Source organism: Gambusia affinis, linkage group LG18 (genome assembly GCF_019740435.1).
Source record: "Gambusia affinis linkage group LG18, SWU_Gaff_1.0, whole genome shotgun sequence".
NCBI lineage: Eukaryota > Metazoa > Chordata > Actinopteri > Cyprinodontiformes > Poeciliidae > Gambusia > Gambusia affinis.
In genome coordinates, this window is record NC_057885.1 from 3,259,495 (window position 1) to 3,312,069 (window position 52,575).

The window sequence follows — 52,575 nt, forward strand, 5'->3', positions numbered from 1 at the left end:
GAATCCAAAGAAGAGGCTTGAGCAGAACAGACTTGAAGCCTCTGGACTCTGTAGTTTGTGGGCAGAGACTTTTGACACCAGTTTCACTTCGGCTTCAGTGGTGAAACATGGAAGAACCAGAGCAGACTATTCTGAGAGCTGTGCAACATAGACACGGAAGTGCTTTAATGACCCTGGCGGTTCTCTTTTTCCTGTCACATTACTAAGATAGACTGTGGACTCCAGATTGGGTTTTTTTTTTTGCTACTTGTATTGTATGTCATATTCAGGGATTTCTGAAAACAAGAGAAAATATCATAGGAGCGTTGGCGCTCAGTAACCAGAAGGCATTCAGTATGTGCTTCAACAAAGGCATATTTATTCACAAATTACAGACATTTTAAAAAGAACAAGTTCATTAACAAAACATTAACATTTCACACAAAAAAGGTTTCTTCAAAAATATAAGTTAAAACGTGTTAGTTTGTCACATAAAGAAGAAGAGCAGAGCAGAAGTTGACATGTGAGCCGTCATCACATGTTGGTCAGTTTGTCTTTCCTCTCATCATCCATCTGTTTGTATGAATAACCTGCAAGACAAAGTGGAGGGCAGAGTCACAGGAAGAAAAGCATTTAACAACCACGAGTCATTTAAAACTGAAGCTACATGAGCTACTTCAGTAAGGGGTCTTCCAGGAAAGTTTCTGAAATTATTTAACACATTTAGACCTTGTTTTATGGTTGTGTAAGTTTTTCAATTTTAAAAAAAATCTATTGTTTTAAAGCATGTCAAACAACCAGAAATACTTCTTTTCTATTCTATTCTGATTTTTACAAAGTCAAAATAACCAGCAGTTACATAAAGTTTCTCTATAATTAATCCTAAAATTTTCCACAAAACTAATGACTTTCTCAAAGAAAGGTAATTTGATTTTTCTAATATTTAATCTCTCACTTGTGATTTTAAAATGGTTGTATTTTTTATTTCAGTTTTCATTCAGTTTTCTGTAATCCCATTAAAAGCTCAGAGTAAGTTTAACTTTTGATCAGATTAGCCAGTCTTACTTGTTGATTTCAAGCTGATGCTTCCGTCATCAGAAATGTTTTTCCTGCGGACAGAAAAGGCAGAAATGAGACTTTTTTTCTCCATGAGAAATGACAGAATTGTGATTCATTTAAAATGTTCTCTGTTAGTTTGAAATAACTTAACAAGGGCAAGATTTAAAGGGACAATATTGTGTGTTCTTCAGGCACATATTTCCATAGCTATGTTAATGCCATTTGTTATTAAAATGCTATATATATCAAACATGACTCAAAAGAAAATTGACTTCATAATTTAACGGCGTGAAGCTGGGCCTCTGTCTCTTTAAAACCTTCTGTTCTTTCTGAAACTCCGCCTTCACAACACGGCTCCTCTATTAACTAACAACGTTTTTTTACCAGCATTAGACTGTTTTAATGAGCTGTGCAGATGTGCAGTTCCACCAAGTGTTTGCTAATTGCCATTAGCTAGTCTGAAGGAGCTGAGTGGGGGCGTTGCGGGGAAGGGCTGCTCTGTGAGGCATCTCTGAGGAGGTGGAGTGACATCCACAGCTGAATGGCTGCCGTGAAAGGATTTCTCAAACATGTATAAACAAATCACGCTCACACCCCCAGGCATGACTCTGATACGAAATAACATTATAATGTGATGTAAAGCTCCAAATAGTGGATTTTACAAAATACTGCCCCTTTAAACAGCACATCAGAACCTCTAAATGAACATGTTACTATACTGACAGTAATTCTAGAACATCTGGGAGTTCTTATGGGAATATGCGTGTTCTCCAAGTCTGCTGTATCTGAACTGAAACTCTGTTGGGACTCACTTGTTTTTCCGTATGCACACACACACAATGGTAATCACAATGGCGACGACGACAGCCGAGACCAAGACGGCAATTAGGATTATCCACTTGGTTGCTGCAAGAAACAACAAAGACATTTCAATGAGAAACCGCCCTGTTACACGCTAACCGCTCGCATCGAACAAAAACAGCAGCAACATAAACAGCTAACCGCTGGTTGAGCTGCACGTAGAAAACAAAATAGAATCCTTTCATTAGCTTCAGTGTTAACTCAGTTCATGAGGATAAAGTTGAGCAGCCCTTACCCAGCCCTCCTGGAGCCTCAGTAACCTCCCTCTCACAGTTGTCGCCATGGAAGCCTTCTTGACATGTACATGTGTATGTGTTGTTGTTGGCTGCCACACATGTTCCTCCGTTCAGACAGGGATAACTGAGGCAGGGACTTGCTGCATGAAGGAAGAACACAGATGAGCTTCCAATACAAGAGCAGCAGTGATATTATCAGTCAAGGTGTTCACTGAAGAACATTTTGCTCGTCTTTACTGCTGAACAGATTACAGTAAAACTACAAGCTAAACCAGTTCCAGAAACGTATGTAGTGGGTAAGCTGATGCAAATCATGCGATTTTTACAGTGACATCTGGGGTTAAAGTTCATGCCTCCTCCAGACAAGTTGCCACCCTGGGTGGTTGCCCATATCAGAAACCACTAAAGAACACATCGCAATCCATGTGGGCAAGTTTGAGTGAGCTAACAAACACTCCCAAATAAGACGCCAGCTTTCTGAGACAAGTTAAAAACTTCCCGTCAGTTTAGTGTATATTTTCTCTTAAACAAACCTTTGAAGCAGTCTCGCTTTAAGTCAAAGATGGTGCAGAGATAACCCTCCTGGCAGCTCTTGGGTTGGCACACGGCTCCTCTGCTGGTACAGTCGCACGACTGGGAGCAATCTTCAGTGACAAACTTCTCATTCAGCTGCAGGATGGAGAGAGAAAAGATGAAGCAAATATTCATAGAGACACACAAACATGGATACCATGGGTGTGATAAGGCTCACAGGGTAGTATCTGTTGAGGAAGGTGCAGCCACACTTTGGGTACGGCACACAGATCCCCTCGCTCATGACGAAACCAGAGGCACACTGGCACCCTTCCACACAGGACGTGATGTCACATTCAGAGGGTGCTGCCAGGTCGGCGCAGGACGATGGACACGCCGTCATGCACTGGGAGTAGGAGCTGTTGGCACCACAAGTCAGGGCTGCAACCCAAACACAGTCAGTCAGATTTGTGAGAGGCGTTTGTGGCGGCGGGGCCAGGCTCCTCCTCCCCGCGCCTGCTGATTATTAATCTTACCGCAGTTCAGTTTCTGCCTCCAGGCTCCCAGTTTCACTCCAGCCTCCTGACAGGCGGTGGCGTACGCCTCGTAGCTGCCGCAGCGCAGCTCCTCGCTGCCCGCCTCAGCACACAGGTCAAACACACAGTCACTGGAAGGACAGGCACACACATTGAACATGAGCAACACCTCATACATGGTTCCACATGGTGCCCTCAGGATTACTCACTCCTGGTAGGGTCGGGGCTCCACAGTGTCATGGCAGGCCTCAAACGGCCCCTCGGGGTCTGACAGGGCTCCGCACTTTTTCACGCTGTTGTAGTCGCTGAGTTGAGACGTGGAGCAGTCAGACGTCTCAAATCCTGAATCTGGGTCCGTCTCCACCTCTCGCCTGGAGAAGGACAGAGGTTTGGGTTAAACGTGACTGACTGACTCAGCTGGGTAAAAACTGTGACTAAGGCAAATCTTGAATCATTTCAGTGTGTTTGCTGTAGGCCTATGCTGGCCTATTATGTAATCTGCACATTCTTATTCTGGATGTTTCTAGGAGTGATGTGATAGTTGGAGAAACTGTCCAGCTGCATTACATGCAACAACTAAAGAAACATTTTAGCTTTTTTCAGAGGTTTTAAAACTTCTATGAAACATGCAGTGATATAGTGGGGACTGGACTTCAACATGTTAATTTCGACTAATTAATTACACAGATTTTGAGTTTTAAGTCGGAACCTTTGTATTGACGCGTTTCCCGTACACCCATCGACCTGACGGACAGGTGAGATCAGCAAACCCAAATCCCAAAGCTGCTTGTGATTAACCCTAGCCCTAACCCCAACCCTTCCCTAACCTTATCCCTGCTTCACAGAACAATCTGACTGGATTCTGGAAAAGATTATTGTCGTGTTCAAATCGTGCTACAATGAGCTACGCTATCAGTGAATCTATTCAATCCTAAAAAAGATTGAATAGATTCAATCTACGTCTCCAGAGCTAATGTCAGCGTTTCTACATGAATCATCAGGAGTTCCTGAAACTCTGGAAAGATAGAATACAACTTTGCTCCAATTTGACGTTTGAAGAACCTGAACAACAGATCAAACACTATAAATATATTTGTTGTTGAGCTAGTATGTCTATTTAATCAATAATTTAGTAGCAAAAGGGATTTTGAATTGAAAATGTTGCCTAACATTGGCAACTCAATTAAAAATTTTTCTACTGTGAAAGATTTATTGTGCATCATTACTCCTCTAAATCCAGCCGCCCCGGTGATGTTAAGCCGTCTGTGTTAGCATCCTGATCAGAACCCCCTGAAAGAGGGGATTTTGTATCTCGGTGGAAAATCCCTGATTAAATAAAGAGTACATGGAGTCTTAGTGCAGCAGTTACAACGGTGCCTCAGTTTCTCTTCATCAGGTTTCCCTTCCAGACTGACATTAATAAAACATGTTGAGCCGGCATCAGATCTGCCAGGATGACCAATCTGTTAAAACAACCAACAGAATGATGAAGCCTAAACGTTCTGATAGCCATCATATCTGTAGAATCCTGTTCGTATATCAATTCGTCATTTAAAATGAGATTGTTTACAGTCTCTATGTTACCAGACTTCTTGTATTTACTAGGAATGCACCGAGTGCAATTTTCAGGACGATTTCCTTCCTTAAAAAGCCCGACCTGCAGATAACAATGGATCCACTATCATTGTTTCAACTACTGACTACACACACGTGACCCGGAGGGCGTGTGTATCACTCAGCCTCTCTCATGGCAGAGCAAAAGGGGACATCGAGTAAATACTCATCAGTATTTATGACGAGGAAGGTTCACATAGGAGAAAAATCCTCACTTGAACACTAGCAGTTCTCCTACCTGTGGACATGAACGGCCGTCTGAACATCAGAGCTCTCCAGCCCATCACCAACTCGGTCGTTGGTTCTCCAGCTTTCTCCAAACTCATTCAAACTCCTGACCACTGTGCCATCGGGTTTCATGTACTCGTTTCTGGTGATGCCATCATAGTTTCCACACAGTCCTCTGACAGAGTGCCTGTATGTGCTGGGGAGCTCAATTTCTGAAGGAACCAAAAGGAAAAATGGAAGTGACGGCATTGATACGCAGCCTGAAGGTAAGTCTCGGTATGTGAAGTAGATGCTTTACCTCCACGGATGTTGCCGTCAAAGCGTACTGTGAGTCCAAAGTCTGTGGAAAGCTGGACTTCCTTGGAGTTCATTGTGATCGTCAAGCCCCTGACCGGACTGAGAGGAGGTGTGACACGCTCTCCGTTCACCTGAAGGAGATAAGAGTCAATGACTTTTAGTTTTCTTTACAGAAAAAGGTTCCAGTGATGCACGCTTTCCTCCAGAACTCACCAGGATAACCTTCTTCTGCAGGAAACGAACGTTGACGCCGTAGACGTCAACATACATCTGATCCAGGAGGGAGATCTTCTTGTTCCCACCTCGCCTGAGGTTCTTCCCTCTCACCAGCAGGGGAACCTGGGAATCCAGGAGATTGTGGCTCCGAGTCAGGATGTAGGTGTGAGCTCCTTGGAAGTGATGGTTGAAGCCATCGAAAGTCTTGTGGTGAGGGTCTCCGGTGATGCTGCACCGGTCAAACTCTACAGAGGATGACGATGGCAAAGGGTCGGTCAAAAACAGAAACCAAACTGCCTTCTACTAGGAATCAAGGAGTCTCTGATCTGCACATGTCTGATATTTCTAGGGTGTGTGATGGTTAAGTGTTGAACTCACTGCTGGGCTGGCAGTAGAGGTCTCCGTTTTTGTCCAGGGCACACACTGAGTTTGAGTTACAGCTGTGGCTTTTACATGTGATCCCACCACCAAGGTTACACGTACACGACTCTGAACATTTATCTGTCAGCCATGAGTCTCCCACCTGCACACAAGAAAACAGACACTCAGTCATATTTATCCATGAACCCCAAGAGACAGCTGAAAAAGCCTAGACAAGAAAAAGCCTAAGCTTTTTTCAGTCTGGTCTGACTCATATTCCCGACTCCGACATAGAAAATGTCATTTTAGAGCTAAATGCCTTAAAGAGCCGTTTCCTGATCAGAATGTCACATAAACATGGTTCCAGGAATGTTTTCTTATTTTTATGATTCTTTGAATCTCACTGCAGTGCACCAAAGACTGGATTGAATTAGTCAGTATGATAATTGTCATGAGGCAGTTTCGAGGCAAACTGACGTAAAACTTTCGAGTGTAAACTCTGTACTCAAATCTCTCGTTGTTTTCTGTAAACGACAAAATGTATTCCATAGCAACGACAATAGTTTCCCGTCTAAAATACTCTGGCGTTGTATTCCTGAACATCCAGGCTGATGTTTGCTGTCGAACTCACGTCATGGTACTCTCCGTCCGAGTCCACGCAGCCACATTTATCCAGAGGAACACACTTGTCATCACTGAGGACGTATCCGGCGTTGCACTGACAGCCTTCCACGCAGGTGGTTGGTGGAAGGTGGCAGAATATGGGGAAGAGGTCAGAGCAGGTGGGAGGGCAGGGCGGGGTACAGTCTGAGTAGTGGCTGTTTGTGGGACAGGGCAGCGCTGTGAAGAACAAGGAGCGTGCAGCGTAAAGCACCGACCTCTGAGCTGGACCGTGACTCATCAGCGCGAATGAAACTTACGACAGAAAGTGTTGTTCCTCCAGCTGATGGTGACGCCGGCGCTCTGGCAGGCCTGGGCGTACGCCTCCACGTTGTCACACAGCGTCGTCTGCATGCCGTCGTACTCGCACATGTCGTAGATGCAGTTATCAAGGAAGACCTCGGGGGGCACTAGAGCGTGGCAGGGCTTGAAGCGGTCAGACATGATGACCGCAGCACACTGAGACGAATACAGATCCTCTTCTTCTGTGGTGCAGTTGGGGTGGATGTCGGGACGCGTGTCCGGCTGACAGCTACAGACAAAAAATAATCCGTTCAACTTTACTAAATGTCCCTTTTGCATTGCAAACACAAAAATATCCTAGAGTGCAGCTGGTATGCATTTTAATATGTGCTGAAAGAAAGCTACACATCATTCAGACAGTTACAGTTAGTCGGATTTTGTCGACACTTACCCAGGATCACTGTCTCCTTCCGATTTCCAGCTGTTGCCCAGTTCAATCACGTCCTTGGCCGGTCTCTTATCAGGCATCAGGTTATCATCAGAGCTGTTGTGGTTGTAGTTCCCACACATGCCGCACACCTGGTCAAATCGGAAACCGGGTTTCAGCAAGTGCTCTATACTCAGATCTCACAAATAACAGAGTAGAAAATGTAAAATGCTCTCTCTACCTTGTTGAAGTATTCTCCAGGTATGGTGATTTCCAGGTGATGGACTCCATCAAACTTCACCTGGAGGCCAAAGTTTGTGTCCAGAAGGAGGTAGGATCCGCTGGTTATCACCTTGGCTCCAGGTGCATCTACGGTGAGTGGGGTCCGCACACGCCGCCCATTCAGCTGAAACATCACACCATGAAATGAGACGCTGGGTACGGTTTTCTTTTTTATTTTTGCTGGCTTTAAGTCATCCATGCTCGTGTCAGTGAGTGTGAGACAACGTTACCAGAACTCTGCGGCCCTTCTGGAGCTCAACCACGGTGTCGTGAGGCAGGTAGATCTTGACGTAGCGGACGTAGGAGGCCTCCGGTTGACCACGCTCCTCGTTTTTAGCCACCACTTTGAAGGGAGTTACCATGCTGCTGTTGCACACCTGTAGGATTTAGAAAAAATGCGTGCAATGAACATGTCTGACTGTCTCCAAATGAAGTATGACCTCAGACAACAATGCTTCATCATATGAGTCACAAAAACATTGGGATTAATAAAGTATTTTTCAACTGAAGCAATAAATAGACACGTTTCAAATTCTATAGTAACTTCCGAGTCAATATCAGGGAGATTTATCTGATAGTCGCTCTGTGTGTGTGTGTCACTCTTTCACTTCCTGCTGAAATGCCGTTCACTCTGCTGCATCAAAATAAGCATTACTTAAATTAATTTTTTAAAAATCTGTAAAAGTTAAGACTGTATAGCTCAGTTTAATAAACATGATGGCTTCTGTGGCGCTGTGCTCAATCAGACTACAGATAATATATAACAACAACTGTCTTAGAGTCATGTTGATGAGCTGAATCCTAAAATCACATTGGTTTTGCTCAATCAGGTCAACTTTCTGAACTGTGGAGCAACATGAGCATCAAATTGCAGGACTTGTTCTCACATCTGGAGACTCTGATCAATGAGTGATGAGCAGGAGGAGAGATTCCATCAGGACAGAAAACAGACGGAGAATTTTACACAATCAAGACGTAATGTTCAGTTCACATGTACTCACCCTTATCAGTGTTTATTACTCAATCTACAGAAATCCAAGTTTGTAACATTTAATTAATACACTCTGATGGAAAACAATTCTTTTTTTTCTCCTAAAACCTTTTTTGGATGAGAAACATGAACAGAAATGAACTGATAATGTCACAAAAATGTCATCCATTTAGTCAGAAGATCAGATTTCTCTGAATCAAATTAGAATAAAAACCTGAGAAAAATGGATGGATGTCACTTTTGGATAAAATAGTCCTAATTCAGTTAAAATATAGACAACTTCCAACTACTAATGTACTTTAGACTGCATGGCTGTCATTCTTGGAACTGAATCAGTTTGATAATGTTAATGTCAGTCTAGACTAGAGAACAGAGAACAGGCTGTCTTCTCCTGCTGGGATGAATCAGGAAGCTGATTATTCCTCACCTCCACCAGTGTGTATGTGCAGGTTCCCATGAACGTGTGCATCACACCGTCGAAAGTGTAATAGTGTGGATCTCCGGCTACATGACACACTCCTTTACCTGGGGAAGGAAGAGGAAGTGATGTAACTGTGGCGGAGCCGCTGGGATGCAGGAACAGAAGCCTGGGATGAGTGTGTGTTTCCAGGTTACCTGTAGAGTGACAGCCCAGAACTCCCTCCACCACCTTGCACTCCTGCGCCGGACTGCACCGCCACGGCTCACAAGTGACGTTGTGATTCCCGTTACACTTACAGCGCTCCGAACAGTCAGTCTCAGTGAACCAGGCGTCTCCAACCTGAACACACACAGACACACGCACACACACAGACACACACACGTTCAACTCCTGCCAAGAGTCACAGAGGTTTTCTATTCTTGCAGTGAATACCCACCGGTCTGTATTTCCCATCTTCATCTGTACATCCACACTCACTGAGTGGGACACACTTGTCTCCGCTGAGGACCAGGCCCTCGTTACACACACAGCCCTCCACACAGGGGTGGCTGCAGGAGCCCCCGGGCCCTGCAGGGTCCTGGCAGCTGGGCTGAGGGCAGGCGGAGGCACACGGCTCATAATGACTGCCGGCCGGGCACTTCAGAGCTGCAGGGGGGGGGGAAGGCGGAGAAGGGAACTCTTAAAAACCAGGACGATCTCTGTGACCAGGAGCTCCGTCAACTTAACTCAAAAACACACACACACGTTTAATTTGCAATATCAGCATTGAAAGAGTCTGCGTTATAAATTCGGTCACCACTAAAGTGACTTGCTCTCATTTGAACCTCTCACTGGTGTTCTCTTTCATTCAGCTACACTGCAGTATTAAAGTGGCACAAGTCAAGAGGGAAATGAATAAAAAATGCACAAACTGAACAGCTGCCAGGATAGTTTCAGGTTTTACAGCTTCTTTTCTACTATCGTTTATTTGCTACACAAAACAGACTGAAAGAAATAACTGAAGGAAATTGTTAAGATATAAAATCTCTTTTCATAGTCACATAAATATGACACTCTCCACTCAGTTTGACGTTTTTCCTTTGGTTTTGCTGATTGTGTTGTCCAGCATGGTTGTCTTCCTGTTCATGCAACTCTTATCATGTCTTCTTGACCAGGATTTCTACTTCTAACTCACTTATCACGTATGTGAAGGTGGCATTACGTATTTTTCTGGCACATATTCCATTTTATAGCACAATCATACGTTATCTTCAGGTGTTATCAAAATGCTGCATATAAAAATGACTCAAAGGAAACTTGACTGTGCCTTAAAATTGTCCTCTGTCTCTTTAAGAAGCTCCCACTCTTTCCGACAACCCCCTTTCAGCACGTCATCACAACAGTGCTTCTCCAGTATGCCATTTACAATCATTATTAGGAGCAATGGACTGAGAAATAGTTCCTATCATGAGATCAGCAGATGTACAGTTCATCAGGTGTTTGCTAATTGCAGCTGCCACTAGTCTGGAGGAGCTGAGAGGGGAAGGGAAGCTCTGTGAGGCGGAAGCTCGGCTGGGTGACTACGACTTCAAGGAGGAGTGTTGTGGAAATAGATGAGACCAAGCGCTTAGGCACCCCTGAGTGGTTGCCATGGGAGATTAAGGGATTTCGCAAACACGCGTGAAAGAATCAAGGCAACACTCATGATATGCTTTTGATGAGAGTAATATTATGACACGATGCAAATCTCATAAAATGTGTTTTGTTTTGTTTTTTAGAATACGTTCCGTTTAAAGTTTTACTGCCAGAATTGTTCCAGAGCACTTCAGACGTCTGACAGCAAAATACAATGTGTGGCACACGCCCAACAAACTGGTGGAAAGAACGAGATTTATAGCTATCTAATTAGATGGCAGACATAATGGTAAAACCAGCAGTGTACTGGTTGGTGAAGATTATATGAGAGGCTCGTAAGATGAAAAATAGTTCTCCTCTTCATGGCCCCACCCTTCCACTGAAAAAACAATTCGGTCAAGCCAAATGGAGTCGTAGGAAGAATCATACCAAAAACTTCACTGAATATTCAATGTGTAACTCCAGAGATAACCTGTAGAAGCATCAGCATGTGATGGTATAGTAGTAAAGAGTTGGAGAGGACTCTCAGGCTGAGGCAGACTTACGACAGAAGGTGTTGTCTCTCCAGTGGATGGGGACTCCTGCAGCTGCGCACATGTCAGCGTAGCTCTCTATGGCCTGGCACAGCGCCACCGTCTGGCCGCCGGTGGCACACAGGTCATACACACAGTTCTCAAAGAAGGATTCAGGAGGGACCACAGAGTGGCAGGGCTTAAAGATTCCTGAGGAGGAGATGAGAAACAGGGAGCTGGTGAGCATCACGTTCATCATCCTGTTAGACTCTCAGACCAGACAGACTAGATCGCTGTTATTTTATTATTCTGACTGTTTTTCATCTCCAAGGCCTTTATGATTCAAGAGATGAAAATGTCAAAGCACACTGAAGTCACGTTATGTAAAACCCTATGAAGTCCAATATATTACAGATTTTGAACTTTTGTTTTGTCACCTGACCACTCCTCACGTGTTTATGTGTGTGTGTGTTTAGGTGTGTGAGCATTAGTGTGTGTGAACCAACCATTGGGATCAGTGATCATTCCACAGCTGGTGGGCTTCTGGGCCTCTTCCTCCACATTTTCATCACAGTCCTCCTCTCCTCCACCGTTAGTGCAGCTGCAAGAAAACGAAAAAACGTCCATTATAAAAGAACGAGATCAGTTTCCATGTTTCTCTACAGGCTGCAAACATTCCAGCTTCTTCAAAGACAGATGATACAAGGGAAGTATTTTGCTAATGTTTAATGAAATCTGGACCAGAAAGTAAAATACTCATCACTCACTCAGGCCGTGGGTCAGGCACCTGCCAGCTGTCTCCCAGGTCGTTGGTGTTAGAAGCTGCTGTATTGTCTGGTTTCAAGTTGTCGTCTTTGGGCTCACCGTTAAAATTTCCTGCCAGGAGCAGAGACATTTTTATTACTTACAAAATGACGCACTTTGAGATTTTCTTCACCTGCCGACTGAGGAGAAGCTAAAATAATTCACTAATGTGTTTCTTACCACACATGCCACAAAGAAGGCCGTTGTAAGAAGTTGGAACGGAGACGTCTGCGTGGTGATTCCCATCGAACCGAACCCTCAGCCCAAACGATGTTTCCAGAACGACAAACTTTCCACTCAGGTAGATCTGAACCCCACTGATGGAGGTAATGGGTGGAACAACTAAAGTCCCGTTGACCTGAAGAGAAAAGTCACATTTATGAAGCAGCACAGAAAGCGGCGCTTTTTACTCTCACTTGACAGAAATTCACTGTTAAATAAAGCGAATCCTGCCAGTTTCCAGCGGTTGTACTTGCGGTTCAGACCTGGACTTTGCGGCCTTTGCCAAGGATGAAAGTCACGTCGTTCACGTTGATGACCACAGCTCGGACGTAGGAGATCTTCTTGTTACTCCCTCTGTGCTCATTCATGGTGTCCACGGTGAAGTACGGTAACCCGGAGGACTCATTGCAGGGCTTGGTTAGTGTGTAGGAGCAAGCACCCATGTAATTGTGGGTTTTCTTATCAAAGGTGGTGTAGTGAGGATCTCCAGACACTGAACAGATACCATTTCCTAAAAAAAAGAGTTGGAATTGAACCTTCAGACACCCAGCATATATATATATGTATACAGTATATATGTATTATAAACCCAGTACTAACAGCACCCAGATAAAAAGCTACCAGCATGTTGGATCCCTGATGGTTTTGCCAACCTTAAAGAAAAGATTCCCCCTTTTTTTGATGGGGTAAATTATACAAACATATTTCCAGCTTTGATCTAGACTTGTGCATCCAACCTGACTCACAAAGGATGACGTCCATGAAAATAGGTTGCAGAAGAGACTGCAGATCAATATCACCACGTGTGCATGTCCACAGACGACATTCATAGTTAATAGTGTGTTGAAGTGTGTCGGTTTGACGGTTTTTATCTTACCTAGAGGTCGGCATTCATACCGTCCGTCGTGCAGCTGGCAGCTCTCAGTGCCGGGTCTGCAGCTGGTGTTATAACATTGGAGCAAACCTCCTTCCTGACACTCACACTTCTGCTCACAACCCTCCAAGTACCAGTCCTCTCCAACCTGAAAACCATACGGACAAATAAATACTGATTTACTACTGCTTCAATGTGAAAAACAGCTCTCTTAAACTACTTTTAACTTGATATTTTTAGACATGTAGAGCGCCTGCTCCTTAAAATGTGTTATGTGCACCAACAAGAATCTTTCTAGGCAATTCTCACAAAGAGGCTTTGAGCTTCTAGCTTTTCCTTCTCGTTGGCACCTTCGTCTCACGTTAACCAAGCAGTTGAATACCTGACAAGCTTTTTTCATGATTTTTAATTTTTTTTTTCAAAGATTCCATAGGAGGAACAAGTCACAGTGAATCGGTTAAAAACCTGTTCCACTTACAGGATAGTAAGTCCCACTGGCGTCCAGACAGCCACAGTCTTTCAACGCAACACATCTGTCATCGCTGAGGATGAAGCCTGGGTTACACTCACAGCCCTCCACACACACGTCCTCACAGCCAGGCGGGCCGGCCGCACCCAGACAAGTTTCAGGACAGGAGCTCACACACAGGGAGTATGAGCTGTTAGGGGGACAGGCCAGGGCTGCGTGGACAAACAAAATGCCGGACAAAGGGAAGGCAGAATTAAAGGATTAAGAGAATAGAGAAGGGTGGGTGACTAAAGGTAAAACAGGAAACAAAAAAGAGAAAAACAATCAATAGGTTGTGTGGATAATAAACCAGATAAAGAATATTTGATTCCCACCTCAACCCAGTTCTTATGTTTTGATGATGAAACATCAAACATATTCTAAATCAAACATTGAAAAATGTTTGCTGTAAATATAGTTAATATTTGACCTCCATAATACAACTCCTCACATATGTCTTCTAGTTTTGCCTTTTGTCACACTTACAGTAAAAGTGTCAGATTGTGAAACCAATAATAGCATCTGACATATATGACCAGGGCAAATACAAAATGCTGTTTTTTTTTTAAAAAATTGGGATGACATTTACAAATTGAAACTCTTGTAATCCAAACCCTTGTTAAATCATAATCCACTAAAATTAATTTCTTTAAATTTACTTGCCACAACCAGGCCTAGTTACTGCCTAATACAGAAATCACTGAAATAGATTCCAGATGACAACTTGAAGTAGGTAAAGAGCTCAAATGATCTCGCTCTTCAAAACAAGTTGAAAACATCCAATTATTAAGTGTAAGAGAAAATTCAGATCTTGCAAATCCCTGCATAAACAGGGATTTAATTCAATAAAAATAATTTTAATGAAGTTTGAATTAATTTAGAAAACTTATGAAAGGAAACTAAGAAGCTCAAAACAAAAATATTGTATCAAAATACTTTTATTTCAAGGTGAAGTTTGATGTGTGAGGCTCTCATTTGTTGATAGAACAGACAAAGATCTAAAAACAGAAACTCAGCCCAGCTTTGTGTACAGAAACAACACTGCAGCCGATCCTGCATTAAGCCCTGCAGTCACAGGCTTAAGCGCTAAGGCTAACAACCTGAAGAGAAGCTGGTCTGTTTACATAACTCTTAAGTATGCCTGACAGAAAATCCTCTGTCTGGATTAAATTAGCTTTATCTCTGAGTCAGTAGAGATAAAACTGTAGATTATTAATTTATTTAACTTGACCTGATGCAACAAACGTATGTAATATTTCTATAAATAAAAATCTCAAAAAAATCTCACTGATATAAAAAGTATTGTTTTTACATGACAAATAAGTGACAGTGATGCACAACTTACAAATTTGCACTGTTTGAGTGTCGTCATTGTCTTAGAGAGCAAATGTCATGAATGAATTAGACATTAAACATAATGCAAGTTGAAAGTGTTGCATCATTTTCAGCCTCACTTTTAGCATTTGCATTTGGTAGCAGGCTAAATTGACAAAGATAATGCAGAATTTTAATTCCACAGTAGAGAAAGCCATATCGTTTCAGTAAGCAGATATAGAAAAAAAATATTGGTATTGGTTTTGGTTATCGGCTAAATGATAAGTAGTATATCAGCATATTGGATATTGACCAAAAATCTAGTATTGTGCATACCTACCATTTCTACATTTTTGGATGCTAACATAGCTAACAGGTACATTTGTGTTAGAGAGGTTAACCATAGACTAGCCCACTTTTAAACTCTCTATAAAATGAACAAGTCAGGTTTATCTTCTCAACCTGTTTTAGCTCAGGTTGCCTCACAGCAGAACACCAACGGTGGCCAGGAAAAAAAAACAAACCCTAATGAATAATGGAATGATACTTGAGCTGCAAAACTGAGAGAACCAAACTGCAGATCCGGTAGCATCATACCAGCCAGGACTCTCACTGACTTTTAGATGAAAACAGACAAGATTACTGCAATGATTTGGGATCCGTTAACCCAGCATAACACACAAATGTTCCCTTTGCCGCTTTTGTATGACCCCAGAACTAAAAGTGGTTTATCAGAAATATTTCCACACATATCTCTGCAACACATGTAACATAAGTTATAGTGCCTACATTTAATTAGACTAAACCACTTATCAGAACATTTGATTTGTGTCCTTGGTGCTGAACTGAGAAGACAACAGCTCTCCTGGAAAACTTACGGCAGAAGTCTGGAGTTCTCCACTGGTGCACCGTGGCTCCAGCACTCTGGCATGCATCAGTGTAAGCTTGCAGCTGGTCACACAGCACATGCTGCTGGCCGTTGAACTGGCACATGTCATAAACACAACTTCTGAAGAACGAAGTGGGATCTACAACAGCGATGCAGTCCCTGAAGAAAAGAAAAACACGAGATCACAGGACAGGAGACGGGGCTGAGCACTGATTACTTCAGAAACCCGTTAAAAACTTGTGCTTTGTTCTTCACACCGATCCAGTAGTTTCCAAAAGAATCATGGAAGATTCTGTAAAATGCAAATCTAAATTGTTCAAACGTTTCACAACTTAAATCCTTTCTGCTCATAATGGCAAAAGGAAAACAAAGATTCTGATTGGTCAGGCCCAGAGCTAATGTTTTAAGCTCTCAGTTAGTTCCTGCAGCCAGGCCACAGGTCTGAGGTGAGTGTGTGTGGATGGGTGTGTGCGTGTGTGTGTGTGCGTGTGTGTGTGCTCATGGCACGCTTCCTGGTGTCTCGTGTCTGTCTCTGATAATGTCAGAATTGATGACTTTATTTGGAAGGATGTAGTGACCTCTAGTGGCTGCTATGTGTGCATAGGCGTGAAGCCATTAGGTTCAGTGTTCCAAAATAAGATATAAATGTAATCAGAAGCATGATAAGCCAGCTACATAATGTCTGCCTCAATGCAATAAATGCTTTATTGGGGTCTTTAGTCTTCAGCAGCATTTGATCCCATTCCAAAACAAACCATCCAATCAGTGCAGTTTTAAAGGTTCAGTTGTTGCAAAGCCAAGCATAAAAATATCACACAACTGTATACACATAAAACCTTCACGGGATTATTGCCGTCATATAACTTCCCCCTTTATCTGCAACATGCAATTTAAAGCATCAAAACCGGACAGAAAGCTGCTGACGCTGCTGAGGAAAGGGAGTTCCCACTGACATAAAGATCTGGGAAAAGATACACACCAGAGTTCTCTGTACAGCTCAAAGTACAGCTGTCCTGTTGAATCACTGATTAAAAAAAAAAATATTCTTAATGTTGCGTCTCACCTGAAGGGTCCAGCAGGATCTGTTATTTTGCCACATTTGTCTGGTTTCACCAATTCAGCCTCCAGGCTGGGGTCACAGTCTGGATCCGGCTTTGAGCCTTGGGTGCATCTACACAAACAACAGCCATCAAAATCAGCATGGATGTAATGAAAACAACCTGTTATATACTGTACAGTATTTTAGAGCAGGAAGAGACTGTTGAGAAACACGTTGGAATCGCCAAATAGAATTTATTTGAATGTTTTTATTTCATGTTTTTTTACAATGCTTACGTGGCATTATCAGCTCATTATGAATATGAAATAAATGTATCAGTTGAATGCTAATAAACTGACCTCTCATCCTCGTCCTCTTTCGTCTGCCAGCTGTTTCCAAAGTCATTGACGTTTTCTCCCAGGGAGCCGTCTGGTTTAGCGAAGTCATTGTTTGGGTTCCCATCGTAGTCGCCACAGAGACCACACATCTGGTCGTAGTAGGAGCTGGATGAACACAAAGGGAAGAGGAGTCCTGAAGAACACGAGCCATACAATCTTTAATCAAATATATATGTAAAAGCAAGATTTGATCTAGGGATGCTTCAACTTCTGGTTTATTTCAGAGATGTATTGAAACACAGCCGCTAAGCTACTGAGCAGGTCAACACTGTGGGAAAAAAAGTTAAAGACACTTTACATGTAATTTATGAAATACATTTATACCAACCTTGGTACTGAGATCTGGGCGTAATGATTTCCATCCCAACGAACCCGGAGACCAAAGGTCGTCTCCAAGGTGACGTACTGACCGGCAAGACTGATTGACATGAGAGGAGAGGGGGAGTGTGGGAGAGCCACGCGCACACCGTTCACCTGACAGAAAGATGGACGTCGAAAATGAGTTCAACATGCATGAGTTCAAATAGAACTGCAGAATAATTATATTCTGTCATGCTTATATTTAATGAGCTGCCACAGTTAAAAATGGGAAAACAACAAAGTAGCAGAAGAAGAAGAAGAAAAAATACCAGAGGAATAAAACAGACACAGAGAGAATAGCACATATGGTTGATGTGTGGTGACAACAATTTAGATACTCTCTATGAGGAATATTAGCCACTGGACTGGTCAACAACCAAAAAACTGTCTAAGGTTCTTCAACTGTTTTAGGATCTTGTTGATGAGCCGAATCCTAAAATAACATTGTTTTTGTTCAATCAGGTCAAATTTCTGAACTATGGAGCAACATGAGCATCAAAATGCAGGACTCGTTTCCACTTCTGGATCAGTCTCCTGAGAATTTTACACAATCAAGACATAATGTTCAATACACAATCAAGACATAATGTTCAATTCACATGTACAGACCGTTATCAAATTAGAATAATAACCTGACCTGACTGAAAAAGATGGATTTCATTTTTGTATTCAGTGATGCAAAATAGTCCTAATTCAGTTGAAAAAAAAAACACCCAAAATGTGTTTTTCTGTAACCCAATGAATGCAGTGGAAGCGACAGTACAGACCAGAGTTCTCCTGGACTTCATCAGGGTGACGGTGATTCCATTCACAGTGATGTAGAGTTTCCTCAGGTAGGACAGGCCTGGTCCTCCACGCTCCTCATTCTTTGCCTCCACAGAGAACCAAGGACCTGCACAAGTAACAGTCACGTCTCTTCGATCTTCTCACTCTGGATTTATTTACCACTCACTCATTTTACTGCATGTTACAATTGCTGCTAGCAAATAAGTTGCAGAAACTTCTCAAACGTTCAGAGATACGGAGCAGCAGCAACACATATGGTCACATTTTCATGCGACCATCTATTCATATCTTTTTACGTTTATCTGATCAATCTTACAAACAAATACAGAAAGTGTAAGCACAGCAAAAAACCCTTTTGGTTTAGTATGAAATGATGTAAACGTGAGGCAGCATTGTTCCTACCTGTGTTGTTCTTGCACGTCCTGGCCAGTGTGTAAGTGCAGGTTCCCATAAAGCTGTAGAACTTCTTGTCAAACGTGTTGTAATGGGGATCCCCAGAAACCACGCAGTCCTGTGAGCCTGAGCAAACATGGAAAAAACTTCAAGAGCCAAAACTAGAGCAATCAGCAAAGCATGGACACATTCTTTCTTTGCTGTCAGAATGAGTCAGGCTTCGATGAGCCATTTCCAGCAGTTGCTCTGCTTCTTTCTCCTGCTACTCTCCACTTATGCAAGATTTAAAGTTATTGCTTCTATTAACTAACTGGCGTTACTCAACCAGAGAGGGAGCTTTCAAATTTTGAAATTAAATTTGAATAACATAAGCTATAGATCAAGTAGAATTGCTTATGCTCCTTTTTATTTACTAAGATGTTCAAGACTTTTCAGGTTCTCAGCTGGAGATACAAAAGATCAACTCTGAAGTCAAAGTTCTACCCTGACCTGGAAAATTGGACTTCGAAATCCAAAATGGCTACCACACATATGTGGTAACCAGTTTGGCAAATGGCAACTATAACTTCATCATTGCCAGTGTACTGTGTAATTTTTCAAATTAAATTTACAGAACAGTGTTGCAGTCTTGCTGACTGTTATCCACATTCACACAGACAGATTTTGTTTTGGTCTACAGAGTGTTTAAGAGGTCAGATTGGTGTGTTGGTCGAACCATTCACCATCTTCAGATGATTTGATTTGTATGTGTGTATTTACCGGTGGGATAGCAGCCCAACTCTCCATCCTGCACTTTGCACTCGTGCATCGGGGGACACTCTGACGCCACACAGGAAACAAATGGAGCATTACACTTGCACTTCAGTTGACAGTCGTCCACATAGAACTCCTCTCCAGGCTGAAACAGATAAAAAAAATAGTTGCAAGCAGTAAGATTTTGCCAGCCAGGTATTCTCTGACCATTTAACAAGGTGAATTTGTTCATTTGGATAAGAAACAAGAATAACAACAAAAAAAACAGTTATTCCAACTTATCAATAAGCCAATCTATCTATACACATTTATTTGTGAAAAATGTTCTCAATTAAGCTGAGTCAACAAATGTAATTGGGCTACAGTCCACTGTCATGCCAAACTCCATTTACCTCATAATACTGGCCATTTGTGTGATTGCAGCCACAGGTATTACTTGGGACACACTTGCCAGCACTTAGCACATAACCAGGATCACACACACACGCCTCAGAACACGGTCCGCCACAGGAGGAAGGTTTTCCAGAGCACGTCTCCTGACAGGGGTCAGCACAGGGCTCATAGTGGCTGTTAGGGGGGCATTTCAATGCTAAGAGAAGAAAAAACAAAAACAGTTTAAAAACTATACAGAATATGAAACAGGCAATCTGGGTGATTTACAGATTTAGACTGAACAAAACCTGAACACCAAAGGAAGAGAAATGTTTGTTCTCTCCCCATCATGTATGATTTTTGTCTTGGTTTATTTATTCATTGTGATGCTCCACATAATGTTCTCTCTTGTTAGTCTTTCTTTTTTCCCATGTAATTTTAGTTTCCACCTGTTTCTGTTCTGTTTACCAGAGAAATTATTATCCATTCCTTTAATATTGTGCCTTCTCTCTGCCATAGATGTTCCCACTTTCCTCTGATTAGCTCCTCCGCTTGCAATGTAATTTTCCACTATTTCTGTTTATTTATAGATCTGGGGTTTCATTATTCATCTCTGGCTCCTCTCCATGATCATGATGGCCTGCTCTGAGTAAATGTTCCTGAATCTCTATAAGTTTTAATATTAAAGACTCAGAGGTTTATTAGAACTCATGGATTGCTGCCTGTCCATTGGAGCCACTGAAAAAGTCATTGTAATATTTCCCACTTTTTCTATTTCCTGAAGGGGTCTGGTTTGGAGTTTGTAAAGGATGCAGAAAGCAAAAATGAAAATAAGAAACTGAGACCTCAAAGTACCAAGACAAAACTTAGTGCATTAATAAAGCTCATTGATAATCGTATTGATCATCTGATGGACTCTTTGGTGAAATCCATTTTGTCTGAACTATTTTTAGCTCATCAGTATTTTAGCTGATTATTATAAACCACCACAGCCTTCATTCTAACCTCCATCTAGTCGTTCACAGCTTCAATACTCACGACAAAAAGTTTCATTCCTCCAGGCTCCAATGGCGACTCCACGGTCCTGGCACTCAGTGACATAGGCCTCAATAGCTTCACACAGAATGGGTCTGGCTCCATCCAGTTCACACAAGTCAAACACACAGTCCCTGAAGTAATTCTGTAAATAAACAATTCATTTGCTGAGTTACAATACTAATGGAGTCTCTGATCTAATCTGAAATGTGTCACAGAAAGCAGCAGCAACCATTCAGTCACCAAAGGACTCAGTTTGACTATAAAGAGTTCCTCATGAATGATATTGTTTTACTAAACTGTTATAATCTCTGGTCTTTACAACATCAGTAAAGCTGCCTGGCAGATAAAATGTTCCTACTAGCCTCCACATACGTTTGGGTTGACTTTGGGGTGGCATGCAGCGAAGGGGCCGTTTTTATCCAGCAGGATGCCACAGTATCCAGAGCTCTCATAAAGTTCCTCCTCTTCTTGATCACATCCAGGAATGGTGGTGTTAGGTTTCTGATTACACCTGTCAATGCGAGTTGGGTTCATCAATTAGTGTTCATTATGCTAATTGTACTGAACTAAATTCGCTGAATCAGTCATACAGAATCTAAAGGAAGATGAATTCATCTGAATAGGTTTAATGATTCATTTGAAAATTTATTCACTTTCTTTCGAAATTAGATCTACATATATTTAATGAAACAAGGTTTTGTTGCTTTTCAGGATCTGTTCTTATTTGTCCAATACTCACTGTGGATCAATGTTCCAGCTGTGACCAAAGTCATTTGGATTGCTTGTCAAGGATCCATCTGGTTTACGGAAGTCGTCTTTAGTGTTTCCATTGTAATCTCCACACAGTCCACACAGTTTGTCCTCATAGCTGTAGTTCACAGAAAATACCTGGTTAATACTTCTGTAGTTCTGTTAGCCAGTTTAAAGTTTCCCCAGAAATATTTGTGGCTTTTTGTCTCAATGTCTTATGATGTCTTTGAATTTGAGAAATATGAACCATAAACTGTCTCTGCTTCACTAGAAGAGCAGAAGAAAAGACAGCAAAGGTTAATAGGAAGTGATGTCATCACTCACTCCTTGATCACTTTGATGTCCATGAAGTGGTTTCCATCATAGCGAACAGTTAAGCCAAAGTTTGTGGACACGGTGTAATGTATTCCTGACTTGAAGACAGAGACACCAGGGGATGGACTCACTGGAAGGTTTACATTGGTCCCATTCACCTGGATGGAAAAAGCAGGAGTGGAAAAACATGAAGAACCATTTTATGAAACAGTAAATGATGTCACTAAAACACAGCAAATGATTTTTTCAATTACCAAAATGAAAACCTTAAACATAGTAAATAAAATATAAAATATACTGTCAGAAACAAGAGCTTCATAAATCTCCAAAGATAATCCAGATGTTCAGAGCAGCTGTGATGACAAAGCTGACTAATCAACAAGTCTAATTTCTAACTTTCTGCCAGTATTTCCTACCTGCACAGTTCCACCTTTGAGAATGGAGATCTTCATCTTGTACACATATACATGTACAGCCTTGACATAGGAGATGGTGGGCCTGTTGTATCGGTGTTCGTTGTCTGCATGGACCTCAAAGTACGGCAGACTTGTGGTGTTGCAAGGTGAAGACATCAGATAGCTGCAGTTGCCCATGAAGTTGTATTTGCGTTTGTCGAATGTTGTGTAGTGAGGATCTCCAGATGCTATGCATGTTGATGTACCTGGAGGAAAGGAAAACTACAAGCTACACATCATACAATTCTTAGAAGGGCTTTCTGATAGATAAGCAGTTTGTACTAAATATTGTAATTCATGAAACTTACTTCTGTTACATGATTGAGAGCTAAAGAGTTGTTGAAAATGAAAATATTTGCGGCTTACTGAGGCATCATTACCTTTAGGATAGCAGCTAGAAACCCCATCAACCTCTCGACACTCTTCAGTTGGATCACAGGAGTTATCAACACATTCAAAAGTGTAGTTCCCCAAACAGCGACACAACTTTGAACATCCATCTCCTGATACTAGCTCACCAGGCTGAAAGAAGAAGAAAAACAAGAGATCAGTAACAGACCTCAACTGGAGGAGCAGAGACATGACTTGGGTCTTATTTTATGTCTTTTTTAAATTAGATACATGATCTCATCCAAATGTAATCTGACCTCATAATAGTTCTTGTCATCATCCAAGCAGCCACATTTATCCAGAGGAACACACTTTCGTCCCTTGAAGACAAATCCAGGTTTGCAGAAGCATCCACTGATGCAGGAGCCAGAACAGTTGGTGGAAGGTTCCATGCATGTAGGGATACAAGCTGGACCACAATCTATGTACTCTGCATTAGGTGGACACGGTTCTGTTCACAGAAACAGGAAAACAGTAGATGAAAACATTTGCAATGAGAATATAAATGGATTAAATCATTTTAGCGAAAACATTCAAATGTGTATCATACTTGGAGGTGTAGTTGGACGAGGAGTTGGTGGTTTAGTTGGTGGAGGAGTTGGTTCTGTTCACATAAAAAATAATAACTCATGAAAACAGCAGATGAAAACATTTGTAATGAGATTCTGAAATCAAATCAACTAGAATAATTGTTGGTTTTGGTGCAGGTTGACTAGATGTTCTTGTGGTAACTGTTCTCTTTACTTTGACAGAAGGTAAACTTACTAGGATAGCAGCCCAACTCTCCATCCTGCACTTTGCACTCGTGCATCGGGGGACACTCTGACGCCACACAGGAAACAAATGGAGCATTACACTTGCACTTCAGTTGACAGTCGTCCACATAGAACTCCTCTCCAGGCTGAAACAAACACAAAGTAGCTCAAAATCTCCCACAGCAAAACTGTGGAAACAGCAGCTGGTTTTATCTTAGCTAATGTTCATTTAACAAAGACAAATATCTGTTTCCTGTATGGACAGTGGCTTGAAGACCAATTACCTCATAATACTGGCCATTTGTGTGATTGCAGCCACAGGTATTACTTGGGACACACTTGCCAGCACTTAGCACATAACCAGGATCACACACACACGCCTCAGAACACGGTCCGCCACAGGAGGAAGGTTTTCCAGAGCACGTCTCCTGACAGGGGTCAGCACAGGGCTCATAGTGGCTGTTACTGCTGCAGTTCAGTGCTAAGAGAACAGAGTCAAAGTCAATTATAGGGACAGAAATGCAGTTGTTATATTTTTATAAATAGTGGCTGTTAGCCAGGTAGCTTTGAAGCTTAATATGTTCATATATAATCTGGGTTAATCTCACAGATTCAGATTGAACAAAACATCTTTAAGAAGAAAACAAGTCAGTTTTCTGTTTAGACAGAGAATCTAAAAACTCCACCAAAATGAAAAAGTTGAACCTAAGAGCTGAAAGAGAAACTGTAATTGTGGTTAAATTACCTTAAAACTCAGAAATAAACAGAAAAGATAATGGATTATTTTTATGAAGTCATTTGGATCTAGAATGCCCTAAAACATCTCCATCATGTTATAAAACTGCAGCCTAATGAAAACTGGACAGTGTCCACTGAAAATTAAAACCTATCAAGTGATGATCAATACTAATCGTATTGATCATCTGATCATACTAATCGTATTGATCATCTGATGGAGTCCTTGGTGAAATCCATTTTGTAGGAACTATTTTTAGCTCATCAGTATTTTAGCTGATTATTATAAACCACCACAGCCTTCATTCTAACCTCCATCTAGTCGTTCACAGCTTCAATACTCACGACAAAAAGTTTCATTCCTCCAGGCTCCAATGGCGACTCCACGGTCCTGGCACTCAGTGACATAGGCCTCAATAGCTTCACACAGAATGGGTCTGGCTCCATCCAGTTCACACAAGTCAAACACACAGTCCCTGAAGTAATTCTGTAAATAAACAATTCATTTGCTGAGTTACAATACTAATGGAGTCTCTGATCTAATCTGAAATGTGTCACAGAAAGCAGCAGAAACCATTCAGTCACCAAAGGACTCAGTTTGACTATGAAGAGTTCCTCATAAATGACATTGTTTTAGAAAGCTGTTATAAACTCTGGTCTTTACAACATCAGTAAAGCTGCCTGGCAGATAAAATGTTCCTACTAGCCTCCACATACGTTTGGGTTGACTTTGGGGTGGCATGCAGCGAAGGGGCCGTTTTTATCCAGCAGGATGCCACAGTATCCAGAGCTCTCATAAAGTTCCTCCTCTTCTTGATCACATCCAGGAATGGTGGTGTTAGGTTTCTGATTACACCTGTCAATGTGAGTTGGGTTCATCAATTAGTGTTCATTATGCTAATTGTACTGAACTAAATTCACTGAATCAGTCATACAGAATCTAAAAAAAGATGAATTCATCTGAATAGGTTTAATGATTGATTTGAAAATTCATTCACTTTCTTTCGAAATTAGATCTACATATATTTAATGAATCAATGTTTTGTTGCTATTCAGGATCTGTTCTTATTTGTCCAATACTCACTGTGGATCAATGTTCCAGCTGTGACCAAAGTCATTTGGATTGCTTGTCAAGGATCCATCTGGTTTACGGAAGTCGTCTTTAGTGTTTCCATTGTAATCTCCACACAGTCCACACAGTTTGTCCTCATAGCTGTAGTTCACAGAAAATACCTGGTTAATACTTCTGTAGTTCTGTTAGCCAGTTTAAAGTTTCCCCAGAAATATTTGTGGCTTTTTGTCTCAATGTCTTATGATGTCTTTGAATTTGAGAAATATGAACCATAAACTGTCTCTGCTTCACTAGAAGAGCAGAAGAAAAGACAGCAAAGGTTTATAGGAAGTGATGTCATCACTCACTCCTTGATCACTTTGATGTCCATGAAGTGGTTTCCATCATAGCGAACAGTTAAGCCAAAGTTTGTGGACACGGTGTAATGTATTCCTGACTTGAAGACAGAGACACCAGGGGATGGACTCACTGGAAGGTTTACATTGGTCCCATTCACCTGGATGGAAAAAGCAGGAGTGGAAAAACATGAAGAACCATTTTATGAAACAGGAAATGATGTCACTAAAACAAAGAAGCAATTTTTTAATTAACAAAATGAAAACCTTAAACGTAGTAAATAAAATATAAACTACACAGTCAGAAGCAAAAGTTTCATAAATCTCCAAAGATAATCCAGATGTTCAGAGCAGCTGTGATGACAAAGCTGACTAATCAACAAGTCTAATTTCTAACTTTCTGCCAGTATTTCCTACCTGCACAGTTCCACCTTTGAGAATGGAGATCTTCATCTTGTACACATATACATGTACAGCCTTGACATAGGAGATGGTGGGCCTGTTGTATCGGTGTTCGTTGTCTGCATGGACCTCAAAGTACGGCAGACTTGTGGTGTTGCAAGGTGAAGACATCAGATAGCTGCAGTTGCCCATGAAGTTGTATTTGCGTTTGTCGAATGTTGTGTAGTGAGGATCTCCAGATGCTATGCATGTTGATGTACCTGGAGGAAAGGAAAACTACAAGCTGCACATCATACAATTCTTAGAAGGGCTTTCTGATAGATAAGCAATTTGTACTAAATATTGTAATTCATGAAACTTTCTTCTGTTACATGATTGAGAGCTAAAGAGTTGTTGAAAATGAAAATATTTGCAGCTTGCTGAGGCATCATTACCTTTAGGATAGCAGCTAGAAACCCCATCAACCTCTCGACACTCTTCAGTTGGATCACAGGAGTTATCAACACATTCAAAAGTGTAGTTCCCCAAACAGCGACACAACTTTGAACATCCATCTCCTGATACTAGCTCACCAGGCTGAAAGAAGAAGAAAAACAAGAGATCAGTAACAGACATCAACTGGAGGAGCAGAGACATGACTTGTGTCTTATTTGTTGTCTTTTTAAAATTAGATACATGATCTCATCCAAATGTAATCTGACCTCATAATAGTTCTTGTCATCATCCAAGCAGCCACATTTATCCAGAGGAACACACTTTCGTCCCTTGAAGACAAATCCAGGTTTGCAGAAGCATCCACTGATGCAGGAGCCAGAACAGTTGGTGGAAGGTTCCATGCATGTAGGGATACAAGCTGGACCACAATCTATGTACTCTGCATTAGGTGGACACGGTTCTGTTCACAGAAACAGGAAAACAGTTGATGAAAACATTTGTAATGAGAATATAAATGGATTAAATCATTTTAGCGAAAATATTTAAATGTGTATCATACTTGGAGGTGTAGTTGGACGAGGAGTTGGTGGTTTAGTTGGTGGAGGAGTTGGTTCTGTTCACATAAAAATAATAACTCATGAAAACAGCAGATGAAAACATTTGTGATGAGATTCTGAAATCAAATCAACTAGAATAATTGTTGGTTTTGGTGCAGGTTGACTAGATGTTCTTGTGGTAACTGTTCTCTTTACTTTGACAGAAGGTAAACTTACTAGGATAGCAGCCCAACTCTCCATGCACTTTGCACTCGTGCATCGGGGGACACTCTGACGCCACACAGGAAACAAATGGAGCATTACACTTGCACTTCAGTTGACAGTCGTCCACATAGAACTCCTCTCCAGGCTGAAACAAACACAAAGTAGCTCAAAATCTCACACAGCAAAACGGTGGAAACAGAAGCTGGTTTTATCTTAGCTAATGTTCATTTAACAAAGACAAATGTCTGTTTCCTGTATGGACAGTGGCTTGAAGACCAATTACCTCATAATACTGGCCATTTGTGTGATTGCAGCCACAGGTATTACTTGGGACACACTTGCCAGCACTTAGCACATAACCAGGATCACACACACACGCCTCAGAACACGGTCCGCCACAGGAGGAAGGTTTTCCAGAGCACGTCTCCTGACAGGGGTCAGCACAGGGCTCATAGTGGCTGTTACTGCTGCAGTTCAATGCTAAGAGAAAAGAGTCAAAGGTCAATTATAGGGGCAGAAATGCAGTTGTTATATTTTTATAAATAGTGGCTGTTAGCCAGGTAGCTTTGAAGCTAACTATGTTCATGTATAATCTGGGTTAATCTCACAGATTCAGATTGAACAAAACATCGTTAGGATGAAAACAAGTCAGTTTTCTGTTTAGACAGAGAATCTAAAAACTCCAAAAAAATGAAAAAGTTGAACCTAAGAGCTGAAAGAGAAACTGTAATTGTGGTTAAATTACCTTAAAACTCAGAAATAAACAGAAAAGATAATGGATTATTTTTATGAAGTCATTTGGATCTAGAATGCCCTAAAACATCTCCATCATGTTACAAAACTGCAGTCTAATGAAAACTGGACAAAGTGTCCACTGAAAATGAAAACCTATCAAGTGATGATCAATACTAATTGTATTGATCATCTGATGGAGTCTTTGGTGAAATCCATTTTGTAGGAACTATTTTTAGCTCATCAGTATTTTAGCTGATTATTATAAACCACCACAGCCTTCATTCTAACCTCCATCTAGTCGTTCACAGCTTCAATACTCACGACAAAAAGTTTCATTCCTCCAGGCTCCAATGGCGACTCCACGGTCCTGGCACTCAGTGACATAGGCCTCAATAGCTTCACACAGAATGGGTCTGGCTCCATCCAGTTCACACAAGTCAAACACACAGTCCCTGAAGTAATTCTGTAAATAAACAATTCATTTGCTGAGTTACAATACTAATGGAGTCTCTGATCTAATCTGAAATGTGTCACAGAAAGCAGCAGAAACCATTCAGTCACCAAAGGACTCAGTTTGACTATGAAGAGTTCCTCATAAATGACATTGTTTTAGAAAGCTGTTATAATCTCTGGTCTTTACAACATCAGTAAAGCTGCCTGGCAGATAAAATGTTCCTACTAGCCTCCACATACGTTTGGGTTGACTTTGGGGTGGCATGCAGCGAAGGGGCCGTTTTTATCCAGCAGGATGCCACAGTATCCAGAGCTCTCATAAAGTTCCTCCTCTTCTTGATCACATCCAGGAATGGTGGTGTTAGGTTTCTGATTACACCTGTCAATGCGAGTTGGGTTCATCAATTAGTGTTCATTATGCTAATTGTACTGAACTAAATTCACTGAATCAGTCATACAGAATCTAAAAGAAGATGAATTCATCTGAATAGGTTTATTGTTTAATTTGAAAATTCATTGACTTTCCTTTGAAATTAGATCTACATATATTTAATGAAACAAGGTTTTGTTGCTTTTCAGGATCTGTTCTTATTTGTCCAATACTCACTGTGGATCAATGTTCCAGCTGTGACCAAAGTCATTTGGATTGCTTGTCAAGGATCCATCTGGTTTACGGAAGTCGTCTTTAGTGTTTCCATTGTAATCTCCACACAGTCCACACAGTTTGTCCTCATAGCTGTAGTTCACAGAAAATACCTGGTTAATACTTCTGTAGTTCTGTTAGCCAGTTTAAAGTTTACCCAGAAATATTTTTGGGTTTTTGTCTCAATGTCTTATGATGTCTTTGAATTTGAGAAATATAAACCATAAACTGTCTCTGCTTCACTAGAAGAGCAGAAGAAAAGACAGCATAGGTTAATAGGAAGTGATGTCATCACTCACTCCTTGATCACTTTGATGTCCATGAAGTGGTTTCCATCATAGCGAACAGTTAAGCCAAAGTTTGTGGACACGGTGTAATGTATTCCTGACTTGAAGACAGAGACACCAGGGGATGGACTCACTGGAAGGTTTACATTGGTCCCATTCACCTGGATGGAAAAAGCAGGAGTGGAAAAACATGAAGAACCATTTTATGAAACAGGAAATGATGTCACTAAAAGAAAGAAACAATTTCTTAATTACCAAAATGAAAACATTAAACGTAGTAAATAAAATATAAACTACACAGTCAGAAGGAAAAGTTTCATAAATCTCCAAAGATAATCCAGATGTTCAGAGCAGCTGTGATGACAAAGCTGACTAATCAACAAGTCTAATTTCTAACTTTCTGCCAGTATTTCCTACCTGCACAGTTCCACCTTTGAGAATGGAGATCTTCATCTTGTACACATATACATGTACAGCCTTGACATAGGAGATGGTGGGCCTGTTGTATCGGTGTTCGTTGTCTGCATGGACCTCAAAGTACGGCAGACTTGTGGTGTTGCAAGGTGAAGACATCAGATAGCTGCAGTTGCCCATGAAGTTGTATTTGCGTTTGTCGAAGGTTGTGTAGTGAGGATCTCCAGATGCTATGCATGTTGATGTACCTGGAGGAAAGGAAAACTACAAGCTACACATCATACAGTTCTTAGCAGGGCTTTCTGATAGATAAGAAGTTTGTACTAAATATTGTAATTCATGAAACTTTCTTCTGTTACATGATTGAGAGCTAAACAGTTGTTGAAAATGAAAATATTTGCAGCTTGCTGAGGCATCATTACCTTTAGGATAGCAGCTAGAAACCCCATCAACCTCTCGACACTCTTCAGTTGGATCACAGGAGTTATCAACACATTCAAAAGTGTAGTTCCCCAAACAGCGACACAACTTTGAACATCCATCTCCTGATACTAGCTCACCAGGCTGAAAGAAGAAGAAAAACAAGAGATCAGTAACAGACCTCACCTGGAGGAGCAGAGACATGACTTGGGTCTTATTTGTTCTTTTTTAAATTAGATACATGATCTCATCCAAATGTAATCTGACCTCATAATAGTTCTTGTCATCATCCAAGCAGCCACATTTATCCAGAGGAACACACTTTCGTCCCTTGAAGACAAATCCAGGTTTGCAGAAGCATCCACTGATGCAGGAGCCAGAACAGTTGGTGGAAGGTTCCATGCATGTAGGGATACAAGCTGGACCACAATCTATGTACTCTGCATTAGGTGGACACGGTTCTGTTCACAGAAACAGGAAAACAGTTGATGAAAACATTTGTAATGAGAATATAAATGGATTAAATCATTTTAGCGAAAATATTTAAATGTGTATCATACTTGGAGGTGTAGTTGGACGAGGAGTTGGTGGTTTAGTTGGTGGAGGAGTTGGTTCTGTTCACATAAAAATAATAACTCATGAAAACAGCAGATGAAAACATTTGTGATGAGATTCTGAAATCAAATCAACTAGAATAATTGTTGGTTTTGGTGCAGGTTGACTAGATGTTCTTGTGGTAACTGTTCTCTTTACTTTGACAGAAGGTAAACTTACTAGGATAGCAGCCCAACTCTCCATCCTGCACTTTGCACTCGTGCATCGGGGGACACTCTGACGCCACACAGGAAACAAATGGAGCATTACACTTGCACTTCAGTTGACAGTCGTCCACATAGAACTCCTCTCCAGGCTGAAACAAACACAAAGTAGCTCAAAATCTCACACAGCAAAACTGTGGAAACAGCAGCTGGTTTTATCTAAGCTAATGTTCATTTAACAAAGACAAATGTCTGTTTCCTGTATGGACAGTGGCTTGAAGACCAATTACCTCATAATACTGGCCATTTGTGTGATTGCAGCCACAGGTATTACTTGGGACACACTTGCCAGCACTTAGCACATAACCAGGATCACACACACACGCCTCAGAACACGGTCCGCCACAGGAGGAAGGTTTTCCAGAGCACGTCTCCTGACAGGGGTCAGCACAGGGCTCATAGTGGCTGTTACTGCTGCAGTTCAATGCTAAGAGAAAAGAGTCAAAGGTCAATTATAGGGACAGAAATGCAGTTGTTATATTTTTATAAATAGTGGCTGTTAGCCAGGTAGCTTTGAAGCTAACTATGTTCATATATAATCTGGGTTAATCTCACAGATTCAGATTGAACAAAACATCGTTAGGATGAAAACAAGTCAGTTTTCTGTTTAGACAGAGAATCTAAAATCTCCAAAAAAATGAAAAAGTTGAACCTAAGAGCTGAAAGATAAACTGTAATTGTGGTTAAATTACCTTAAAGCCCAGAAATAAACAGAAAAAATAATGGATTATTTTCATGAAGTCATTTGGATCTAGAATGCCCTAAAACATCTGCATCATGTTATAAAACTGCAGTCTAATGCAAACTGGACAAAGTGTCCACTGAAAATGAAAACCTATCAAGTGATGATCAATAATAATCGTATTGATCATCTGATGGACTCTTTGGTGAAATCCATTTTGTAGGAACTATTTTTACCTCATCAGTATTTTAGCTGATTATTATAAACCACCACAGCCTTCATTCTAACCCCCATCTAGTCGTTCACAGCTTCAATACTCACGACAAAAAGTTTCATTCCTCCAGGCTCCAATGGCGACTCCACGGTCCTGGCACTCAGTGACATAGGCCTCAATAGCTTCACACAGAATGGGTCTGGCTCCATCCAGTTCACACAAGTCAAACACACAGTCCCTGAAGTAATTCTGTAAATAAACAATTCATTTGCTGAGTTACAATACTAATGGAGTCTCTGATCTAATCTGAAATGTGTCACAGAAAGCAGCAGAAACCATTCAGTCACCAAAGGACTCAGTTTGACTATGAAGAGTTCCTCATAAATGACATTGTTTTAGAAAGCTGTTATAATCTCTGGTCTTTACAACATCAGTAAAGCTGCCTGGCAGATAAAATGTTCCTACTAGCCTCCACATACGTTTGGGTTGACTTTGGGGTGGCATGCAGCGAAGGGGCCGTTTTTATCCAGCAGGATGCCACAGTATCCAGAGCTCTCATAAAGTTCCTCCTCTTCTTGATCACATCCAGGAATGGTGGTGTTAGGTTTCTGATTACACCTGTCAATGCGAGTTGGGTTCATCAATTAGTGTTCATTATGCTAATTGTACTGAACTAAATTCACTGAATCAGTCATACAGAATCTAAAAGAAGATGAATTCATCTGAATAGGTTTATTGTTTAATTTGAAAATTCATTGACTTTCCTTTGAAATTAGATCTACATATATTTAATGAATCAATGTTTTGTTGCTTTTCAGGATCTGTTCTTATTTGTCCAATACTCACTGTGGATCAATGTTCCAGCTGTGACCAAAGTCATTTGGATTGCTTGTCAAGGATCCATCTGGTTTACGGAAGTCGTCTTTAGTGTTTCCATTGTAATCTCCACACAGTCCACACAGTTTGTCCTCATAGCTGTAGTTCACAGAAAATACCTGGTTAATACTTCTGTAGTTCTGTTAGCCAGTTTAAAGTTTCCCCAGAAATATTTGTGGCTTTTTGTCTCAATGTCTTATGATGTCTTTGAATTTGAGAAATATGAACCATAAACTGTCTCTGCTTCACTAGAAGAGCAGAAGAAAAGACAGCATAGATTAATAGGAAGTGATGTCATCACTCACTCCTTGATCACTTTGATGTCCATGAAGTGGTTTCCATCATAGCGAACAGTTAAGCCAAAGTTTGTGGACACGGTGTAATGTATTCCTGACTTGAAGACAGAGACACCAGGGGATGGACTCACTGGAAGGTTTACATTGGTCCCATTCACCTGGATGGAAAAAGCAGGAGTGGAAAAACATGAAGAACCATTTTATGAAACAGGAAATTATGTCACTAAAACAAAGAAGCAATTTTTTAATTAACAAAATGAAAACATTAAACGTAGTAAATAAAATATAAACTACACAGTCAGAAGCAAAAGTTTCATAAATCTCCAAAGATAATCCAGATGTTCAGAGCAGCTGTGATGACAAAACTGACTAATCAACAAGTCTAATTTCTAACTTTCTCCCAGTATTTCCTACCTGCACAGTTCCACCTTTGAGAATGGAGATCTTCATCTTGTACACATATACATGTACAGCCTTGACATAGGAGATGGTGGGCCTGTTGTATCGGTGTTCGTTGTCTGCATGGACCTCAAAGTACGGCAGACTTGTGGTGTTGCAAGGTGAAGACATCAGATAGCTGCAGTTGCCCATGAAGTTGTATTTGTGTTTGTCGAATGTTGTGTAGTGAGGATCTCCAGATGCTATGCATGTTGATGTACCTAGAGGAAAGGAAAACTACAAGCTACACATCATACAATTCTTAGAAGGGCTTTCTGATAGATAAGCAGTTTGTACTAAATATTGTAATTCATGAAACTTTCTTCTGTTACATGATTGAGAGCTAAACAGTTGTTGAAAATTAAAATATTTGCATCTTACTGAGGCATCATTACCTTTAGGATAGCAGCTAGAAACCCCATCAACCTCTCGACACTCTTCAGTTGGATCACAGGAGTTATCAACACATTCAAAAGTGTAGTTCCCCAAACAGCGACACAACTTTGAACATCCATCTCCTGATACTAGCTCACCAGGCTGAAAGAAGAAGAAAAACAAGAGATCAGTAACAGACCTCACCTGGAGGAGCAGAGACATGACTTGGGTCTTATTTGTTCTTTTTTAAATTAGATACATGATCTCATCCAAATGTAATCTGACCTCATAATAGTTCTTGTCATCATCCAAGCAGCCACATTTATCCAGAGGAACACACTTTCGTCCCTTGAAGACAAATCCAGGTTTGCAGAAGCATCCACTGATGCAGGAGCCAGAACAGTTGGTGGAAGGTTCCATGCATGTAGGGATACAAGCTGGACCACAATCTATGTACTCTGCATTAGGTGGACACGGTTCTGTTCACAGAAACAGGAAAACAGTAGATGAAAACATTTGTAATGAGACTGTAAATGGATTAAATCATTTTTGTGAAAATTTTGAAAAATTTCAAATGTGTATCATACTTGGAGGTGTAGTTGGACGAGGAGTTGGTGGTTTAGTTGGTGGAGGAGTTGGTTCTGTTCACATAAAAATAATAACTCATGAAAACAGCAGATGAAAACATTTGTGATGAGATTCTGAAATCAAATCAACTAGAATAATTGTTGGTTTTGGTGCAGGTTGACTAGATGTTCTTGTGGTAACTGTTCTCTTTACTTTGACAGAAGGTAAACTTACTAGGATAGCAGCCCAACTCTCCATCCTGCACTTTGCACTCGTGCATCGGGGGACACTCTGATGCCACACAGGAAACAAATGGAGCATTACACTTGCACTTCAGTTGACAGTCGTCCACATAGAACTCCTCTCCAGGCTGAAACAAACACAAAGTAGCTCAAAATCTCCCACAGCAAAACTGTGGAAACAGCAGCTGGTTTTATCTTAGCTAATGTTCAATTAACAAAGACAAATGTCTGTTTTCTATATGAACAGTGGCTTGAAGACCAATTACCTCATAATACTGGCCATTTGTGTGATTGCAGCCACAGGTATTACTTGGGACACACTTGCCAGCACTTAGCACATAACCAGGATCACACACACACGCCTCAGAACACGGTCCGCCACAGGAGGAAGGTTTTCCAGAGCACGTCTCCTGACAGGGGTCAGCACAGGGCTCATAGTGGCTGTTACTGCTGCAGTTCAATGCTAAGAGAACAGAGTCAAAGTCAATTATAGGGACAGAAATGCAGTTGTTATATTTTTATAAATAGTGGCTGTTAGCCAGGTAGCTTTGAAGCTAACTATGTTCATATATAATCTGGGTTAATCTCACAGATTCAGATTGAACAAAACATCTTTAAGAAGAAAACAAGTCAGTTTTCTGTTTAGACAGAGAATCTAAAAACTCCAAAAAAATGAAAAAGTTGAACCTAAGAGCTGAAAGAGAAACTGTAATTGTGGTTAAATTACCTTAAAACTCAGAAATAAACAGAAAAGATAATGGATTATTTTTATGAAGTCATTTGGATCTAGAATGCCCTAAAACATCTCCATCATGTTATAAAACTGCAGCCTAATGCAAACTGGACAAAGTGTCCACTGAATATCAAACCTTTCAAGTGATGATCAATAATAATCGTATTGATCATATGATGGAATCTTTGGTTAAATCCATTTTGTCTGAACTATTTTTAGCTCATCAGTATTTTAGCTGATTATTATAAACCACCACAGCCTTCATTCTAACCTCCATCTAGTCGTTCACAGCTTCAATACTCACGACAAAAAGTTTCATTCCTCCAGGCTCCAATGGCGACTCCACGGTCCTGGCACTCAGTGACATAGGCCTCAATAGCTTCACACAGAATGGGTCTGGCTCCATCCAGTTCACACAAGTCAAACACACAGTCCCTGAAGTAATTCTGTAAATAAACAATTCATTTGCTGAGTTACAATACTAATGGAGTCTCTGATCTAATCTGAAATGTGTCACAGAAAGCAGCAGCAACCATTCAGTCACCAAAGGACTCAGTTTGACTATGAAGAGTTCCTCATAAATGACATTGTTTTACTAAACTGTTATAATCTCTGGTCTTTACAACATCAGTAAAGCTGCCTGGCAGATAAAATGTTCCTACTAGCCTCCACATACGTTTGGGTTGACTTTGGGGTGGCATGCAGCGAAGGGGCCGTTTTTATCCAGCAGGATGCCACAGTATCCAGAGCTCTCATAAAGTTCCTCCTCTTCTTGATCACATCCAGGAATGGTGGTGTTAGGTTTCTGATTACACCTGTCAATGCGAGTTGGGTTCATCAATTAGTGTTCATTATGCTAATTGTACTGAACTAAATTCACTGAATCAGTCATACAGAATCTAAAAGAAGATGAATTCATCTGAATAGGTTTAATGATTGATTTGAAAATTTATTCACTTTCTTTCGAAATTACATCTACATATATTTAATGAATCAATGTTTTGTTGCTTTTCAGGATCTGTTCTTATTTGTCCAATACTCACTGTGGATCAATGTTCCAGCTGTGACCAAAGTCATTTGGATTGCTTGTCAAGGATCCATCTGGTTTACGGAAGTCGTCTTTAGTGTTTCCATTGTAATCTCCACACAGTCCACACAGTTTGTCCTCATAGCTGTAGTTCACAGAAAATACCTGGTTAATACTTCTGTAGTTCTGTTAGCCAGTTTAAAGTTTCCCCAGAAATATTTTTGGGTTTTTGTCTCAATGTCTTATGATGTCTTTGAATTTGAGAAATATGAACCATAAACTGTCTCTGCTTCACTAGAAGAGCAGAAGAAAAGACAGCATAGATTAATAGGAAGTGATGTCATCACTCACTCCTTGATCACTTTGATGTCCATGAAGTGGTTTCCATCATAGCGAACAGTTAAGCCAAAGTTTGTGGACACGGTGTAATGTATTCCTGACTTGAAGACAGAGACACCAGGGGATGGACTCACTGGAAGGTTTACATTGGTCCCATTCACCTGGATGGAAAAAGCAGGAGTGGAAAAACATGAAGAACCATTTTATGAAACAGGAAATGATGTCACTAAAACACAGCAAATGATTTTTTCAATTACCAAAATGAAAACCTTAAAAATAGTAAATAAAATATACTTTCAGAAGCAAAAGTTTCATAAATCTCCAAAGATAATCCAGATGTTCAGAGCAGCTGTGATGACAAAGCTGACTAATCAACAAGTCTAATTTCTAACTTTCTGCCAGTATTTCCTACCTGCACAGTTCCACCTTTGAGAATGGAGATCTTCATCTTGTACACATATACATGTACAGCCTTGACATAGGAGATGGTGGGCCTGTTGTATCGGTGTTCGTTGTCTGCATGGACCTCAAAGTACGGCAGACTTGTGGTGTTGCAAGGTGAAGACATCAGATAGCTGCAGTTGCCCATGAAGTTGTATTTGCGTTTGTCGAAGGTTGTGTAGTGAGGATCTCCAGATGCTATGCATGTTGATGTACCTAGAGGAAAGGAAAACTACAAGCTACACATCATACAGTTCTTAGCAGGGCTTTCTGATAGATAAGCAGTTTGTACTAAATATTGTAATTCATGAAACTTACTTCTGTTACATGATTGAGAGCTAAACAGTTGTTGAAAATGAAAATAATTGCGGCTTACTGAGGCATCATTACCTTTAGGATAGCAGCTAGAAACCCCATCAACCTCTCGACACTCTTCAGTTGGATCACAGGAGTTATCAACACATTCAAAAGTGTAGTTCCCCAAACAGCGACACAACTTTGAACATCCATCTCCTGATACTAGCTCACCAGGCTGAAAGAAGAAGAAAAACAAGAGATCAGTAACAGACATCACCTGGAGGAGCAGAGACATGACTTGGGTCTTATTTTTTGTCTTTTTTAAATTAGATACATGATCTCATCCAAATGTAATCTGACCTCATAATAGTTCTTGTCATCATCCAAGCAGCCACATTTATCCAGAGGAACACACTTTCGGCCCTTGAAGACAAATCCAGGTTTGCAGAAGCATCCACTGATGCAGGAGCCAGAACAGTTGGTGGAAGGTTCCATGCATGTAGGGATACAAGCTGGACCACAATCTATGTACTCTGCATTAGGTGGACACGGTTCTGTTCACAGAAACAGGAAAACAGTAGATGAAAACATTTGCAATGAGAATATAAATGGATTAAATCATTTTAGCGAAAATATTTAAATGTGTATCATACTTGGTGGTGTTGTTGGTCTTGGAGTTGGTGGTTTGGGTGTAGTTGGTCTTGGAGTTGGTGGTTTGGGTGTTGTTGGTCTTGGAGTTGGTGGTTTTTGTGTAGTTGGTCTAGGAGTTGGTGGTTTGGGTGTTGTTGGTCTTGGAGTTGGTGGTTTTTGTGTAGTTGGTCTTGGAGTTGGTGGTTTGGGTGTTGTTGGCTGAGCTAAATTTAAGAAAGGGAATTTCTTATAAATTAATTTTATTGTTTAAATTTTTTATTACGTAAAGATGGTTCATGTACAATCAGGAAGTAATTTTAAAAAACAAACAAAAAAATCAAACAATCTATATTTCTTTTAATGTTTTATTGTCTCCATCTGACAGTGAACCAACAGGAAAGATGTCAATGAGAGGACTTGCAGAAAAATTTATTAGGCCAAGTCTCAACCCTCGATGTCCTGACTAAGGTCTCCTCACGTGGGCCATCCTCAACCCTTGTGCCACCACAGCACCCCAAGCCCTTTTATACGTAAAGCAAACAGCAACGCATTGTCAACATTGCGGCAGCTAACAAGGTCAGGAAAAACTTTTAATCAAGAGAATAAAAATAGCAAGGGAGGGGCTTTGACAACCGTAATATGCATATGTGATATTGATTTCATCATGTTTTTGTTCAGTGACACAAAAAGGCGGTGATATATTAGCTAATAGCGCTGGTAGCTAATCTCCCATAGCTGTCACTCATTAATGATGGCAAAATACACATCAAGCCTAAAACATAATACTGTAATGGACTGAATGTTCCGCTTCTTTGTGTGGGAAATGTTTTTGGTGTTGAATCCTGATACGTGGCATTGTTATGAGTTGCTATGGCAACAAGTCTGAGCTTTTCTTCTACACTTGTGGATCATATTGTACATACACAAATCTCATTGTACGCTTTGTGAATCTTTATGAGACTAATTTATCTCCATAAATTCCTTACCGGTGCAGGACTTGATGCATACAGCATCAACAGCAACATCAGTCTGCGGTGTTTCACCGTACTTGCCAACAATTACAAACTGAAAAGAAATCAAAACAAGAAATCTTACATACTTCCTCATGTAGCAGTTTTTCAACCCAATTCAGATTGAGCAAAACTTTAAAATGGGTTTCCTATCCAGTCATAATTCCACATGAAGAGCTTTTGTTTTTATTTGCACATTTTGTAAAGTATCATGTTAAATTGTCGGGGCAGTACCTTTGGCATGCAGTCATTATCCAGTCTTTTTAAATCTAGCAGACTGATTCAGGGTCCTGATCATACACATACAAGAATAAAGAACTAATTACTTCCATGAATTTACCTGAATGTTCCCAGTTCCCTTCAGGCGAACCTCTGCAGGTTTCCAGCCCTGACCCTGGTTACCCGTGACAGTAAATACTGGGTTTCCAAGGTTTCCACCTGCTAAAAAAATAAATAGATAGGAAACAAACTAAGTAAGTATGGCAAAGTTATCACTGTAACATTAGATGAATCTATAATTTTACCTCTGATGGCATGGACACGGATTTCCATGGTTGTGCTGGTGCCATACAGGTAGTAATGAAAGCTGAGTTCCAAACATCCAGAGGTGAATGGAATCACAGGACTCCTGAGTTGAGAACTCTCTCCAGGGATAGCCTCAGAAGAATCCAGCAACATGTATTCTCCTACTGCACACATATACAAACAATTGGGCAATTTTACATCGACTATTGTGGAATTTTGTCTTAAATTTTTACATAAAGACTTAAGACTTCCATTTGTAATGACTAACTGTAACACAAGTTGTCTGTTTGGTAAGAACTACGCAAAACACCTTTTTATTCATTTAGCATAAGTTTTTGTTACACGATGATTGAAAACCAGACACACAGTCTCCTTACATCCAGGTTTTGAGAAGTCATCATCAGGTCCGGTGCCTTCTGTCTCTGTTGGCCCAGAATATTGAAAAAAACCGTACAGAAGTGGATTGTCGTTGTGAACTGTCCACCGACACAGATTGCCCGGAGTGTCAAAGTCACATTCAAAGTCACAAGCTGTAGAGAAAAAACCAAGGGACATGATCATTTACCTTTTCAAATAAGATTATGGGTAATGTGCTAATTAGATTTAGGTTAAGAGTTACAGGTGGGTATGGAGTGGATAGAGATAGGATTCAGCACAAATAGGGTTAGATGACAATAATCATTGGAAATAAATGTAAAAGGAATACGAGCTTGTGTGTCAGAACTCACCATCACATCCTCCCTCAGTAATCACTATGTTGTCCAGAGCTGAGTCACAGAATGAAGTGAGGCCTCTTTGAGCCTCAAACACAATCTGTGCATGGACAAACAAATAACTATCATTGATAACATGAAATCATATGTTTCATTGTCATAATGTTATGATGAAATCATTTCTGCCTTTTATAACTGGCATGTAAAATTAGATGTGTGGAAGTCATTTTAAAAAAGAATGTCTATTCTTTTCTTTCACCGACATGTTTGTCCTGAATAAAAGAGTATCTGTAGTAATCTGGAGGCACTCACAGTAACACTCTCACTGCTTGCTTTGGACACGGTGATAGAATCTCCCAACCAGGACGGACTCTGAATGCCTGTCTTTTTCCAGACCTCGTTCTCACCGGCGGATGTTTTTGACAGAACCTTCAACACGTTGTTTGCGTCGGATCCATACATGTAGTACCGGAAATGAACACAGATCTTAGATGCTGGTGAGGAGATGACGGGGCTCAGCAGACGAGCTTTTTGTCCATTGGCCACATTGTCACACTCATGGTAGATATAATAACCGTCTGAAAAACAGAAGCACAAAAGGACAACTTAAAGTCTCATGGAGGTTTCCCTTCTTGAATTTTAAATTAAGCCTCTCAATTGTTGGACATTACAGAACCAAGAGTATTTATACTTACTTCCATCAGGGTAGTCTCCAGGGGGGCCGGTGCCAGGTGTCGGTGTTGAACCTTTATGTCGGGTCCAGTCACTGTTATCTGAGGCGTCCTGAGTGAAGCTGCAGAATGGCTCACTATCCCGATTAAAGTCACATGAGGTAAGCACAGCTGTGAAGAGACATGACAGATACACATGGATCCATTTTTTTACTGCTGCTTATCTACAGCTGTAGATAAGCCCTTCCTCACCAGGAAGGCCAGCTTTATGCTAGGATAACCCAGTGTCTCCCACCCCATGTGTGAAACTATTGCTCAACTGGAGAGCTCCTTAAGTGACAGACCGATTCATCCTAGACGCACTAAGAACAGATCCTTCATCCCAGCAGCTGCTGGGCTCCAGAACCAGAACCATCACAGCTCCCAGTAAAATCAAAAGGCTTTTACATCCTTGCTGGTATTTGCACAGCAGTAGAAATGTTGATTCATTTGAATCAACATTTCTACTGGGATTGCATATCGGTTTGTCTGCTCTACTTTTCATTTTTATATACTGTAAATAGTATGCTGTCTTTTTAATGGACAAATACAAATGCACATTATATACATTTATATCAAAAAATCTTTGTAGGTTGCACATTCCTTGGATCAGAATTCACTCTGACTGATAAATGAACAGTATTTTTTATCTTATAAGCTTTTACAGTGTATAATTAGTGTTGCTATTTTTTAGATATATGTTTTTAACTCTGATTTTTTTTTATGTGAACCTGAATACCTTAATGCTGCTGTTACACCTGAATTTCCTCTAGATTATTCTATTCTATTCTATTCTATTCTATTCTATTCTATTCTATTCTATTCTATTCTATTCTATTCTATTCTATTCTATTACTGCAGGTCAGTTGTTTATTTTGTGTCATAGGTTCCTTGCAGACTTAGGTTTCACAAAAACCCAAATGGACTCCTATAGACTGCTCTAAATGCTTCACTCTTGACACCATTCAACAAGCCGTTCTGACAAACCAGTAAATCGGTAGGGAAATTGGGGTTTAGTGCCTTGCCCCTGGGACACTGGCATGTGTCAGGAGGATATTGGAATCAAACATACAACCTTTCTGTTCATTGGGCCGCATTGAGTCTAACTATTTATGTTTTTGGAGGGTAGGAGGAAGCTGAGGTCCCTGGAGAAAACTCAAGCATGGAGAGGAAAACATTTAGACTCCAGACAGGAAGGCCCTGTCCACGACTGAAACCCACCTACAGCAAATCAACAGTTAGAAAAACATACAAAATAATTCCACTGTTAAAAATAATTAATATTTCAGAGTCTTGATGTCAGAATGTATGTTTGCTTTCCTTTGAATGTTTGGACTACTCTAACAAAAGAAGGCAGGGTGAAAAAGTTGAAGATAAGAAGCAATAAATAGATAAAGCCTATGACATTCCCAAGGACACTGAGGTGCTGCAGATGCAAAGTATCACAAGCTGCGACACGTATCTGTGGTCATTTATCACCAAAGATGCAAAGGTAAAATTGGAAAACCTTTTATACTTGACACTTTGTAAGAAACAACAGGAAAATCAAAGGCAACGTACCATCTTCTCTTTGGTTTCTCTGCAGGCTGTAAAAGAAAGAAAAAATAAAGAATAATCTCATGTAAAGTCTTAAATATTATTATGGATTTTCAGTGTTTTTCTAGGAATCAGCAGCCTGTTGGGTAAGACTGGTTCAAACCATGTAGCATGTCCCTGAGCTGGAAACAATCCCACACTGTAAAACATTTGAGCCGCATTTAGTTGTGTCTGCTATCTTCTGCTCTACAAGTCAAATAAATTTAGTGAGTTTTAGATTTTGATCCCAAATGGGTGAGTTTGTGAAAGATAAACTTACAGCAGTAAGTTGTGTTAACTTTTTATTAATTTTGTCAAACCTCCAAGAGTTGAATATGCTAGTTTTTAGGCTAGCACTTAAAAAACTGGAAGAAAAAAAAAAGACAGGAGTGGGAACGATTTCTTAGTTAGCTTAGCGGCATGTTTTTGTGTCCTTTGTAGCACCGTGAGTGAGATGGAAGTGTGTTACATTGATGTGACTCTTAAGGCAAGTATCTATTTTAATGGAACTAAAGGTTTGCAAAGCTTGACTATAATGTTCTGTTCATACTGAATGTTTTTGAACATTTTGTTGTAATATTTAATAAAATCTATTATCAGATCAGAAGTTTTGTTCATGCAACTAGAAACCAGAACTTAAATTATTCTAAAGTAAAATAAGTAGATATTTTAAGATGATATTGTGAGTAAAAAAAAAAAAAAATGCCTAATGTGTGCTCTTTAGCTTAGTGAGGACAATTTTTTTCTTGCATATTGTGAAAGAATTATCGAAATCGCAACATTAAGTTAAAACTCACAATTTAAGACTAGTGAACTTAAAAAAAAAATCAGTGTTTACACATATTATCTCGTTATTAAATCAACTTCATGAACTTTAATTTCTGAGTTAAAACAAAAACAATTTTCTTGTTGACTTAAATGACATTTTCAAGGCAGAAGGTGGACTTTTATTTTCAAGTCAAACCGCCTTCAAATGTTTTTACAGTGCATTAACAATTTTAAAAACTAAAAATGGCTGAAGTCAAATCCTACATGTCACTGCACCATATAAATAAATATAAATAATATAGATATTATAAAATAACCACTCCAAAGGAGTTAAAAAAAAAGTGAATTATAGACCAGACATTAGAAGATTTGGGAAAACAAAATAGTTAAATATCTTTTTAAATATGACATTTATTAGGCAATAAATATTATTATTGCAATAATCATTACATGTGGTTACTTCTGAAAATGTGATGATTTATGTTTTTTGATGCGGATAACTAACCTTTGTTGTGCCTTTCGTGCCGTGCATCCACACACCCATAAGAGCAAAACCAGAAACTTGAATCTTTCCATGATGACCAGCATAAGAAGACAGAGTGTCTGATGTGGGGAGTATATATAGAGGAAGAGAAAGTCTAAACCAACACGTGGAGCTGAGTATGGCTGGCTGGGTGGTGCAGAGGCTGAATAACTGTACATGATGTTGCAAAATGGGTAAATGAGTAACTGTGAGTGATAGGGGCAGGGTGTGTTCCCTTTGGGTTTGAATTTTGTGTGAGTTAGTTGATGACCTTGCTGAATGTTCACGAGCAGGGTGGGGATGCCCATCAAGTGCTATTCACAATGAGAATGTGTACTGTAAAAGTTCTGATTGTGTAATAAAAAGGATACTTTGATCCCAGGAACACCTTTTTCCTGTCTGAAAATTGTATTTCTCAGTACGTAATCTCAGGCTTTTTTTTTTTTAAGAGTAAGATTTTGCTGCGGTGATATTTTTGTCCTGTCAAAATCAAACATTTTACAGCTAAAGTATAATTCCTCTACTGTCGAATTCTTCTTAATCGGCTTAATACAGATTGGGACACAGAGAATGAAGCATACATGAGGATTAGATTGAGCCTCTCTGAACTGACTTCTTCCACTTCTATTACTGATCCCAGTGGAATATTGTGAGAAGACCAGAACCACATTCAGCCACACAGCTTAAACTGACTTGGAGTTATAGAACCGGCTTCAGAAGGCGGTGGCGATCAATGAGTAATGGCGTGGTTTCATGCTGAGAGGAAGCTGCAGATCTGATGTTTGTCATAAGGTGGTTGATGGAGAACTACAGAGAAATAGAAGTGTCTCTGTGGATGAAGGGATGACAGGAAGATAAGCCGACACAGAAACAATACGACTGGCCGACAGAAACCGTCTGAGGCTTCTGCAGGTTCTCTGCAAGGACAGGGAGACAGTAGTGAGGTGTGTGAGAGATCTGTTCAAGGGTCAGCTATCCGTACTGTTACGTTCAATAAATCAGAACATTCGTAGGTTTGGTTTTGGCAGATTAAAAATATGTTTGGAAAACAGCAACCTTCAAGCACACTTTTTTGTTAAGCCCAAATTTCTGTTCTAAATTTTTTTTTCATGGGTCTGATTAAATATTATTATTATTATTATTATTATTATTATTATTATTATTATTATTATTATTATTATTATTATTATTATTATTATTATTTACACACGCACACACACGTACATATCTCTTTATCACATAAATTACTTTATTATTTATTTATTTTGTATTTCTGTATTAGATTTCTTAATCTGGGACCTGAGTCTGAATTTTATACCACAAACAAGCAAAGGTTTTTTTTAATTGTCATACCAGACAATTAAAAAAAACCTTCAATCCTTTATATTCTCATTTTAACAGAAATAAAGGCTTCAAAAAGGGACATCGGTCTGTGGGGAATTGATCACTGAGTTGAGTTACTAGAATAAATAAACTTTTTATGCTCTCATTTTTTAAATGGGTCCGTACATCAGGGATCAGATAATCAAGATGTTCAGCATGCAGCTTCCAGTTAGGAGGAAATTAGAAAAACCACACAAACGATTCATGGATGATAAATGAAGGAGGACGATAAAGACGACTAATGTGACGGAGGAGGAAGGGTGAGATGAAGCATTATGGGAACCCTAAAGGGCCACAACACCTCATTTTCATCACATTGAATGTAATACTGATTTTTGAGTTAAGTTATACTGATACAGCCACAGTACATAAAACCAACCTACCGAACTGTTAACATTGTAAAAATGTCAAATTGAAACTGATAATGACTTTAACAATTTCAAACATATGATGATATGCTAATCAACACAGACAGAAGATACAACCAGCGGTGCCATGGAAACGATGGTCAATTATTTAGAGGAAGAATCAAGTTGTTTTGTAACCAAAATGAGACGATACAGACAGAAATGAGTATATTTTGAGTAATGAGTATATTCCTAGTAAGAAGTAGAGACGTCAAAATGACTAAGACTTAAATTGAGAAACTAAACAACCCAGAATGTTAAAATGCTGACAGTACACATCTGCTCTATTTCAACAGAAGCCGTGGAAACATCCTCAGATGTTTCGCCAAGCAAACGTTCCACTGCTGTCTGTTTGGCCAGTTTAGTCCAGATAGATCTCAAAATCCCCATTTTCACATTCACACAGTCATTCCATTTTCAGGAGCCATAAGCTGTGGAATCTGCCCCGAGAAACTGTGTTTGTTCTGTTTAGGTCCAAATGATGATGATATTTCTCCAAATATGCTTTTTTTAAAAAACTTTTTTTTAAATTATTATTTTCTCATTCAGTTTTTATTTATTGAGTTTCCAGATTTCAGATATAAAGTTTTGAGATCCTACCCGTTTGCTTCTTTTTGTTTGGGCGTACTTGAGAATTTTTACGTAACTAACTTGGCAGCAGCTGATATGTTTTACCACACTGTAATGTTCTTGAAGGAGCTTTACTGCTGCTGTTAAACAAGACAGCTATTTTGAAATGAGTTCACTTCGTCAGCCTCTGTCATGGTGTCCTTGGACAGGATGCTTCACCCGCCTTGCCTGCTGGTGGAGGTGGAGGTCAGAGGTCACGGTGTCGCCAGCAGCATCCTCACTTCTGTCAGACTGGATGGTGTGTGTGCTAGAATGGCTGATTTCAGTGACAAGTGTTAATAAAGCCTTGATGTCATTTCATTTAGGCACTCATTACTCTTTTTGATGTTTATAGTTTTGCAGGACAGAAATTTTTTAAAGTGATTCAATAATATTGCTGATCATTTAGTAATTAGCAATCCTAAAAATAGTCCTAGATTTTATTTTTTGTTTTACAAGGTCAATATGTTTAGCTTTTTAATTTAGTAAAATAGGGCTTTGTGGTTTATTGGCCATATAACACAGTGGATGTAGCTTAGATGAAAGACCTTGGAGTCAAAGATTAAAAAGCTTTTCACTCCCTTGGCATGATTTTCTCTTCTTTTATGGGTTGAATGTGGCTCCTTGTCCACCCGAGCCGTTCATCAGTCGCTTCCTTTGTTTCAGCTTAACAAAACTCTGAAGTGGAACACGTTCATGTCCAACAGGTTTTCGTTCACCTGATCGCTGTTTCACGTTGGATCCACGCGTTATCACTTTCAACATCTTCTGTTGTTGTGTTTTGCTCGTTTAAATTGTGATCAACTCTCGGTTTCCGCAGCAACAGGATTTAATTTTCCATCTACACTTTGAACTCTGGGACACTCCATCAGCGGTGACACATATACTGCCCTGCTTAGCTGCCAACAACAGCGGCAGGCTATAAAAACTGGCATTTAAAACAGATTAAGAAAGAAAGACAATGTTAGGATGTCGGGTTGTTTTGAGCTGTTTTGATGTTTTCATTCTCGTTTCATTATTATTGTGAAACAGTGACGTCAAGAATGATTTCACCCCAAAGACCAGACGTCTAAAAAAAAAAACAGAGGAGAGTTTAGAAACCCTGTGGGGGAGGTGAAAAAGGAAAGACCAAGTTCTTAACAGAGAGCTCTAAAAATAAGCAGCAAGTTAAGAACATGGTTATATGGAAATAAATAAACATTTGATCTTCATTTCACGTTCATTAAAAATGTATATAGAGCGTCAAGTAAGCATATGGCATATTTTTATTTTTTATTTTTTAGTTATCAAAACAGTAAACATGCTGCCTTAATGTGAGGTTTTCCATTTGACTCTCTTATTGTGCCTATAAGCCCTGAGCTCATGTGGCTTAGTGCCGCACCAACAGGTTTACCACAACAAGTGAGTTGGAACCCAGGGAGTTAGAGACTAGCTGGAGTTTGAATAGACAAGGAACACCAGAGTACTGGGATTTTGAGTGTGTTTAAAACTTTGTATGAGAGTAGCTTCATGCGAGCAGGTCTTCTCTAAAACTAGAGAGGTAGTGAGGCAGAAGAGGAGCAGACGGAAGCCAAAAGCTATTCTTTTTTTATTTTTTATTTTTTTTAATAAAAGCCTTTGAATGTTTCTCAGAGCCTCTTATATGAATTGGTATCATAATATCCTGTCATAAAGTTAGAAGTTCTCAGATAGTAATAAAATTTATGGAATAATAATGATACAGTCCAATAGAAAAGTTGTCATTACTGTTAAAGAAGCTCATGTTTAGTGTTGGACATCTAATGTTTAGATGTCCAACCTCCATCTGATGGAAGACCGCCATCTGATCCCCCAAGTAAACACACAAATCTTTAAAACCATTTTGTACCCATTTTAATTCATCAGGTAAATTAGTTACTCTAACTCTAATTAACTTTGGATGAAGAAATTCCTCCAAAACTTTGGATAATTTCAGTTAAAATAAGTACATGTGACTGTCTTGTTGTAGTTACAATAATATGATCTGCATGTGCGGAAAGTTGGAAAAGTAACGAAGTGAATTTTAGTTTTACACATTTTGACCTTTCTGTGATTTGACATAACAAAGGTTCAATACTTAAAGAAGACATCCATTCCTGGGATTACACAACCTTATTGAATATCTGTCTTTACATTAAAAGGAGAACTTAAGCCATTACTGACCTTCACTCTCAATGTTACCATGGAGGGTTTTAATCATGGCAATGAAACCAGAGGAGAAACCTAAAGCTTTCAAACTGTTCCAGAGACATTGGTCCTCCACCCAACCAATGCCTTTCCTTGGTCAAGGGAAATCAGAGCAAAATCTATGTCCAAATAATCTCAAATTAATGATATGTTATCTCTTATTGATCTGTCAGGGACACAACATGTATAACTTGATCACTTTTCTCAATCTGCATGCCAGAACTTTTGCCAGATTTTATAATCAGTACATAACAGACTGACAGGTCTCTAATTCTTTATTTCACAAATATTCTCCTTCTTAGGAACAACAGTGAGCAGAACTCTGTAACACTTTCCCCTCACTACACTGATACTGAGGACGTCCAACACAGAGCAGCATGATTTAGAGAATTCCACAGGAAAGCCATCTATCCCTGGAGCTTTACCATTTCCCATGCTCAGCAGCGCCTCCTGCAGTTCTTGTAAGGTTAGAGCATGTGCCACATTGAAAAGTATTTTTAAAAAAAGTATTACCAAAAAAGCCACACAGTGATGATTCCCAAATCATCAACAAAACAATTAAATTCACCTGATATAATTATGTAATCTGTTGAGGCACAACTGTATATCATATTTCTTAAATAAACAAACACACAAAAAAAACAAGGTTCACTTGGAGTCCCAGGAGCATATAGATGTAGCCTGGTGTTAAAGTTTGGTTGAATGAGTGTACTGTTTTAAAGTGTTGGTTTTCTTTTATATTACAATAGCAATTTTTTGGTTCAGTTATGTAATTGGGGCCTGCCCAAAGCAATGCAGAGGGAGAGCAGTATCTTATCTGCTGTTTTTTTTAAAAATATATATTTTATTTTTAGGTAACTCATTTAATTTGAGCTTTGACTTTCCACATCAGTATTTTGAATTCTTTATACTTCAGTATCCTTTAAGCGTCAGAAGTCATTTCTCTCTGTAACCATTTAGCTGAGCCAACAAATAATTATGTCAGGGAAAGAGTCATCTAGAGCCAAATCCCATTTTACTTTTGTTACTTCTAAAAAACTTCTAATCTCTTCAAGACTGAGTCCATCAGTTCTCTGTCCATCAGGAATAGAGGAGTCAGAAGACTCTCACATCAGAATCAGTTAAAGCATCTGAACCTTCTTTCCGCCCACTAATTCTGCTTCTGCTTGTCTTCTGTTCCCCGAATGAAGAAATTAAATTGTAAGTAGCATTTAAGACATTCTTATTAAAAATTTCCCTATTATCAGTTTCAAGTGTGAACAACTACCGTATGAGTGTATGCTGCCAGCAGTCCAGTCTGAACACAGAGAACCCTCCTGACTCCACAGTATTGTTGGATGTTAAAGGTCATGGAAGACATAAACCGGCTCAGCCTCGGGATATTTCAGGCACAATGCAAAAAAATAAATACAAAGATACAACTAGGTACAATGGCCTTATTAAAAAACTGAACATGCATAACACACAGGGGTAGATATATCCCACAATAAATGAATTCAGAGTTTACATTAGTTTGTTTGTCTTAAAGGAATTACTTAACTGGAGGGTTACCACTAAATGAATCAAAGAACAGCCTCTTTATTTTTAAACAACAGCTTTCTTACGCATACTGTTTCCCAGTAACTTGCTATTTGTCATGTAATTTCTCCTCCACCCATCATCTCAAAACTATGTGACTAAGTATTTTATTTGATGAGATAGAGCAGTTTCTGAGATCAGTGTGTTTAGGTGTGGTGACTGCAGGTGGGGTCAAGTGGCTTTACAACTATTACCTTCATAATGTTTTTCCTAATGTGGACTCTACTAATGTGGACCTACCTATGTGGACTTTTCTGAAGTTCACAGTTAAAATATCACAAGGAAACTGGCGTCTTGCATGTAAGTGTATTTGGGGTGACAGTTACAGGGTTAAATAACAGTAGGTGACCTCTGTTGTTCTTCGTAGTGAAGGCTGACATACAACTTGTCGTCTGAAGAAATTACTCATTCATGAATCGATTAGTTCAGTGATTCATTAACTGAACTAGAATAGTGGAAGACGGGAACCGTCAGAACAATGGAGACATTAATCCTTTAAAATAGTTGAAAACAGAGAATGAACAATGTCTGGGACATGGCGACAGGCCATCTGAAGGTAATAGAGCCTTTATTTGGTTTGTAGCTGGACTTTGGTGTAGAATTTGGGTGCAGCACAGTCATCTTAGTTCATTTAATCTGTTTTTTAAACTGAATGTCAACTACGTATTGATGTTAATTTGATGCTGGTGTAGGTAATGTGCATGTAATGTGTTTGCAAACAAATGAGTCAGCGTTATCTGATCACTTCCTGTCCTCAGCGCTGTTGTTTTGTTATCCGTTCTCCAAACAATATTCAAACAGTCAAAAATCATAAAAACTTTTTACTTTTATGCTTGCAGACCCACTGCATACCTGAAAGTGCACACATGCACACGCAAACAATAAAAGAATTTTGACAACTGTACCTATTTATAGTTTTCACTGTCAGAGGTCATGTTGTTAATTAAGGAGGTGTTGATCAAACCTGTTTTCTAGCGGTTGTTGTTGTTCACTGGATTAACTTTGGCTTCATGTCATGTTTTTTTTGGACCTTCCATACATAAAGGTTAGTGCTGAAAATGCAAAAGGAGTACAAATTGATCTTAAATGTTTGCCTTACGTCTTCAAAGGTAAAATCTTTAATAAGCAATCAAATGAAAACTCAAAGAGAAGCTGCTAAAGTAGCAGCTGTAGGCTGGCAAAGACACTGAGTAACTGGAATTCTGATGCAGCACAATTGAAAATAAAGCGACTCAGGAGACAGGTTTGAGGTGAAGTCCTCCAACAAACAAAAAAGTCGCAATAACCTGGTTACATAACATAAGTGTTCACACCCTGAAACTAAGTCTTTGTTGAAGCCACTTCTTATTGAACTACAACCTTCTTTTTTATTTAAAAGTTTTGAACTTTGATTGTTTGACCAAATTCATAATTTATCTGCAAGCAATGAGATCAAAATGCTTTTCCTGGAATGCTAAAAGGTGTTTAGCCTTTGTACCATCAACAATATCTCTGATCGATATTGAACAGCTCACACTTTATTTGTGAAAATAACAAAGAAAATCATAAGATTTTTTTAAACCCTGCTGACCTTTGGCTGTTTAATGGACTTGAACCACAAGAAAGATAACACATTTTGTGTGGGTATAAATGTGTGTGCGTGTGTGTGTGTGTGTGTGTGTGTGTGTTATGCAGTACTAATTATGGAAGTCCCTGTCTCATAAAACTACTGACGTCACTGACGTTCACCAGTGAGGGAATTTGAACTGAATGTTATTCTTGATTGGCTGTCTGAGAAGTGAATTTACAGGAAATGGGGTTAATAGTAAAACATCTTTATCAATATTTTACTATTGATTAAGGCTCTTAATGCTGCAGCAAGTGGAAAATCAAAACCTACTAAGAGCCAAGCAGAATCTGCTTTGACTGTATTTACTTTCTCAACTGACTCCATAAGGTGGCGCCTCAATACAGCACACAGCAGTCAAAAAGCATGTTCTATTATACAAAAAGAAAACTATTCTTAAGAAAAGGTTTATATTGAAAAGAACAGCTTCTTGGGTTGATTTTTATTATTTATGAAGAATCAGCCATTACAATGCACAAATCAATGAATGAAACGGAAAAGGCACCGCTGGGATTCGAACCCAGGATCTCCTGTTTACTAGACAGGCGCTTTAACCAACTAAGCCACGGCGCCGTTGTCGTCACATGACGATGGTACTGCTTATCAACATACATAGTGTAGAGTAGTTCCAGTTGCACATTTTAATGATGTTGATTTTCTTTTCACGGGTTTTTTCCCACGGTTAACTACCTCAGACTTGTGGCAAGTCGGCGGTATTTACTTTCGCCAGTGTCCTTTCAGCTCGTTGACAAGCTCTGTCTAGTCATAAAAAACGTTTACGTTCGCCGACGACGCGGCCATAATTGGTCCTCCAGATGTTGCTCGTTAAAAA

At 39.9% G+C, this 52,575-nt stretch overlaps 1 protein-coding gene and 1 non-coding gene across 2 annotated transcripts; both read right to left on the reverse strand.

The window, feature by feature from the left end:
- Positions 1-345: 345 nt before the first annotated feature.
- Positions 346-44,012, reverse strand: zanl (zonadhesin, like). Its single transcript, XM_044097899.1, has 89 exons — positions 43,938-44,012; positions 42,650-42,675; positions 41,075-41,221; positions 40,692-40,957; positions 40,395-40,479; positions 40,044-40,196; positions 39,666-39,830; positions 39,482-39,582; positions 39,118-39,196; positions 38,155-38,355; positions 37,862-38,055; positions 37,595-37,736; positions 37,176-37,420; positions 36,776-36,924; positions 36,441-36,569; positions 36,074-36,212; positions 35,702-35,843; positions 34,931-35,127; positions 34,657-34,792; positions 34,443-34,496; positions 34,141-34,334; positions 33,876-34,017; positions 33,457-33,701; positions 33,052-33,200; positions 32,717-32,845; positions 32,350-32,488; positions 31,978-32,119; positions 31,205-31,401; positions 30,931-31,066; positions 30,717-30,770; positions 30,424-30,617; positions 30,159-30,300; positions 29,740-29,984; positions 29,335-29,483; positions 29,000-29,128; positions 28,633-28,771; positions 28,261-28,402; positions 27,488-27,684; positions 27,217-27,349; positions 26,024-26,268; positions 25,619-25,767; positions 25,284-25,412; positions 24,917-25,055; positions 24,545-24,686; positions 23,749-23,945; positions 23,475-23,610; positions 23,260-23,313; positions 22,967-23,160; positions 22,700-22,841; positions 22,281-22,525; positions 21,874-22,022; positions 21,539-21,667; positions 21,172-21,310; positions 20,800-20,941; positions 19,782-19,978; positions 19,396-19,534; positions 18,646-18,762; positions 18,225-18,349; positions 17,426-17,571; positions 17,059-17,202; positions 16,724-16,831; positions 15,650-15,819; positions 13,428-13,630; positions 12,953-13,097; positions 12,339-12,586; positions 12,034-12,211; positions 11,817-11,925; positions 11,556-11,650; positions 11,083-11,259; positions 9,360-9,568; positions 9,118-9,262; positions 8,930-9,027; positions 7,742-7,888; positions 7,471-7,635; positions 7,254-7,381; positions 6,820-7,091; positions 6,531-6,739; positions 5,918-6,062; positions 5,537-5,784; positions 5,325-5,454; positions 5,037-5,238; positions 3,394-3,555; positions 3,185-3,315; positions 2,887-3,089; positions 2,669-2,804; positions 2,135-2,275; positions 1,851-1,944; positions 1,045-1,088; positions 346-569 (listed from the first exon to the last, which is right to left on the reverse strand). Exons 1-89 carry the CDS (start codon positions 44,006-44,008, stop codon positions 514-516), a joined length of 13,515 nt encoding a protein of 4,504 aa, XP_043953834.1. The 5' UTR covers positions 44,009-44,012; the 3' UTR covers positions 346-513.
- Positions 44,013-52,242: 8,230 nt separating this feature from the next.
- trnat-agu lies at positions 52,243-52,316 on the reverse strand. The gene has a single exon. It is a non-coding gene; the product is annotated as a tRNA-Thr (tRNA).
- Between the last annotated feature and the right edge of the window lie 259 nt (positions 52,317-52,575).

Excerpts from the sequence above, each read along its gene's own strand:
- zanl (XM_044097899.1), bottom strand. The coding sequence starts at position 44,008 with ATGGAAAGATTCAAGTTTCTGGTTTTGCTCTTATGGGTGTGTGGATGC. Across the intron at positions 25,768-26,023 it reads TCAAAGGTGGAACTGTGCAG|GTGAATGGGACCAATGTAAA; the intron begins GTAGGAAATACT and ends TTTTCCATCCAG. Across the intron at positions 24,687-24,916 it reads ACCCCAAAGTCAACCCAAAC|AATTACTTCAGGGACTGTGT; the intron begins GTATGTGGAGGC and ends GTTTATTTACAG.